We start from the raw sequence: 72,089 nt of genomic DNA, 5'->3' as shown, positions 1-72,089 counted from the left end.
AGACCTACTTGTTTGCTTTAAAATCGTTAATTAATACCGTGAATTAAATTATTCTTTCTAACTACTACTTTTATGCCAAACCAGGGAGCCCTTTTTCAATTTCTATTCATAGGTGCACAGTTCCACACTACTTTATTGAGCAAATAGTAAAGCGATAAATAATCGCCCCCTAGTGGCTGTTAATAACATACTGGTCACAAAAGGTACAGCCTACATATGTGGAATTTAAATATATAAATGTTCCAGTACATATGTGCGATATCTGTTATTTCTAGATGCAGTTTGCAAGCTAGTAAGTTATGGATAAATCCAATCGTCGGCTATCTGATCGGCTGACGTCAGCTAGCTAGAAAACTCATCTAAACAAAATGCTCTAAAACACTTATTGCTCGGTGTAATTCATAAACGTTACTAAAACGCGAGTGACCATGAAGTCAAAATATAAAATACAAAAGTGTTCATACCAAAATATATTACGTTCCCCCACATTTCAATGTTAAACAAAACGTTTAGACTGGGTTGTTTTAACAACATATTTGAAATACATTAAAGTTGTTATACTTCGTTTTCGTTCGTTTTCTACCGCTTATCCGAACTACCTCGGGTCACGGGGAGCCTGTGCCTATCTCAGGCGTCATCGGGCATCAAGGCGGGATACACCCTGGACGGAGTGCCAACCCATCGCAGGGCACACACACACACTCTCATTCACTCACGCAATCACACACTACGGACAATTTTCCAGAGATGCCAATCAACCTACCATGCATGTCTTTAGACCGGGGGAGGAAACCGGAGTACCCGGAGGAAACCCCCTAGACACGGGGAGAACATGCAAACTCCACACACACAAGGCGGAGGCGGGAATCGAACCCCGAGCCTGGAGGTGTGAGGCGAACGTGCTAACCACTAAGGTATCGTGTCGCCCCACACCCCACACCCCCCTTGTTGTTATACTTGTTAATTAAAATAAACCAAATATGACCATAAAGCTATATTAGAGTCGAAATGTTATCATGTTAATGTAATGTTAAGGTTATAATAGACACATAATTAAATATCTATAATGCTGCATCAGGTAAATCTAATCCAAACAGAAGATATGTAGATTAGATTATCTGAATTTGAGCAGAACTACGGTATTGTTGTATCCATAATGTTGACGTTTGGGCATGTGCTGTAATACTGTACTGCAGAACACACAACAAATGGACACTGATTTTATGTCAGCAGCTCTTCCACCTAAAACATTAGGTTATTAATATCAGCTAAAATGATACGGTTTGTGAAGAGACTGATGCATGGTCTGATGTGTGTTACCTGCTACGGAGCTGGACGCGGGTCGGGCGTGCAGGGCCACATCAGGCTGTGTTGGGCTATGAGGAGGAAGGCCGGGCATCTGCTGAAGCTTGGATACGGCCATGCTGTGAGTCCCACCTTCTACAGGCGTCGGAGGAACCAGCAAGGGCTGCTGGGATTGGACTGAAGTAGGGGGCAGGTGTGGAGGTCTGATTTTCTCAGCCATCAGCTGCTCCTTGATCTTGTTAATTAGAACGAGGTTGTCCAGCTGAAAACAGTGAGTGTGGAGGACATATGAAAGTTCAAGTAGCCCTCTAAGGGTTAACGCCAGCTAATCAGATACGCTATGAATGGCTGCTAGCTAAGCTGCTACAACAAGACACCTTAGTATTAAACTAAGTATTAAATGAATATTTACACAATGTTCTACTTAAACAGAATGTACTGGATCAGCAAAGACGTTACTGATGTTCACGCTTTGGTTTTGTACTGAAGCTCTGATGCTAATATAGCTAACAAGTGCTGGAAGTATTGCATTTTATCCAGAATGTTCTATGTAAATGTGTCCTACAGTCGGGTTCCAACGTACACACGGAATTGCTGATCTCAGAATTTACAATAAGAGATGAACATGGACAGAATAGATGGTGAAACCATAAGCAATGGCAGTTACATTAGAAAAGAGAAAGTTCTCCAAGTTATTTATCGTAAGTAATATTAATGATGATAACGATACGATTCTGCTTCTTTATCTCGTCATTTAATACAGACATTATGGACTTTCTGGCAATTACATAGTTATAAAAAAGATTGTGGATGAGATACATTAGACTTGTAAAAATTCATAAATGAAAGATTCTTACCTGGCTAGGCATCGCAGGAGGCGGAGGCCAGAAGTACGGGTTATTAAACCGTGGCTCGGCCATGCTGAGGAAAATAAAGCGACACAGAAACACTCAGTTTCATTCGGTTTAACATAGACAAACTACAGCTCTTCACTGTTACTGAGAAATTAAAGAAATACGACATGCAGAAAGATAAACTTGTTGAAAATTACAGCTGTTCTCAAAATACACAAAGGAAAAGTTGATCTTCAGGATGTTAAATCTGCGTGACGTTCGGATACAAATATAATCGACGGCGAGTGCAAGGAGAGTGACTTCATCACACAAGTTATAGCAGCTATAAACAGTCGTTCTCTTAACAGCCTTACCAGAAAAACACGGCTTGTCATGAACATTAAGCAGGTCCTATTGTACGAATCACACGGTTGTAAAATAAATCGTTTTAACAAGCAGTCGTAGGTTCTGTATGCAGAATTTGCTGATGCATCAAGAAACACAAGTGATACTAAGATGGAAGTGACGTGGAGACCACAAAGAAAAAGGAACCGGTGTAACCAGTGCAGAAGAACCCAAACGCCAGTGATATCCTGATACACTTATGTTTCAGTGGCATTTTAGAGGGAACTTCTTTATCACACACTGCAGCTCAGTGAAGTGAAGCAATACTAAAGCAATACTGGGCAAACAGAGTCCCACATAGTCCTCCACAACCATCCCCCAAATCATGACCCTGCAAACAAGACTGGCAGCACACTTCATCAGTCATGAGCACGAACCTGCTGGTGTAAAAGCTCCTGAAAGAAACATGTATGTGCATTTACACAAAGTCGTTGCATAACGTAGGCTAAAAAGAAAAAAAAAAAACAGAAAAAAAAAAAATCTTCCCTTCGAGTTCCAACAGGAAGTGAAACAGACACCCATAACCACCATTAAGAAAACATTCTGCAAAAGTCTGGAGTTCATACGCCTGGACATATCGTCTTTATTATTTTTGGCTTGTGCAAACCAACTCCTCTGTGCAGACCCCTAGTCAAACAGCCTTCCACCCGGAGCACGCTGCCAAAACATGCACGGCCAAGCAAAAAAAAAAGGAATCCATAATGCATGAAAGCAATATTCCTCAAATAATCCCATCGTGTGGAAAGATTTCTAGAAGGCCAAGATATTTCTTAGAGAAAAGTGAACAGAGGTACGATTGCGGGCGAAGACCACAAAGAGAGCTGAAATGATGTGTTTATGTGCACATTACTACATATTAAACTAATTTTCACACTTGGGCTGCATAATACAGACAAAAATAGCTTAACGAGGAGGCTGCAATTGTGCCACACACTGAAGTTTATTTAAGATCTGAAACTTGGGACGTCACATTTGCTCTTAGGTTCACACTTTGGCGTATGACCGTTCGTTTTTTTCTGTCTGTACTGACATCAAGACATCGTCGTTTTCAGCGACACGGCATGGCGACAATTCCAAAGAATCACTCGCTGTGGTGAACGTTGGCCGACGTTTGGTCAGTTGCCTGACTCCAATTGGTAGGAACTTTAGGTCCTACCTGCAGTTAGGTCTCAGTTACTGTGTTTCAGCTTATCCTGTCATATACGACCCACTGTTAAATGTACACAGAGACATTACGCAGAAAAATCTTGGAAGGAAGCAGCAGACGTCGATGACAGAGTATATAGCTAGTACAGAATATATATATATATATATATATATATATATATATATATATATATATATATATATATATATATATGTAAATTCATCAGAAAAAAATGCTGGACAGGCCACACCCACAAACCACAGACTTATGGCAAAAGTGACAAGTGAATTTTCACATAAATACTTTCATGTCTATTGTTATGTCGGAAAACAATAATTGAATTGACTATTGTAGTGTGATAAGGATTAACAAACAATACTGTATATTGCACAGCCCTACCTGATAAACAATAAATTCTTAAGTGTAAAGAAAAGCAATGTATAAAGTCTTTAAAAACCTTTCAAGGAACAAACATTTGAAATAAAACATTAATCTGCATATAAAGACATTTCTATTGTGAGCTGAATGTATAGGCAGAAATTAAACCGATATAGAGACTGGGTTAAAGATTTTAGGATCATATAAAAATCTATCTATCTATCTATCTATCTATCTATCTATCTATCTATCTATCTATAATACAGCCTGTATAAAAGTGTGTGTGTGTTAGTGAGAGAGAGAGAGAGAGAGAGAGAGGAGGTGCAGGGCTCCAGCATTGCAACACACCACCACTGGAACCAGAAATCCGTGTAAAAAAAAATGTAAAAACGCTCCAAAATGTTTGTATGCTGGAGACAATAAGCAGCGACCTCTCCGACTGTCACCACTGGCTTCTTAAAATCCCTGCTGAAAACCGAGATCACAACTTGAGCTACTTAACTTTTCTCCTTTTAATCTATCGGTATCTTGGAAGTTTTATTGTCATCTTTTTTTTACATACACTATTTATTAAAACGCAAAGTCAAACATTGGGATTAAACCCAAGCCCTGGTTTGGAGACCGGCGGTAAAGCGCGTTGCGCGCCGTGCCTGGGCCTCTCCCACATACTCAGACAGTTTTATTAAAAAATTCAGACAAAAGGAAAACAAAAATGGCAGCCTGTCTTTATTTTTATAAAGGAACCAGACGCCATATTCTGCAGATCCCCCAAATTTGCACGCAGAAATGAATCCTAAGCACTAAAGGCGTCGCGCGGCACCTTAAAGCAGCCCTCCGTTTATTTGCATTAAGAGCTCGAATGATTGTTTACTTAGATCTGCAGGTTTGAATAGCCCGGCTCAAAGAGGGGAAAAAAAGAGAGCAAAAAAAAAAACAAAAAAAAAAAAACAAGAGACTTCCTACAACAATCATGCCGCACAAAATCTCCATGAACAGCACACAAGGTCTGGTCTGGATTTTTATTTCTGTTAAATCAGTCCAATATAATAAAAAGCATCCGGTATTTTTTTTTTTTTACGCAAAACACTATTTTAATGCATCGCAAAAAAAAAATCCACATGTAAGAGGCTTGTCTTCAGCCATTCCGCTGCTTTAGATTTTTTTTTTTTATGTGAACTTTTCCGAGCTCCGCGACAACTCCGGACAAATCACACAACATAATGCGTAAAATGCGCAAAAACAACAAATGCGCCTCTAATCAAAGACGCGCACAAACTCACCCCACTGGCTCGATCCTGCTTCAGTGTAGTTTTATTATATAAAAAAAAAAGGTAAAGATCTTCTTTCAGCTCGCGTTCAGTCGGAGTTCAGACCTTCCGGGTCGCCTACTGTTCACTTCTGGGTGCTGCAGGCAGAGAGCTCAAACACTCATCATCATCATCATCATCATCATCATCATCATTTCTGCACAGTTCCAAAAATATATGCAAAAAATATATATATATATATTCTGCAAATAATAACACGATTACAAAAAAAGGACGTGTGTATTTTATTATGATTATTTATTTCATGAATATTCATTATTTTTGCATTAATAGAGGATTTGCACGGACTTTGTTTATTTTGGATCAGCAGTAATAATAATAATAATAATAATAATAATGATGATGATGATAATGATGATGATAATGATGATAATAATAAAAATAATATGAATAATATTATTGTTATTATTAATAATAATAATAATAATGATGATGATGATGATAATAAGAAAAATAATATTAATAATATTATTATTATTAATAATAATAATAATAATGATGATGATGATGATGATAATAATAAAAATAATATTAATAATATTATTATTATTATTATTAATAATAATAATGATGATGATGATGCTGATAATGATGATAATAATAAAAATAATGTTAATAATAATAATAATAATAATAATAATGATAATGATACTATTAATGATGATGATGATAATAATAATGTTAATAATAATAATAATAATAATAATAATGATAATAATAATAATAATAATAATAATAATATCCCAATAAGTCATTTAACCAAAACAATCCTATTGCGCAGCTTGAACTCTGTTGACAGAAGCTACACTGATCTCTACCATGTTAAAGACAGTTTGCATGCACTTTGTAATTTGTGTGAAGATGCAAATTTAATTCGTAGCAGCAAAACACGTTATTTTTTAGACACAAAACTGTGACTACATTTCTGTATTTTATTATATTTAATTATCTGTCATTTCTGAGTGTGTGTGAGTGATACCTATAAAATTAATAATAATAATAATAATAATAATAATCTGCTCAAATTTAAAAATAAATAAAAAATAAAAAACTATATTTCCTTATTTAATTGACTTCTTATTATTGAGTTAATTTAAGATCCGTCTCCTGTTGCCTGATTTTATTTTTAACATCCTGGAGTTATTTCTATTATATAATAGAAATATATTTCTATTTTATATTTTTGGGGAATGTAAACTTTTCTACTCGATAGTTCTACATGCCCACACAGCGCCCCCTTGTGAACACCCCCTTCAGGTATGGATTATTAGTTTCCTGCTCTGTGTAGTGTTTGATTTAGATGTTCATCCTAAACAAGTTCATGTAGAGAACTGAACTGATCCAATCCTTGTTTTGTGGGTTTGTGCAGTCAAGCGTGTCACGTTTATTCCTGGAGCTAGAAAGCTGTATAGTGTAAAGATCTTCACTCTAAAAGGTAAAATAATGTTATATCCTTTAAACACAGAAGGTAAAGTTTAACACCCACACACACATTTTATATATATATATATATATATATATATATATATATATATATATATATATATATATACATATATATATATATATATACATGTATATATATATATATATATACATGTATATATATATATATATATATATATATATATATATATATATATATATATATATATATATATATACGTATATATATATATATATACGTATATATATATATATATATATATATATATATATATACACATACATATACATATATAAGGGCTACAGACGCATTTGTTTGTCACATCTACATTACATCACAATGAAATCCTTTCTTCACATATCTCAGCTTTGGAGGTTGGGGGTCAGAGCACAGTCGGCTATGATACAGCACCACTGGAACAGAGAGGGTTAAGGGCCTTGCTCGGGGGCCCAACAGTGGTATCTTGAACAGGCTTGAACCCCGAGCAACGATCCAGACCCTTATCCACCTGAGCCACCAGGAGAGTATTTAGGTAAAGATTCCCAACAAAAGATTCCGTTTTCTTAAGCAGTGAACAAATTATTACCAGAATTCACTGACGGTCATTAAAAAACAAGACAAACTACTATCTAACACCAACACCAGGTTCTAGTGTGTACAGTATATGGACTTTGTGTATCATTAGTTGTCTTTAATTGAATTAATGCTAGGGGGGCACGGTGGCCTCACACCTCCAGGGTTGGGGGTTCGATTCCTGCCTCCACCTTGTGTGTGTGGAGTTTGCATGTTCTCCCCGTGCCTCGGGGGTTTCCTCCGGGTACTCCGGTTTCCTCCCCCGGTCCAAAGACATGCATGGTAGGTTGATTGGCATCTCTGGAAAATTGTGCGTAGTGTGTGATTGCGTGAGTGAATGAGAGTGTGTGTGTGTGTGTGCCCTGCAATGGGTTGGCACTCCATCCAGGGTGTATCCTGCCTTGATGCCTGATGACGCCTGAGATAGGCACAGGCTCCCCGTGACCCGAGGTAGTTGAAGATGAATGAATGAATTAATTAATGCGCCATTAATTCAATGGATGTGGTAGCCTAGTGGTTAAGGTGTTGGGCTACCAATCGGAAGGTCGTGAGTTCGATTCCTACATCCACCCAGCTGACACTGCCGGGCCCCCGAGCAAGGCCCGTAACCCTCAATTGCTCAGTTGTATAAAAGTGAGATAAAATGTAAGTCGCTCTGGATAAAGGTGTCTGCTAAATGCTGTAAATGTAAACATTAAAGGCACCACATTGGTATTTAAACTCCATATAACTGAATTAATGTTGGAAAAATTCAGTAACAAGTGAAAAAAAAAGCCCCATGATGCAGTTTTTACTTCTTTACTCTCAGTACAAACACAAACAATAAAAAAAAAACAGATTATGGTCCATTTCATGATTTTTACCATGAAGGTTTAAGGTGAAGTTTTTCTATAGTACATTTCATACATAAAGCCTGTACGGTTTGGGTGGTTTGTGTCCTGAGCGATTTATAGACACTAATAATGCTTTCAAATGAATTCTGTATGAATTTTAAGATGCTCAGGTACAGAACACATCCACACTGGCACCACTCCAGCACTGTTGTGCCTTTACTTCTAGATGTTTCTAACTCTTTAAAATCTCCTATTCTTTCTTTCTTTCTTTCTTTCTTAATCATTTTTCAGCAGAAGGTGGCAGCATTCCCAAATTCTTCTGAACTTCTGCATTCATTTCACATCAGACAACCCCAGTGCTCACTTGGGGTATTTCCTAAGGCCCAAGTCACAGCCCTAATCCAGCACACCTGCCCCATATAATCAGGTCTGATTAACCGGATTAGTGTGTGGTGCAGCTAAAATATGTCTGTGTGTCGACCTCAGCAACGTCCACACAACTAAATCGAGTGACAACTGACCTACAATCCTAAAAAAAAAAAAAAAAAAAATGAAACCTCACAGTCAGAGAAGACAATAAAATTATTTGCACCCCTCACATATTGACTGGGGGAGTTTTTGTGAGATCTACAGATACACTCTTGTTTATACTAATAAAACACACACACACACACACACCACAAACAGGTGAGGCAAAGGGAGGGTTTGCCTGTTTAGACACGTCCCACAGGGGGCGGCTACAACACAACACACACACACACACACTTGGACATAGAAGGATGAGTTGCTGTGTACACACGTTCTCCAAAGGTCACTGTGGATCTCTCAGGTAAAGATGATTTCCTATAAACCTTTAGTACACTAATGGGAGTCACTTCTCTCTGTGTCACTCTGTTTCTCCTTGTCTTTCTCTCGCTACCTGAGCAATGGTCAGAAACTGCAAACAATCTTAACAGCTTCAGCTATGCATTACTGCAGGCAAAGTAACACGGCTGGGATTTCTGAGTGTGAATCAGTCCGAATCAATCATATTATCTACATCAAAACAATCAGGCTTCTGTTGCACATATTGACCTAAATTCAGCTCAGGTGTAAGAGATCCTCTTCATACTTCTTAAAGGTATTTCCCTTGAATACGTCTTGACATATTTGTGCTAAACGTTTGCCTTCAGGACCTTTGCAGTGATCTGTAATACCAGTGTGTTGTCTAAGATATAATGTGAGCGTTAATTTCTTTTGGTTTTCTTCTAAACCTTTTAAAATTAAACTTACGGTCCATATTTAGACCATAATGATGAACCGAAGCTCCACCTGGTGCACTTTCACAGGTCAGATCTACACGTTAAAGGTACAATCACACCACAGCCACGAGGAGGAGTGCCTTTAATTTGTTACCAGTCTTTTCTCACCCTCTTTCGTTGACATTTTAACATTTGTTTTCTGTCACACACCTCTAACAGCTTAAGCTTCAGAATACACAGTGTCTTAATGCCTCAATGCTTTTGTTGTGCTGAGAAGGTGAAGTTAGATTCCAGCTCAGTTCTTGCCTAAGGTGTTCATGTAAGAGAATTCAGTAAAGAATAATGTCTCTTTAAGAAGATTAAAGACTCTGTTTGTAATCAGTATTTTGAAAAAAATTGCTTCTAGCCTTGAAGTTCCTAATCTCTCTCTCTCTCTCTCTCTCTCTCTCTCTCTCTCTCTTTAGTCTTAGTCACTTCAACCAACTAATTAACAATCACTTAGAAAGAATCAGTCTTGGCAGCTGCTCATGTTAACAAAAGCAACAAAATGTTAGAGTTCATGGTTGGGACAATGTGGCTGATATCGTATCGCAGTTCTCAAAGATGTTTCCACAACACAGAGCATGTAGCACTGTGTGTAAGGTTTGCTAACGATTTCCCAGTTTTTCAAGTGTTGCATTAAAATATTAAAAGAAAATACCTCTGTGTTAACAATTACTCTAATTTGACGGCTTCTTTTCAGTTTGTAATTATTTTGATGAATCCGTGACGTCGATGTGCTCCGAGACGAGTTTTATATCTGAACGTCGTCCAGCACTTTTACACTGCGCTGTTTTTATACGATTGGAAACAAATAGAAATAAAACGATGTATTCGTAGCCCTGAGACTCACGATGTCTGGAGTGTATCTTTGGAACTTTAATAAAATGACATTTGAATTTCATTCAAAGGAAAAAAAAAAAATCATGTTCTATTGCACAAGGTGCTTCTCCAAATCAGGGCAGTGCAGTTTGCGCAATAACACACACACACACACAGCATGCTGTAGTAAAGGGAACTGTTATTAAAGCAGGCTCTATAAGATTATGGCTGTGCGTATAATCTGTGTGTTGAGACTTAATGTGAACTTAAAGGCACAATATTCAATTATAACTTAACACTTGGTCTCCAGAGAGTTTCAGTTTACTTTGAGTCTTTGTTTAAACTCTGATTATACGACCAGACCATGTGCGATAAACGTTAAATCGCACACACAAAGCTTTTTATGACTGCGACAATATTCTCAAAATACACATTATATCATAAAAGGGTGTCGTTATGGAAGAGATTTCCGTCCGAGCCGCCTGATCTTTACGAACTAAAGCGTGTTGGGTGAAAGTGGTTTAGAGCACAAGACTGTCGATCGCTTCGAGAAGCTCAAGGCCAAAATTCAGAAAAAGCAAACATGAGAGCAAACAGTGTGTCAATAAACACCACGTGGTGAGATTGGGGCGAATGACCAGAGAGAAATATTGACATGTTTCAGTTTAGGTCTAGAAAACACCAGAAAAAGGATTTTCTTTTTTTTTTTTTTTTTTTTTTAAAAGACGCTTGTTTGCGCCTTTATTCGTCCCACAGTGGGGACATTTCTGTTACAGCAGCAAAGAAAAAGAAATGCAAATATATATATATATAAAAGAATAGACATAATATAGTATACAGTATAAACACAACACAACATATAAATACAAAGAAGAAAAGAGACCACGAGTACGTCGTTAAACTAACACGCATACTGCACACAGGTGATATTGCACGTTTTTAAAATTTCTGTTATTGCACGTGTTGTAATATGTAAATATGTAAAAAAAACATTAGTGTGTATTATGGTGATCATCATGATCTCAGCATCTATACAGAAAAGGAAGTATTTTTTTGCACATGGATGAATCCTGTATTTTTCCCAGAAAGGTGGTGGATGGATGGAGATATATGGAGAGAGAGAGAGAGATGGATATAGAATAAGATAGAAGAACAGATAAATACATGGATGGAGGAAAACGGTGTTTCAATATCATGAAAATATTCAGGATAACTTGATGTGCTATAAAACCCAAATTCGAGCATGTGCAGAAAAAACCTCCCGTGTCCCAGTGCTAATGCAAAACGCACATCATTTGCCTGAAACACGTTTGCGTATTATTATAATATGTAAATCTGAGCATTTTAATTTTACATCACGACGTACTGTTTCACCTCTCTTTATCTTTATCTGTCCTTTGAAGCTGTAAAGTGTTTTCAAATGAAATTCAGAAGCAGAGTCGGGTCTTTTTTTTTCTTTCCTCCTCTCCTCTCTCTCTCACTCAACACCGGCTCCTGTCTCAACACAAGACGTTTATAGCACCGTGTACGTGCTTCATCAAGCTTACACTTACTAACGATCTCATGAAGAACAAATCAAACCATCACTGAAATCATCTTTCAGACTTGTTCTATAACATTAGCAACGTTTATGTTGTGGTAACGGGCTACCAATCGGAAGGTTGTGAGTTCGATTCCTACGTCCACCAAGCTGCCACTGCTGGGCCCCTGGGCAAGGCCCTTAACCCTCAGTTGTATAAAAATGAGATAAAAATGTAAGTCGCTCTGAATAAGGGCGTCTGCTAAATGCTGTAAATGTAAATTCATTCAGGTTCCTTCAATTAATCACTTAATTAACGCATCAGACAGCAATAACAAACCCTAAAACTAAACGTCAGTAAAAATAAATGATCAGTATTATTAAAGCAAATAACGGCAATAAGACACTGACGCGTGTGATTATAGATTGTTCGATAAAGGATTCAGTCCACAGTTAATAATTTGAATAATTCTGACACTGACAATTTGTTGCTAGGCAACATAACGGATAAATATTTCGTATGCTACGGACAGAACAATGACTCGATTATAGTTGTTTGTTAAATAAACAAATCCTGTGGCTCCAGGACTTGTGTTGTTCGTCCCTGAGCTCAGGTTTCGTCCTGTGTGAAGACGGGAAGCTTTTGCATGTCTGTGTAGGTTTCCAATGTTCTCTGGTTTCCTCCCAGAGCAAACTGGTAGGTCGGTGGACCGGTGAGTCTAAAGAGTGTGTGTGTGTGAGATGGATTTCAGTATGTTTCAACAAGACAAATATTTTATTGTTTTAAAACTTAAATTAAAAAAAATTTGTCATAGTTTTAGTTTGAAAGGTGATTCACATTAAAAAAGGATTCGGAACAGAGAGAGTTTTATAAAGGCCAGATCATCACCTGCTTTATCCAGCGTCCACACACCTACACACATTTTTTATTAATGAGCGTGTTTACTGATGTAGCAGGGAATACATCAACATTTAGGAACATAAGGTCATTTAATTTGTGCTAATTTATGTTAATTTACTTTGTCGTACACCGAATAAACAGTCGTGGTTTGTGGTGTTAACGTTCAAACAAACGGCAGTTGTCGGATTTGTTAATGCAGTACATAATGTTAATAAAGGAGAGCCTCGTATTAATAGCAATTAAAATGATTAGATGTAATTAACGGTTAAGGTGTTAGTGTTAAGCTACGTTCACTCGAGTCTCCAGACGCTGTACTGTCGTCAGTTGCCGTTTCTTCTTCTGGTTGCCATGGTAATAATGTTCATGAAGCAAATGAAAGATTTGGTGTTTCTGTGGTCCGTCTCATACGAGATGAAGGAGAAGCGGTGTGTCTTCTACCATCATCGCACCCGATGCACAGACTCGCTCTGTGTTTGCATAAAGTTCAACTTTTCTCTGCTTTGTCACTTCGCTGATGAAGACACACCCACGTCTAAGTCCACAGCACTCGCCGACAACAAACGTCTCCGGTCATTGTGTCTCTGTGAGCATCCCGGTGCTGTCGTTCCCAAGAACCCGTAACGGTTGACATGGTGATGTTACAGAGCGTTTGAGCGCGAATGGGATGTCGGTTGTTTCAGCTCATTAGTGCTCATTAAGCTCATTAGTGCTGCATTAGTATGACGACTTGGCAGGAATGTTCAACGTTATCCCAAAACATCGACTGTGGCTGTGAAGCAGGCTGTGATTCAGCAGCTGGAATGAAAACCTGCAGTCACACTGGAGCTGGTGGTGGATGTGTGTGGACCATAGACTCAGCATGGCATATGTTCATGTGGAAGTTAGAGATTTGGTGCAGTGTAAGATGAGCTAAGGCAAGTGTTAGAGATTAGATGTGGGCGTGTTCACAGCAGGAACACAACAATATTTAGAAAAGTTGAACTTTATGCAAATTCAGAGTGACTCAGAAGACAAGATGTTGTGTGATCCGTGACACAGGGTGCAAACCTCTTCTCCTGCGTCTCGTACGACGATGCAGATAAACGCTGCTGAGTTTTATACACAAAGGCAGAATTGCCCTCCAGAACATTCCAAGATAAACGATTTGTTGTCAAATGTGCAACGTTAGCGGTGACTCCCACGTTACTACGGCAACAGGGGGTAGGAACACAGACTAGCAACTTACAGAGATAAAAATCTTGCATACTTACCTGACCAGAATCTCTGGGGTTTAAAAAACAAACAAACAATCAACCAACCACCACCTCATTTCCAACTATAGTTTAACAATTTATAGTCACAAAAACCTTATTTTACTGAGACGCTAGTGTAATTAATTACACTAATGACACTAGTGTAATTAAAGATTAGTATTTACAACTAGTGGCCAAAAAAAACTAGTGAAGGGAAGTTGTGGCCTAATGGTTAGAGAGTCTGACTTCTAACCCTAAGGTTGTGGGTTCGAGTCTCGGGCCGGCCACGACTGAGGTGCCCTTGAGCAAGGCACCGAACCCCCAACTGCTCCCCGGTCGCCGCAGCATAAATGGCTGCCCACTGCTCCGGGTGTGTGTTCACGGTGTGTGTGTGTGTGTGTGTGCACTTTGGATGGGTTAAACGCAGAGAACGAATTCTGAGTATGGGTCACCGTACTTAGCCGTATGTCACGTCACTTTCAATTCACTACTTCACTTCACTAGTTGCCAAGAAAAACAAGTAATACCAGAAAATCTTCTTCAAAAATGACATTCATTTAACAAAAGCTTTAAAATGAAGGACGGTCTGTTTAAAGAAGGAGGAAAAATAAATTTGCTTCATGTTAAGGAGGATATAAAAGTGGCACATCCAGAAGGAACGATGGCTCGAGTTTAGTCAGAACCTGATAGTCCTGATTTTATCCAGGCGTTTCGTGGAATATTAGCACCAGCAGCACTTTTCTGCACATTCATGGATTCTTTTGTTGGTAAATACTTGCTTAGTAACTCGAGTTAATCTACAGCAAAATTTTGAACTTTCTGAAGCACTCTGACATCCAATCTGACCTGATTCGACAGACCAGGCTCTAACCTGCCTCTGGGGTACGGCTACATTCCTTCGATTGCTGGTTGTGTGGTTACTTCTACTAGGAGCTTTTTTCTGTATTGTAGAAACAAGGAGAATCAGTTAGAGTTTAATGTTCATGATGGACAACAAATTACAATATATGCCTAAAACCCACCCTCATATTCGCCTGTTAAAAATCTCACTCCAGATCCAGTTCATCGAAAGTTTCCCAAACTCTCTGTGCAGGACACTAGAGTTCTTCCACTCCAACCTCATCCTACACACCGTGTCTTCATGGAGCTGCTTTGTGCACAGATTTGTCATGATGGAACAGGATTCGAGCGTCTTGGTTCAAGTGAAGAAACTAAATTACAGAGACATTCTACACAATTGTGTGCTTCAGACTCAGAAATAGTTTGGGGAAGAACCACATGTGGGTGGGGCAATCTTCAGGGGTGCACATACTTTTGATCTTGTTGTGAGATGAATCTCTTTGCCAAGCCCCAACTAAACATTGCTAGGGAGTTTTGTAGTGTTCAATACACCGTCTCTATCTGTAACCTTTTATTCATGAAATACTGATACGTTTTTTTTTTCCTTTTTAAAACCTCAGTGAACTTCTAGCCCATGAAACATACAGTGACTTAACTGTAAAGTGAGTATTGTGTAATAATATTTCTTTCCCTATTAACCAACCTTGGTATATTGTTTAGTTTGAAACAGAAAACCAAAGACGACTCTGGAAGAACGTTTAAATGCAAGGTGACCTGAACGTTTTTTTCCCCTAGTCCATGACGTATCTTTTGTTATGATATCAGCAACAGGTTTTCAGGGCATGGAAACCGGGAAAATCAATCAGACCGCAGCGTTTAAGAGTCTGAAGCTTTTACGAGTGTATAAGTGTACTAAAGGCATTAAGGGGTCAGTGGGCGGAGCCTCTCGTGTTGAAATGACTCTTTGACTCTCACTAGATCATGATTTCATCTGGAATATGTTGTTAACCATTCAAAGACACTTGAGTGAATTTTGTCGTGCCCTGGAATGATGATGCCTTTGATTTTTGTTCTTCAGGTGTAAGAATGGACGGCGTCCTGGAGTCGACGATCGCTCTGTGTGGATGCAAGTTGCTGTGCAGCTTTCTGTGTCTTCCTGCTTTTAAAGACTCCATCTCCTCAGTCAGCCTGTGCTGCGTTAGCCTCTTACTCTTCACCGATCTGTCCATCACCAGTAAGGATACGTTTCTCAAGATCCTCATCGCATTACTCCCGTGTTCCTTCTCCATCTCGCTCACGTTCTTTTCTGTTCTTCCAGTGTTCCTGGTGTACCTCTGGTCCGCCGCACCCAGGCCGATGTCTTTTCACCTGTCTTCCGACGTCATCGCTCTGCGCTTCATGCTGTTCCTTAGCGACACTTACGAGGCTGTGTTGATGCTGACGCCGCTGCTGGTGGCTGTAGAACTGCTGGTGCGTCTCTTATGGGGCGGAGAGACTGCGACGTCGACCGCGGACCAAAAGGAATCTAAAGCGGACATGTTTTTAAAGGATGTTGATGGAGATTCCTGGGAGACCGGACAACAACAGAAAGAAGAGGCTCAGGAGAACAACACGGTGGTGTTAAGAGCTTTAGGTTTCCTTGGTTGCCTCATGCTGTGGTTCATATGTGGGACGTATGCCGGGGTTAGCTGGAGGCAAGAGCAGGTGATGGTGAGATCCTGCCTGGAAGGTGGCAGCTTGCTCTCGACGTGCCTCCCCTGCCTTCTCTCTGCTTCTTCACCAGTTAGCGGGCATTTATTTTGGGCTCTACCTGCCGCTGTTCTCTTGCTAGCATTCACCGCAGTTGTGAGCTTAATCGTAGCAAAGCTGACCCCTAGAATTGTTCCACCAGAGCTGCTCGGATGCGTAGAGAAACGAACGCAAACACATGTGCCCACGCCCAAGTGGACGTCAATTGCTGCTGCGTGCATCTCAAACAATTACAATGTTGACTCAGAAAAGACATGGAACAGCTGCACCATTCACAGCTCGCATAATAAGAGGCAGCAGGCTCGCGGAAAGCCGGAGCCATTATCTTGGAGAATAGAGCTGGCTGACGGCTGTAAATTAAACAGTGAAAGCGTCACACTCGTCTTGCCAGCCCACGGCACGGCCCCACACCCTCACAAGCGCCGGGAAAGTCCTTGCTCGAGGGGAGAGCTGATGAAGGGGCTGCTGTGTGGGCTGCTGGTGTGTGTCTTTCCTACAGTTCTCAGCACCAACATACTGCTCGTCAGCAACCTGGACACACTGGCTGTGTACGTTGTGAAACATCTGCTCACTCCGCTGCGAGCTAAATGACAGGTTAAGACAGATGCGTGTTCCCACAGCTCACCTCATGCCGAACATTCCAAGGTTATAGAATTGCAAAATCTGGATGTTAGGTTTTTTTTTTTTTTAGCACATAATCTTCAGTTTTTGGTTTATCCCGGTTAGGGTCAGTGTGGAAATCCTGCACACACTCACCAGATATACAGATGTGTACATGAAGGAAACCGGAGAATACGGTGGAAACTGACTTGGAGAACTGTTACGTCTTGTGGTGGTCCCATCAGACAGCCTGTCCAACACACACACACACACACTTACAGCTAGAGGAAATTCAGAAGCTTAATTCATTTACCAGCATGTTTTTGGAGGAAAGGAAACCCCAAAACCCTGGAGGAAACCCATAAGGCGAGGGGAAGAACATGCGCAAAACCTCCTCACAGAAAAGGACACTGTGCACACAGGCTTTTGGACATTGTATCTGGTGATGGTTAAGATATTGTCTCATGAATGATGAATAAATGATGTTAGCAATTCTGTTTAGTTCTCTTCATCGTAACGTTCCATAAATAAGTCTTTATTAAATGAATAACTGCACGAGCAATAGAATGTAATAATACTTTGTGGCCGGCTGTTCTGGTGTTTGTCTCCAATGGAGAATGCAGTCATTCCAATGGAGAATGAAATCGAGGATTCAATACGTCGTAGAACCGACACATTTTAGACAGCAGGTTTGATGCGTTTTTGATTTATGAGCGTTGAAAGCAAACCATCAGATAATTAACTGAGATGCAGTTATTGTGCTGATCACAGATGGCTGTTTATACAAGCATGCGCACACACACACACACACACACAAACATTCGCTCACACACACGATGCCTGAACCTTTTAGAGCTCTTACTGGAAAAACAAAATAAGGACGTTCAATTTTTCTTGGAAAGCTGTACTCGCTTTTATCACCTCTCGCTTTATAACCCGAAGACTAATTTAGTGTGCGTGGACATTTTCGAGGAAATTACTGAGAAACAGACTTGTATATAAATTAATAAATAAATGCTCTAAACACTAATAACGTGAATACAAACAGACTTGAAGCAAAACCTGTCAGACTGTGTGCTGTGACTAAAACAATATTTGAACACTTACAGTCTGACAACAGAACTCAAAATAATCAGATTAACAAGGGAAAAAAAAAAACTGTAGATATGGATGTTGTAGCCTAGTGGATAAGGTGTCGGGCTACCAATCGGAAGGGTGTGAGTTCGATTCCTACGTCCACCAAGCTGCCACTGCTGGGCCCCTGAGCGAGGCCCTTAAGCCTCAATTGCTCATTTGTATAAAAATGAGATAAAATGTAAGTCGCTCGGGATAAGGGCGTCTGCTAAATGCTGTGAATGTAAATATGTTCAGATCGTCTCCGAATGCTAATGATGTAATCTCACATTTAACTGGAAATCTATTTAATCCAATGAGAGGAGGGTGCACAGACTTTTGTAATTAATTATCATCAGGCGTCGGTGCTGACGATAACGACTTGTTTCCTTCCTGGAACTCTGGATTCTGATTGGTCAGGAGGGGTTGACGCATTTTCTCTGACAGTATACATGCGCACGGTCTACCGTTGCTATAGAAACGGCTAGTTCATAGAGTGGTTTTCTGTGAAAACGGTCGTTAAATACGTACGGACGGATTCTTCAGCGTCGGAGGTTTTTAAACTTCAGGACAGAAGAGTTTTTATGCTTATTTTGCACGATTCTGGCTTATTAACGTTGAGAGAGAAAAACGTGATGCTGCTGTAAAGTAACAGAACAGGAACTAAACTGTTTCAGGCGACGTTCCGTGATATTAAACAGCATATCGATAGTTCAACATTATTAACAAATTGTAGCTGTTGAAAAATCGTTGTGATGTAAATAGGAATAAACACGTGTGGAAACGATCTATTAAATTCTTTTATTAAGTGCTGGAATAAGTCACTGAACCTTTACTCGATGACGGCACTGACACCAGAGGAAAAAGAAATGGACTGGATTTTGAAAAGGATTTGAAAAGAAAACATTTTTTTAATTGATTTCATTATAATTCAGTTTCATTGCTATGTGAGACGCACATTGTAAATCTCAGTAGTTTGTTTGTCGTCCAATAGCATTTTATTTCGACTATGTATCGCAGGGGCGACCGACCCGCGGCTCCCGAGCCTCGTGCGGCTCTTACGTTCATACCGAAGTTTGTATTTGTGTCTTTTTAATATGCGCGTTCGCTTTGCTTGGGTTCAATACGGTATTTTCGTCAAACGCGCATGTTAGTGGGATGAAAATACCTCAAAGTTTCCCAGTAGGAGTGAGATCACTTAAGTAAACAATTTGTGTCAAGTTCGCTCTCAAAACGGTAGGAAAAAAAAAAGGTGATGTTCATGTGTGCCCGTGTGTATGATGTGGCTCTTTGTGGTAACACAGTAAAAAATGTGGCTCTTGGTCTCTGACTGGTTGACCGCCCCTGATGTATCATCTTCAGCTGATGCTCAAGCTATAGGTATCCAGAAAAATAAAAAAAACAAACAAATACAATGCCGTGAGGTCTCGAACAAGATGCATGATGTCAGGATATATGTCACATTATCAAATCTTTAGATCCTACATTATCACATGTAACACAATTCATTCATTCATTCATTCATTTTCTACCGCTTATCCGACCTACCTCGGGTCACGGGGAGCCTGTGCCTATCTCAGGCGTCATCGGGCATCAAGGCAGGATACACCCTGGACGGAGTGCCAACCCATCACAGGGCACACACACACACACACTCTCATTCACTCACGCAATCACACACTAGGGACAATTTTCCAGAGATGCCAATCAACCTACCATGCATGTCTTTGGACCGGGGGAGGAAACCGGAGTACCCGGAGGAAACCCCCGAGGCACGGGGAGAACATGCAAACTCCACACACACAAGGTGGAGGCGGGAATCGAACCCCCAACCCTGGAGGTGTGAGGCGAACGTGCTAACCACTAAGCCACCGTGCCCCCTTGTAACACAATTAATATTAAAAATTTTTTAAAAATCAGTACATTAATATTAGCTGCAGGTTGTTGTTTTTTTTTCCTTCTCATGTTAATGTGAGTCTTTAAGACTTTTAACTCTGCGAGCGAAAGTGTTTTTATGTTTGTTTGTTTGTTTTGTAAATAAAACAGGTACGGAGCTCTTTTTTTTTTTTTTTTTTTTACACCCGCCCAGAAACAACATGGGGGCACAAACTTTTGCACCGAACAGCATGTGTATAATGTGATATTCCGACACCAAAACCGTACTCGGTTATTTCGTGCTCCTTGTGTCCGTCACGCCTCCGAAACAGAGCTCAGAATCTGGATGAAAGGAAAACCTTTGACTCCTTTCTGGAGTTGGTGGTTCCTGTGTGGTGAAGGTGAGACGCAGGAAAACGCCCGTGTGTGATCGAGAGAAGAGAAAAGACGTGCTGAAGCAGGCACGCCGTGAAAATAATACATCAAACGTTTACCACAGGCTGTTTTCACTCGTTCTCTCGCTGCTCTCAGGAATCCAGCTGTCTGTCTTTCTTTCTTTTCCTCCGTCGTCGTGTTTGTACAGCGAACTGTTCAAACACTGCTGTCTTTCGTCGGAGAAACGAAAGCGTCATCGCACGCGGTGCACAAAAACGCCAGAAAAATATTACAAACAACAACGCAATCAAATCATAGTTAATACACTGCACACAAGTCTTTAGATTCATTTAAACAAATCCATACTGATTTCCGTGAGTGGTGCAAAAAATATTGGCACCCCCTTTACATACGACGACTGAACGTTCAAACTCCTACAAGTCAGCACGTTAATCCTGAAACTCGGACGCAGTCTGATGTTATAAAGCACCTTTTTCTTAATCTTAATTTTAATCTTACTTTCTAGGGCTGAACATCTTCCACGCGAGAGTCCTGACGTTCCACTTTTCGCCACCAGAGGTCTCCAGGCACTGTGGTGTGAAATTTCCTCTTCATTCACACGCTGTAACACAAGCTGTAGAGTAACACAGGTTAAGCAACACTCCAAACTTCTCTCTTTTTTTTTGTCTTCTAAGCCGCACCGGAGGTTCAGCAAACCGATTTCTACGTTCCTTTCTCTAGGAAGCCTGAGGGCGAATGCTAATCTGACAGCATAGGACTTGAACCTGCCAAAGAATTCAGGCCTGTGCAGACAAACACATGCAGGAGCTTCAGAGACACATAGGAATAAAAGTCAGTGCACTAACACACACACACACACACAAAAAGAGAACGCAGGCACACATGCATCACGTTAAAGCGACAACAAATAGGATTCATGCAGCTTAGTGTCTGGGATGAATATTTATAGCGACCGCAGCATTTGCATCGCATTAAGGCGATAACAGAGCCGTGTGGAGGAAGAACGTTCAGTAATGAGCTAATAAAACACTCTGTGTTGAGCTGATACACGATGGTAATTAGCAACCAGGTGGCGTGATGATCCTGAGTCGCTGTTACCACACAAAGAAATCACTTTATCATAACGGCACGTCCTGATGCGTTTTATTCCTCTTTGGCGTTTAATTAATCATACGTAGTACTTTGGATTCAATTTATAGATCCGTTTAACATTGTTTAAGACAAACGGGAACAGGTCTTTCGTCGTTAGCCGGTCTTTAGTCTCACTATGAGAAAGCACAGACTCAGCTTCACCTCTGATGAGTACAAAGCGCTGACACTGGAGACTCCTTCTATAAACGCTACGTAAACACTTTTCTTCTCACCACATCAACAATTACACTCACACACAAACACACACACTGATATGATGACAATAGCTTTTATAATTACAAGGTGTAGATTTCGATCTGGCAAAATGTCAATAACACAAGTGTGTGTGTGTGTGTGTGTGTGAAATGCTGGTGGGATTTCCATTGAAGCCGGATCGTAGAATTTCACACACAATAATAGGATCAAACGCAAATAAATTTGATAAACATCAAGTTGAAATTTAAGACGTTTACAGCTACGAAGTTGAAGTGCAGGTTGTTGTTTTTTTTTCTTCCCCAGAAACTATAAAGAGAGTGTAAACTTTTACACACAGCCGGACATCGTTTAATAACAGAAAGCTGTGATATATATACACGAGGTATGATGTCATCAAAACAGTTGTGTTTTGTAGATTTAAGACAATAACTTGGAAACAACTTAAGAGGTCAATGTGTTTCCATACGATGGTATTAATTATGTGATACTGGAGATCTCCTGATACACGGCATCCTGAGTTTGGCTTGCTGTTTCTCTCCCATGTTAAAATGATTCGATTAAAAATGCAAGACGGATCGATTTGTCTGACGTGGATGACGTTGGCCAGAGAACGAGAAGCCAAAAAAAAAAAAAAAAAAACAACGGTTAGCATCAGAAAAACACACAATGCTGGAGAACCTAATGAGGTGCAGTTAAAAAAACAAACAAACAAAAAACCCACAAACATCTGGACGACGGTAAAGAAAGGACACGACACGTCGCTGGTTTCACCGATCTTTATTCGTAGAGTAAAACATCTTTTCATGAAGGTCCAGCAGCGAGAGCACACCACAGTGCGTTTACACAACGACGGGTGCAAAGCGTCAGTCATCCGGACACACGTTCGTCACATTCATCATCACCATCAGAGTAAACATTGTAAAATGAATGATGTCTCACACGCTTCCCAAAAAAAAACCCACCCGACCTCATGGCCTGAGTAACGAGCACCGACATACGAAGCCCTAATGAACTGTACACACAGCTGTTCCACATGTGCTGAATTATACATCCCATAATGCTCAGTGCTACACCAAACCTTTCAACACAAATAGAGCAAACACACACTCACACACATAAATAACCCAAGTGTTCAGAGATACAAGATACAAAATACATGGAACAAGGAATTAAAATAAAAAGAGCGGTGGCAAAACACTTACATTTGGTCTTCATCAGCACAGAGGGTGCCAATAATTAATGCTCATTAGCGTCAAAGAAACGCATTTAGATCTATTTAATCCTCTAGACTCGTGGTCTTGGTCAGCGGATTAACAATTTGTACAAATCTTTTCCTGGACATGGAACTTTCCACTAACGTGCGGCGACAGATTCTGGAATATTTTTAGTATTTTTAAGTTATGGTAGAACAACCGATAGCTACAGAGGACATCGACATGGTGGGTGTTTGTGTACTCGAGTTATCGCTTGTTCTGTTGAATCTGTCTATAATTTTAGCACAAACAACAGCATTGGCATTTTAATCATGGCTTCATTTTTTTTAACCATGGTGCCAATACTTATGGGGTTGGGTGGATTTCCTGTCATCATCCTCAGTCCTAAAATCGAGTGCATGCTAGTGTGCTTGTTTAGGAAGGGGTACTTTTTACAAGCCAATCAAATCCCGGTAAACAAAAACCGAAGCCCCGTGTGTTCAAACATACAGTATCGCTCGTGGATCCGTGAACGTATCTGTGTTTTATGTTGTCTTTAACACAGGGGAACCTCCGGGATCCTCGAGTCCTCACGTCATAAATATAAATAAAAAAGAAGAAGAAGAAAAAAAAACATGAATTTTATCTGGGGAGTTAGAACTAATAGTTTAGAGTTTAAAGTGAGTTTTGTGCTTTGCTCACCTCACCTCAGAGGTGCAGACTTTACTAACAAGAAATCGTTAAAAAGGGAAAAGTGAAAGGACGGAAAATTACTTGTTTATAAATTGTAGTATTAAGGTGCAGGGCAAAAAAAAAAAAAAAGCAGTACGTGATATTCAGGAGCGTCTCAGTTTCTTTATCAGGTCGGACTTCATGATATTTGGCTTTCTTTTGGTTCACGTGGCATCGTGTGAATTCGCCGGTCAAACGTCTCAGATATAAAGTTAAAGTTTTGCATGAAAGCCTCGTTTTAAACATCACAAGTTCAGATGATCAACTCTTTTTTTTTTTTGGTTTTGGTCCAGGGCACCTTTTTTTTAGTTCCTTTAGTTCCTGTTACGTTGTGATACGTGAAAGTGTTATTATTGCTGTTGTGGGAACAAAGGCACAAATAAAAAAAAAAAAGAAATTGTAAAGTCTCCCTGAAGCGTTAACACAAAAGAAGGCAGGGTTTATAAAACGAAGCCGTGGAGAATTTCTCCGTAGCGAACGTTTACGCTGCAGTGGTGAGGACGACGGTTCGGGACAAAGGAACAAAGTGCGTTCGTAAACGGGGTTCTTTAGGAAAAAAACAATGTGTGTGAGACTCTATGAGCTCTGACTTCACTCAACACACCACAAGAGACAAAAAAAAAACATTAATTATTTACATGAACAATAGAAATTAAAATGTTTGGCCCTTGAATTTTTACCTTTTTTTTTAATATACATGGAATGGATCGAGTTTGAATTTGTGAAAATCAAGCGACTGCCTCGGCACCGTTTCTGCCTCTTAAACGTGCTCGAGGTGACAGATGGCCCGACGCAGTAACAGCCCTCGCTTGTTTCAACACGCTGACCGTCTCAGTCAGACGTCCAGGAAAATAAAAGCATGGCTCGGAATGAAGGAACGTTAGAAATAAACGTTTTAAACGACGTGAACGGGACAAGAAGAGTGCGGAGTCACTCGATCACCGACGGTGCGCTCAGACGTGGCGTGTTTTATACCACAGCCTTTTGAGTGGTTATCATTTCTATAGTAACAGCTCGGTCATAGGGACTTGTATAGAAAACTAAGAAAACTAAGACAAATAAACTGCAATATAGCAAAAATTCATTGGAAAATAAAATCGTTGATATGGTGATTTTTATTTTTTATGTATTTATTTATTTTTTTTAACGCACACCACAGGAAAGTCTGTGGTTCAGAGAACAGAAAATTGTGATTTTTTTTCTGTAACATTAAAAAACTGGGTTGTTATTATTATTATTATTATTATTATTATTATTATTATTATTTTGGTTTCTCATTTTTTCTAAACCTGAAGAAAATGAGATGCTGGTGAAGTGAACTGTTAACAGCTGCTATAACGAATGTTTCCCAACATTAAATTGTTGAATTGTTATCGCAGGCTGTGGTATAAGAGAAATAAAACACTTCAGCGTGGGCAAAATATTTCGCTCTTGTGTTGTAGCACTGACTCTGATGAGTTTGATTCTTTACTTAACGCCCAGGTGACGTGAGTTCGTTCTTCCTGCTGTGTCCTGAATCTCAAACAGGACATAAAATACGAGTGTTAGAGACAGACTCGCCTCAAACTCACACACGCCCCCACCCCCGGACACCGCAATTACCGCTGGCCGACTGCAAAGACCGCAGACGTGGATAAAGGTCACCTGAGCAGCAGAAGACGTGCCATTCTCATTACCTCATCACAGGGGTGAACGGTAGAGAATAAAATCCTTAAACACACACACACACACACAATCTTATCTCATTAATCACAGGGAAATGCAGAAGATAAAATAAAGAAGAGAAAAGAATAAAGAATAGTGGTCTTGAGTACAGGACATTCCACAGAACATGACAGAAATGACTGCACAATGAATAAAAAGCAACACCTTTCACATTTTGAGCTCCGATACAACAGAAGTGCTCTCCCTCGCTCTCTCCATCTCTCGCTCACACTCGCGTGCTTTCTATCCCTCTCTCCAAGCAGAAGAGGGCTGAGAGTGAGCACTTGGCCTCTGGAGGCTGACAGGATATGAGATGGAGTGTGTGTGTGTGTGTGTGTGTGTGTGTGTGTGTGTGTGTGTGTGTGTGTGTGTGCGTGCGTGTGTGCGTGTGTGCGTGTGTGCGTGCGTGTGCGTGCGTGTGTGCGTGCGTGTGTGTGTGCGTGTGTGTGTGTGTGAAGCAGCTGGGAGAGCAAGAGAGCCACGGCACGATTACAAATGACCAGAAATACCGAATGTACAAAAAGCCCACAGAGGAAACGTCGCATCAGAAAGTATACGGATTCCCCGGCCGTTCCCGACGCACCGCACTGCCGAAAACTGGAACTGTAAAATATTTGAGGTCACGGTGCTGTAAAGCGCGTCTGCTGTTCTGAGCCAGAACTTAAAAATAAAGCACCAAAACAACAAAAACCAAACACTACTGGTCTTTTGAAGACTTCAGGTTGAATCAGAAGAGCAGCTTATAGTCGCACGGTGTTGATCCGTAACGGCTGCACGTTCTTTCCGTTAGCGTGACTCTGTCCGGGGCTGAAGTACGGGAACAGCTTTGCTGGGAACTTCTCTCGGTACGTGTAGAGCCAGGACATGTCGTCGGCGTTGTAGAAGACTAGCAGGCCTTTGGGGTAGTCTAGGTACACGCCCACTTTCTCCAGCTTGCTCTTGACATTGAGGCGGGTCCAGGGCTCGGTGCAGGCGCTGTACTGGTTGCCATCATGCATGACGATGCAGTAGAAGCCACGGCTCGGGCTGATCTGGATGCTGCCCTTGCGGCTGACCGTCTCGTTGGCCACGCCGATCATCCACTGGGTCTTCTCCGAGACCATCACCTCCCAGTAGTGCACTCCTGAGCAGAAGCCCTCTGCCCCCAGTACAGACACCTCAACATCAAAGCGGCGTGGTGAGTCCTGCAGAGGCTGTGGGTGCAGGTTACCGTACGCCACTATGGTGCAGTCGTCAGACAGAATCAGCCTCTGGTGCGCTGTCAGCGGGTCCAGGGTCAAAGCGGCAGGCACTGGAACGTAGGGGAAAAAAAACAAAACGAAACGAAAAAAAAAATGATAAATACTTTGCTTTCTGAATTATTTAGAATGATCCGAGGTCCTTAGCTAAATATTCGATTGCATATATTATTATTATTATTATAATCTAGAACTAAAAAAGTTTACATGTATCTAGGCTGCAGGTTTAAAAGATTTAGACTTTTCCCCTTTACCTACGTCCATCATCACTCTGCCGTCAAAACGAACAAAACATTCAGGACGTTCATTAGTTTGAGAAAAAAAAAATTAGCTGCTCTTTCCCTGGCTGCTAGTGAAAGAGAGAGAGAGAGAGAGAGAGAGAGAGAGTGAGAGGGAGAGAGAGAGAGAGAGGGAGAGAGGGAGAGAGATCCCCATCTTCACTCATAAGTGCTGATACAGCTCCTCCACCCAGCTCTAAGCAGAAACATTTTTACTCACAGCGCCCACCTCCACTCCACCAAACTCACGACCGCCACACCGTGACTGCTTTCATCTGACAAACTCTAACTCTCTCTCATTCCATCTTCAAATTCCAAGCGCGCACACACACAGTGACACAGAGAGAGAGAGAGAGAGAGAGAGAGAGAGAGAGAGAGAGAGAGAGAGCGCTGCTCTGTATGCTTGTCTGTTTCTCTGCTACAATGCCCAGAGGTATTGTGGTGGCTGGAGAATGTGGAGGGAATTTATATATATAAAAAACGTTGCCCTTGAGGTAGAGGTGAGTGTTAGAAAGCTTGGTTCCTGCATGTAAATAACCATCACATGAAGGACAGCTGAAATTTACTAACAATCACCCTTTCCTCACGCTTTATATAAATATACAAGTCTAAGTGGGAGTCTACTGGGAGTGCGCTGGGGTGGGTTATGGGAGTGGGCTGGGGCGGGTTATGGGAGTGGGCTGGGGTGGGTTATGGGAGTGCGCTGGGGGGTGTTATGGGAGTGCGCTCGGGTGGGTTATGGGAGAGCGCTGGGGTGGGTTATGGGAGTGCGCTGTGGTGGGTTATGGGAGTGCGCTGGGGTGGGTTATGGGAGAGCGCTGGGGGTGGGTTATGGGAGAGCGCTGGGGTGGGTTATGGGAGAGCGCTGGGGGGTGTTATGGGAGTGCGCTGTGGTGGGTTATGGGAGAGCGCTGGGGTGGGTTATGGGAGTGCGCTGGGGGTGGGTTATGGGAGTGTCCTGGCAGTGTGCTGGAGTGACTAAAAAAAACACTTAAAAAATAATTAAGTTTGATCAAAATTAAAATTTATCAATGAAATCCCATAATGACAGAAATATGAGAAATAAACACTGCTTCAACAAAACTAGTGACGTCTGAGTGCTGAAACATCTGGCTAATTGTGAGGGTAACACTGAGCCCCCAGCTGCACGGTGTTCACTCCTGAAGCACGCTGGGTGGCTTCACCATGGAGGCAACGTGAGGCAACACTTACACAATGCACAGAGACATGTTCACTCACTCACTCGTTCTCTCTCTCTCTCTCATACTCCAATGTTCTTCCCTGCACTCACATGAGGCTGGTGTGGAAATATTCACGTCTAAACAACACTGCGTTGTTTCCCTCCAGCCACACACACACACACACACACACACACACACACCGAGGAGGAGGAAAAATCCCTGAAAGCTTTCCATCCGTCCTATTTATAGCTGAGCTTGGAGCAGGGACAGAGGATGGGATGTTGTTTCCATTCAATGACAGTTTGAGCATCAGGTAGCACATTAATATTTCAGGCTGCCTCTCTCTAAACACACACACAGAGAGACAGAGAGAGAGACAGAGAGAGAGACAGAGAGAGACACAGAGAGAGAGACAGAGAGAGAGAAACACAGAGAGAGAGAGAGAGAGAGAGAGAGAGAGAGAGAGAGAGAGAGAGAGAGAGAGACAGAGAGAGAGAGAGACAGAGAGAGAGAGAGAGAGAGACAGAGAGAGACACAGAGAGAGAGACAGAGAGAGAGAAACACAGAGAGAGAGAGAGACAGAGAGAGAGAGAGAGAGAGAGAGAGAACACCCTGGAGAATAGGCTGAAGAAAAGCTAAAGAATTACCCCCCCAAAAAAAAAGAAAGGAAAGAAAACCGATCAGACGTCTCTCTAATAATCCCAAAAATCCATCTCTGCACTACAGGGTAGGTGCTGCGGTGTCATTACTGAGATCTCTAGACATGGATCTGTGCTGATTGTTTCATTCTCCACTCAGTCTAGGAGGCTCGTTTCAGTCGCCGTCATGATTCACAATTGGAGAACTGATTGAAGAGCGTGAGGTTTTTTTTTTTCTTTCTTTCTCTGCTTTAACTGGAGAAACGGGTGAAGGAGCAGATAGAGTGATAAAGCTCATCAGAAATCACATTTGCTTCCATTCTCTTACTAAACAACTGAACCAAAAGCCAAAATTCTGTGCTGTAGTTTTTTTATCTGCACCACGTCTGTTCTTTCCAGATGCTGCGATAATGTTGTATATCAGCAGCGTAACAGAAGCTAACTTCAAAATAAGAGCGCTTTTTCCACAAAAAATCATGATGTGTCATAAAGCAAAACGGAATGCAGCGTTAAGAGATAAAATCAAGCGCCGGCCGTGTTTAAAGACGTCGATATCGTGTCGTCGACCTCATACCAAACCCTGGCTAAGTTGTCCGGAGCAATATGACAAAACTCACCAGAACACAACTCTTCAAACTCTTTATAAAAGGTTTTTACACAAACAGTAAACAATGCAAAAATAAATAAATAAAAATTAAGTAAAAGATCATTAATAATACATTATTATTATTAAATTAAAAAAAAAACGATCCATGTGTGTATATGTATGTATGCATACGTACATATAAAAGCTGTACCCTTATTGTAATTATATTGTATAATAAATTAATTATATATTATATAAAAGAGCAGGGTGATGTATGTTTCATGATATTTAATAGATCCTATAAATCCCAATATTAAACATACATATCGTCGCTGTCGGGCGGAATCCTCGTATCTCCAAAACCGTTATTTTTCAGGAAATTAAAAAAACGCCGTACCTTATCTGCAGTACACAGGGTTTAGTCCGCGTTGCAGTGGTTTGTCTTGCGCTAAATTCCTGTCCTCAGACGAGCACCAGAACTAGCCGGGGGTCAAGATTTTTTTTTCTTTGAGCCCAGTGTTTTGAAGACATTTACCTCAGAAGACGTGTTGATTCGTTGCGACTCTTCTTGAGGAGAAATATGCCGTGAAGCTCTCCCGCGGAGTGAGGAAGAGGTGGACAGTTGAAGTGTCCAATGGAGTTATGAGATTTGCGCTCAAGCTATTTTCAAGACTTTAGATTGGTTAATAACTTGTAAAAATAACAGACCCACGTGGGGACTGACCAATAGCATCGATATGTGAACAAATATGAAATTGAACAAATTTGGACATACGAGGTTTCCGCCCGACAGCGACGATATAATATATTTAACAGCAGTTACTATATTCATATAAGAATGCCAAAGAAATATTTCAGCCAACAAGGAGAGAGAAAAAGAAAAAACACCTTTTAATCATTAATGAACAGTTTTGTGAGTTGATAAATTGGAAACCATCATAAAACAGAATACAGAAAAAATAAATAAATAAATAAATAAATAACGTCACCTTGCACGAAACACTCGAATCCTGAGTGCTGCTGAGACGCCGGCAATGTCGACGGATCCCTGTTTGAGGAATTTCAGGAAAAGTATATATAGGAAATGGAATGTTACCTGGATTGATATCCTGAAACAGAGACTTCCAGATGGTGTACTGTAACGGACCCATGTATTTAGATGTCGGAAAGTCTTCGTAGGTAAGGTTGGTTTCGTGTATTTTGCCTTTTATTCTGTAGAGAAACAAGAAAATACTTGTTCTGTTAACGTGTAAATTGTCCTTATTGTTTAACAGGACACTCACGAATCCCCAAAACACAGCTATTAGACCTGTGATAAGACCTCACATTTCTAACACCATGCACTCGTCCGTATGGTCACTCGTCTGCTCTACATGTTAAAATACAAAGAAAAAAAAAAGCCAGAAGGACGTTCATACATCAAGCAATGCTGTAAATATTTACAGAAGGAACCTGTTCATCCCCGACTACTGCTGCTCCTATCAGCTCTACACTCTTGTCTACTTGTCTCCGTCAACTTATCACAAAAACACACCGAATTAGAAATTTTAGTTTTAAATATCCTGACTTGCCTTGGTATCTTCCACCAGCAATACCTTCCACGAATCACTTGCTCTCTGACCAGCGTTTATAAGAGAAGGAGACAAGGCGTTATAGACTGAAAAACGAACCACTGTTTAAACCCCTCCCTCCCTTATCACTTTCCCTCTGAAACCCCTCCTCCCAAACCCCTCCCACCTCGTCCACCGTCCTCGCCCCACCTTTCGGCTGTGAGCGCTACTCCTTCCAGAAACTCGTGCCGTCCGGGTTCGCTGAGCTTCTCCTGAAGGATCTGGATGCCCTCCTTGACGTCGCGGAGCTGCTGGCTGTAGCGCTGGATCTTGTGCTCGATGTCGGACAGGGTGCGAGCCGTGTCAGCCTCCAGTTCCTCCAGCATGCTCTTCTGCCTCTCGCGCAGGAAGCGGTGCAGCCGCTCAAACGCCTCGCCGATCGTAGCTCGCAGGCTTTTAGCTGACGACTGCACAGACGGGTGAAGAGGGAAAATATAACATGATTATGAATTCATTTAGAGTAAATATGAACATCGGTAAGCCACGCTATAAGTACATAACCACCGTTTAATTAGTTGTATATTAAAGGCAAGGTGGAGGTTAAAAAAAAAAAAAGAATACATTTAATCAGACTGGTAAAGTAGAAAGAAAAGGCCACTTTTTATAAACATTAACGTCTTTAAAAGGTGGGGTCTCCGTTGTTTGAGAAATGCTTCAGAAAACTGAGTCGGGAAAACAAACAAAATAAAAACAAAACCAACGTGCAGCCAATGAGCAGAAAGGGGCGTGTCTTGTCAATACGGGTGGAGAGAGTGTTCAGTGCGCATGTGTGACATTAGCAGAAAGCGGTTTTAACATTGACATGGAGGATAAAAACAAAGAAAGAAAGAGAAGAAAGACTTACGATAAGGTAAGAAGTAGGACGTGTTAATATAGGATCAGCTTTCCAGCGCTGGAGAGAACTGAAGGAGCAGGAAGTTGGTCACATATTCACAGATTGGAGTTTCCTGAGTCAATAACTCCTGAGCTAAACACTGTTACTACACAAATAACACCTCTTTTCTATCGTAGTAATGTAGAGACGCAGCTACAACCGTGTTTTGTGTAGTAACAGTGTTTAGCTCAGGAGTTATTGACTCAGGAAACTCCAATCTGTGAATATGTGACCAACTTTACTTAAGACGCCGAGGCGCTTTTTTCCTTCTCGATAGGTGAGTAACGTTGGTTTTGCTTTGTTACACAGAACTAATATATGTCTTTGTCCTTTACATGATTATGCTTGTGTGTCATTTTTACTTGTTTGTTTATCTACAATCGTATTGTTCTTCACTTCAGCTATGATAAAGACACATTTCTTTCCATTAGTCGCCTGGGTTACGTATGTATGTGTGGGCGGAGCTATCAATACAGGGGTGGGATCCATTTGGGTTGGGGCGTGTTTGTTTTGGTGATTTTATATGTCAACATTGGCTTTCAAACAACGGAGACCCCACCTTTAAGTAAAGAATAAAACACAAAGTAATGTGTCGTTTCTTCTGTAACCATGCTGAAAAGGATTCGTTTAATTTTACTCTTCTTACAAATCAGCTAGCAAGTGTGTTCCTGTTATCTCTTACATTGCAGTAGCTAGAAACTGCAAAATACAACATCCTGAATACGTCTCAAAATCTACAGCGTAACCTCTGACAAGACTCTTTCTACCGGCTTAAAAAACTGCTCATGTGGATCTTAAATGGGCCGTTACTATGGAAACAACACTGTATTAAGAACAACAGCATCAATACAAACCTTCATTACTGTCCAGTAGATGTTAATTTAAATGAAGCCTTCTGACCAATCAGAGTGGTGAACTGAATACTGCTACGGCATGCGATAACCCGTTGAAGCGCAATCATTTTGTCAGGCTTACGAAACACCGAAAGGCATAGACGTGTCGACGGTGCAGATAAGATCAAGCTGTCTGGAGATCAAACTGCATCTTTGGTGTAAGTCTTGGACAGCGTGTGCTGGCTTGTGAGCAAGCGGTCAGGTAGATGAATGCTGGGTATTAAACCGCTGTGCACTTTTGTTGGGAAGATGAGCGAAGAATTGTGAAGGTCTGAAGTCAAAACTGTAAGGGGGAAGTTGGGTGGTGGGTGGCAACGGGGTGGAAAAACTAAAGAGAATCATGTCCATTAGAGTGCAAAGAAGGAAATCCACCACCGCACAGGGAAAAAAGATCTTTCTCACACAAGACACTGCTGCAACATTCTGCCTCCTTGATATCAGCATGTTGTCTCATCAAGTTAGAGGAAAGAGACAAACAGAGGCACGTAGTTAACTACAAAGCTGCGTTTACCTGCGTGTAATCTTCAAATTAAAAGAAAACAAAAACACTGCTCTGTTCATCGTCATAGCACCTGATCTCGTCATAGCGCCTTTTTACACCTGGTCACTTTGTGTGTTTTCTCTGATCCGATAGCTATCTGATTTGTTAAAACTGTTCCATTTACATTAGGCCACATAAATGTGTCTTGGCGAATCAGATATCAATCCGATCTTTCTGCTCCCTCCCAAAACGCTAATATATTTTACCTCATTTCCGGGGTAATTGAAATGGAACACGCTTTGGTGTGTGCGGTTTTCAGAATGCGATCGAAAAGAAGACAAAAAAAACTCGTTACGACGTTTATGTTACAAAAAACAGCGTTTACTTAACAGCGATACACGACTCGCGACTCACCTGCGAGTGACGTACTTCCGTTTGGGAGGAGTTTAGCGCTGACGTATGTGGCTTGAACAACCACATTCATTTACACCTGTCCAGTTTCATCTGAAATGCGTCCCAGACCACCTCCTGAAGTGGTTTGAACCATCGGATTTATATCCGTCTCTGAAATGTTTCGTAGAGCATTTAGACTTTTGAAAACGTTTCGGGGGGCATTTAGACTTTTGAAAACGTTTCGGAGGGCATTTAGACTTTTGAAAACGTTTCGGAGGGCATTTAGACTTTTGAAAACGTTTCGCAGGGCATTTAGACCTGGTCTTTTTACCATCGGATAGCTATCCGATCACAGATAACGCATGAAGTGACCAGGTGTAAAAAGCCCCATAGAGGCTGAAATCTCATTAAGATCCTTCTAACCCCCAACTGAGTGAGGATCTGCTCTATTCCCATAGGCAGGATTGCACACCTGGTGATGCCTGATGTATGAGCGGTGTTTAGTGACGCTCTAATGATGTCGAGCACTTGATGTTGAGCTCCATGAGAGCTCTACTTCAGGCAGAGACTACGAGAGCTATGAGCTATTTAAAGTCTCCTAGCCTGCAGATGCTAGGTCTTCCTGCAGCTCGCTCCCCTGTGCATCTGCTAATCAAGCCCACCTCCCCGCAGAGCCTCTCGATCAGACGCATCGACGGTGATGAAACCCATAAACAGCCTCGCTCGGTGAGGAGATGAAACCGGTTTGTTCGAGTTTGGTGAAGGTAACCTTCTGAGAAGAAAAGTAATACTGCTGCAAGTAAAGGAGAGATTAACTACCATTCATGTGTACACCATACCAGCCAAAAATGTCTCTCGTTCCAGATTTATTCCCCTTTACTGATCTAATCAGCTCCACTCTTCGTTTCTCTGAAGGCTTTCCACTAGATGTTGGGTTGTGTTTGTGTGGATTAGTGTTCAGAACTACATATGGGTGGGATTGTTTTTGGTGTCTACAAACATTTGGCCATTAAAAGTAGGTGAGATTGTAGGAGTAAGTGTGTCACTACAAGAGCACCCAGAGAACCACCAGTGTCCAGATGTTATTGGGTTGATTGATTCATTTGTCATGGGTGTAATCAGGAGTGTGTATCTTATAAACTGTTGGTCTCCTGTAATCCTCTGCTGCACAACAGCATTTTTTCTCTCCACACCTACTCTGATAAACGGAACACAATCTACCACCGTTATCTCAAAAATGGAAAAATGACCAGCACAGATGCCAAGGACAAAGCGGATTACATGGCGAGGCTGGCTCCAGGTTTATTTTATTTGTAGCTGCCTGAAGACCAGCAGGATCGGTAGGCTGATGATGAGGCGTTCACCGGCGTTTTCCTTTCTTTTTTTCTCGTCTAACGAGGTAAGACAGAATAAGCCACTGCGCTACAGAGGACATCAGACAGATTTATTCAATAAACAGACCGATTAGTCCATTATTTCCATGCAGCCAACCGAATACAAGCACGTTACCGATACAGGCTACAGTAGAATGCATAGCTAAAAGTTCAACCCTTAGAGTCTAACTATGTTCTGACAAATCAACATAAAGAGAGAGCTGAGGAATCATAGTGATGAGAGCTGAGATATTCTCAGACAAACTCAATCAGGTGAAGCTCCAGACCGAGTGCTGTGTTCTACAGCTCATGTGACAGGGGCCGGAAAGAGCACCGTGTAAAGCTCTGTGCGTAAACCTGCCCTCTGAGATGATAAATGAGGTGGACCGCAGACATCTTTACTGTCAGAAAACCAATCACCTTCGGTAGTGTGACAGAGTGAAAGATGGAGGAGAGGGGCGAGAGAGAGAGAGAGCGAGAGAGAGAGAGAGAGAGAGAGAGAGAGAGAGAGAGAGAGAGAGAGAGAGAGAGAGTAGAAAGAGTCGGATGTTGAGCAGAGATGCTATGATTGCAGTGCCTTCTCTCTGCTGATTAGCACGAGGTGCTGTGATAAAAGAGCTGCTCAATAAAGCAAACTGCTTGATGAAATCTCACTGTTGAGTACAGAGAGAAAGACTGGCAGAGAGAGAGAGAGAGAGAGAGAGAGGGAGAAATAGGGAGAGAGAGAGAGAGAAATAGGGGGAGAGAGAGAGAAATAGGGGGAGAGAGAGAGAGCGAGAGAGAAATGGGGGAGAGAGAGAGAGGCAGAGAGAGAGGGAGAGAGTGCGAGCGGCAGAGAGAGAGAGAGAGAAATAGAGAGAGAGAGAGAGAGAGAAGTGGGGGAGAGAGAGAGCGGCAGAGAGAGAGGCAGAGAGAGAGGGAGAGAGTGCGAGCGGCAGAGAGAGAGAGAGAGAGAAATAGAGAGAGAGAGAGAGAGAGAGAGAGAGAGAGAGAGAGAGAGAAGTGGGGGAGAGAGAGAGAGGCAGAGAGAGGGAAAGGGGGGAGAGAGAGAAATAGGGGGAGAGAGAGAGAGAGAGAGAGAGAGAGAGAGACTGCTCATGAATGTGGAATGAGACAGGAAGAAGAGCAGGAAAGACATTTATCAGTTGCTGCTAAAAGGGATTCAGTTTGTTTTCTACACGTCATCAGTTTCGACACAGAATCTTCATTACTGACGTGTCGATATTAACTTTGCTGCTGCTGCTTCAGTACTGACTTTAATACGACCCTCGATACCCACAGGATCTACAATACCCACAGGATCTACAATACCCACAGGATCTACAATACCCACTGGATCTACAATACCCACAGGATCTACAATACCCACTGGATCTACAATACCCACAGGATCTACAATACCCACAGGATCTACAATACGCACTGGATCTACAATACCCACAGGATCTACAATACCCACAGGATCTACAATACCCACAGGATCTACAATACCCACAGGATCTACAATACCCACTGGATCTACAATACCCACAGGATCTACAATACCCACTGGATCTACAATACCCACAGGATCTACAATACCCACAGGATCTACAATACGCACTGGATCTACAATACCCACAGGATCTACAATACCCACAGGATCTACAATACCCACAGGATCTACAATACCCACAGGATCTACAATACCCACAGGATCTACAATACCCACAGGATCTACAATACCCACAGGATCTACAATACCCACTGGATCTACAATACCCACAGGATCTACAATACCCACAGGATCTACAATACCCACAGGATCTACAATACCCACAGGATCTACAATACGCACTGGATCTACAATACCCACAGGATCTACAATACCCACAGGATCTACAATATGCACTGGATCTACAATACCCACAGGATCTACAATACCCACTGGATCTACAATACCCACAGGATCTACAATACCCACTGGATCTACAATACCCACAGGATCTACAATACCCACTGGATCTACAATACGCACTGGATCTACAATACCCACTGGATCTACAATACCCACTGGATCTACAATACCCACTGTATTAACGTCAGTGCGGTCTCTGATACGGACTCCACAATATCCACCTACATCCCTGCTAACTCTACAGTATTAACTATGATAATATTAGCCTTGATACTGACTTTGGTCTTCTCTATTAAGTGCTCAATGAACTGACTGCGATACTAATTCTACTAAGTCTATTTTAACACAATATGGATCGTGTTAAAACTTTAGTTATAACTGTTGAAGTCACGTGACGATCACGTGCATGACGTGTGCTGTAGACGTCGACGGCTGTGAAAAGTAGTAGGTAGTTCAGTTGGATTCTACTGACAGGATCCCCACGAGCGGAGTTCCCTCGGCGTTCTGCTGAAAACTCGGCGATGCACGAGAGGAGGATGACCTCATGCTGGTGTTACCTTGGTCTCAGTGAGCTGTCTCTGCAGCAGATGTAAAGCCTCTGTGTGTCCTCTCTCGCTGTCCTGCAGAGCCGTCAGCTGTTCCTTCATCTCCCTCTGCAAAGGAGAGAGAGAGAAATAATCACAGACCATTAAGTAATCAAATTAAATGGACAACCTCTGTGCGGAGGGCAAATGATAACTCCCTTATTATCTTCAGGCCGTGAGGTTCTTAAAGAGGAAAGATGCAATAGAAATTACGTCCTGTCTGTGATTTACGTGTTGTTGACCCTCGGTTTGATTCGTAGATGTTAAATCGGTTCAAAAAAAACAAATATTATAGAATATAATTTTCTTGTTTTTTTAGTATGTGCAGGAAAACTATCCGAGATGAAAGACGACGCTATCTCCATGGCAACACAACGTTTCCGTCGATCACGACCGTCGACGGTGTGCAGGTTGCGTTATAACCTCTTATAGAGAAACTGTTCGATGTTTAACGCAATTTGCCTACGATAAGACCATGTTTTCTTCGACGAAATCTCAGAACAACACGAGGAACCTTTTAGAGCTGTTCTTTTAACCGCTAGCTCAAATCATCATGGATCGCACGTACGCTAATTCATACACAACGGCACACCTTCGACATTAATGCTCTTGATTCCCTGAGTGCTGAGGTCGTTAAAAAATCCCACCGCGCCGTCATTAAGATCTATATAATGGACAATCTGTGTGCTCGAACGGAGCAGAGAGTTTATCATAAGGAGATCATTCGAGTGCTATTTACCTCCCACATGTCCGACAGATCTTCAGAAAGCACCCTGGGCTAAAAGCCTTGTATGATTTATTGAGGAATATTAGCATAATTTGTTTTCTTTAGGCGTTAGAAGCACCTTGCTTGTCAGGATGGAAACGGCACAGTGATGCTGTTAGTCTGAAAGTGGACCTGAGATGAATAAGAAAATAAAATGAGCCTGCAGAGATTTTCTGGGAAAGTGGGACTTAGCCTTGGCAGATTGAGGACAATCGGCCACCTCTGTGAGCCCTCAGGCGGAATCAGGACGCACAAGGAGGCCCGGTCTGGGTCACAGAACCCCATCTACACGTTCAGCTGTGAAAATCACAGGTCAGAAAATGATGCATGACAAATCGCATCCTATTGCTAAAGATCGGTCATTTGCAAAGAGGCCAAATAGATTAAACAGCAGAACATATCATCATGATTTCATTCACGAGTCAGTAATTTTGCAAGACGTTAGCAGCAGAACCTTCAAGTCCTGTAAGTGGTGAGATGGTGCCTCCATGGATTGGACTCGTTTGTCCAGCACATCCCACTGATAATTAGATTGAGATCTGGGGAATTCAGAGGCCAATTCAACACTTTGAACCTTAAACTTTGTCATGTTCCTCACAATGATTCAGGGAGCATTATTCTGCTGAAGGTGGTACAATAAAGGGGTGTACTTGTTCTGCAGCAGACCACCTTCTTCTGTTTCTCTATGGTCCAGTTCTGATGCTCACATGTTCACTGTAGGCAGATTTTGTTTTGGAGAACTGATGTCATCTGGAAATCACAGGTTAGCAATGGATGTTGCCAAATAAGTTACCACGATCGTGTGAAACATGCGTGTAACATAATCGTCATGTTTATAGGCAGAAACTTAGAAACCCGTCCTTCTGTAGTTACTGACTTAAAGGTGGGGTCTCCGTTGTTTGAAAGCCAATGTTGATGTTTGAAATCACCAAAACAAACACGCCCCTAACCCAAACGGGTCCCACCCCTGTATCGATAGCTCCGCCCACACATACATACGTAACCCAGGCGACTAATGGAAAGAAATGTGTCTTTATCATAGCTGAAGTGAAGAACAATACGATTGTAGATAAACAAACAAGCAAAAATGACACACAAGTATAATCATGTAAAGGACAAAGACATATATTAGTTCTGTGTAACAAAACAAAACCAACGTTACTCACCTATCGAGAAGGAAAAAAGCGCCTCGGCGTCTTAAGTAAAGTTGGTCACATATTCACAGATTGGAGTTTCCCGAGTCAATAACTCCTGAGCTAAACACTGTTACTACACAAAACACGGTTGTAGCTGCGTCTCTACATTACTACGATAGAAAAGAGGTGTTATTTGTGTAGTAACAGTGTTTAGCTCAGGAGTTATTGACTCAGGAAACTCCAATCTGTGAATATGTGACCAACTTCCTGCTCCTTCAGTTCTCTCCAGCGCTGGAAAGCTGATCCTATATTAACACGTCCTACTTCTTACCTTATCGTAAGTCTTTCTTCTCTTTCTTTCTTTGTTTTTATCCTCCATGTCAATGTTAAAACCGCTTTCTGCCCAACGCAGTTTTCTGAAGCGTTTCTCAAACAATGGAGACCCCACCTTTAACTGGACAAACAAGCCGATCCTGACGATACCACACCATCTCTGTCCTGAAGTCAAGATGTGATATTTAAGTGAGAGAAGCATCTCTCTCTCTCCATCTCTCTCTCTCACGTCAATCATATAAACACAAGCCAATCATGTGAGATTGTGAGCTCATGTCTGTAGATGACAAACGGTGCTTTTCTCTGTTACGCTGCATGAGATCAGCATGAGATCAACATTTATTTCATTTGGAAAAAAAAACTATACATAATAAACATCTTTACCGTTTTAATCTAATCCGTCTGAACAAATCTCTTCCTGTGATATCTCATGAAAGCTTAATCAGGACGTATATTGCGGTACGGACACAATCGTCCGTGTGAATAGGAGTCAAACTCGCTCGTCATGCACGTTTCACGTGAATAAAATCATGATTTATTCACTGACGGCGCGCTCGGACTTATTTTACAGTAAAGTGTGCACGGCTGCACCGATCCTCTGTGCCTCGGTCTGAAATGTGGGTTTTGCATTTATATAGCTTTCAAGACTTCAAGGACAAGAGCCACAGAAAAGCAATTTCACATAATTCACATGGCACCTGCTTGTACATTTTAATGCGAGAGGAGTGCAAGACGATCGGTGTCATTAAAACCCAGCACACTCGCTCCATTCAAAAGTGAATGCTTACTGGATAATTATACAACATGATGTTTTTTTTTTCTCTTTTTTTTTTTAAGATTGCTTGTCAAAGAGGTTTTCTTTTTCTTTCTGCACTTGAAGTGAAGCGTATCCACAGGACAAGCCTTAAAAAAAAAGACAGACATCTGCAGTGATGATGCTACGTGACAGGGGCTGTAAACAAGCTGTCCCTGCATCAGCCCTCTGCTAACACACACTTCTGCTGCAGACTGACCTGATGTGTTTCAGAGCTGGGTGTGTCTACAAGCGTGATGGACACTAACACCAGCTTCACAGATTTTACTTCTATAGTCATGATCTATAGTTAAGATATTCAGATGACTCATTCATAGCTAGTCCTAGTCCTATCGTGTCCACCTGTCAGAGACGTCGGACGTACGCGCTAAGACCTACGCCTCTGACGCCGACATCCTAAAGGGCATGACTATTAAAAACAAACACATTCTGTCATCTAGGATATCGTTCTGGTTAAAGCTGTGGGTGAAGGAGACACTGAGAAATCATTCACAGCTTTAAAAAAAAAAAAGAGAGAGAGAGCTCCATGCTCTTCTCCATGGTATCTTAAACATTACTGGATGTTGTGTAAATCGTTCAAATGCTTCTTCATGTTCTCACGCTGACTTCCTGTTTCAAAAAGGAAACGTGTCGAATCACGGCTCTCGTGATGTTTCACGTGGGCTACGGGAGAACGGCTGCGCTAATTAACCTGAGCTTGACGTGACATTTCGCCAGGACGGCACACGTCAGAGAAGGTTACTGGGGAATGACTACACGTCGAAAATAAATAAATAAATGAATTAATTAATAAATAAACATCTTGCCTCCCTTCTCTCATGCTTGTCTGGATAACGACTTGCATTAAAAATACAGTTCAGAGGCATTTATAAGCAATTCAGATTTCTCTGCTTACGCCAAGTTTGGGTTCTCTTTATTAAACACAACAGCTTGCCGAAGAGAAGGTAATGAAGGTAGAACAAATAATGCTAGTGCGTTAGTGTGCGCACACACACACACAATGTGAAAGTGCACAAACACAACCCCTTTGATGTCAGTGTAGCAAAATTGCTGAGGCGGTAACAAACGCGGACGCTATTCTCACAATCGCGCGGCCTTCGTTAACAACACACCCGGAACGTGAACACCTGCAAGGACACTTCAGTGTAACCTCATCAGGGCTGGAGGCATAATTCTGTCAGCCAGCATAAAACCCACGTGCACATGCAACCTCTCTGCCCTACGTCCATTTGAGTGCTGTAAATCAGGCCAGAAAGCAATCATCTGCGCTGCATCCTCTCCAAAGGCGCCGTAAGTCACACTCCAGCACGGACAGGAGGTGAGACACGGAGGTCGCATGATTCATCTCGCCATCAGCCTGCGTTCTCCTCCGAGATGACGCGTGAGAAATCTCTGCAGGACATTATAAGGCCTCTGAGTTGACACAACTGAAAGAACTCAGGAATGAACAAAGAAGTTAAAGGTGGGGTCTCCGTTGTTTGAGAAATGCTTCAGAAAACTGAGTCGGGCCAGATACTAAACAAAAAAACAAAACAAATGTGTAGCCAATGAGTAGAAAGGGGCGTGTCTTGTCAATATGGGCGGAGAGAGTGTTCAGTGCGCATGTGTGACATTAGCAGAAAGCGGTTTTAACATTGACATGGAGGATAAAAACAAAGAAAGAAAGTGAAGAAAGACTTACGATAAGGTAAGAAGTAGGACGTGTTAATATAGGATCAGCTTTCCAGCGCTGGAGAGAACTGAAGGAGCAGGAAGTTGGTCACATATTCACAGATTGGAGTTTCCTGAGTCAATAACTCCTGAGCTAAACACTGTTACTACACAAATAACACCTCTTTTCTATCGTAGTAATGTAGAGACGCAGCTACAACCGTGTTTTGTGTAGTAACAGTGTTTAGCTCAGGAGTTATTGACTCGGGAAACTCCAATCTGTGAATATGTGACCAACTTTACTTAAGACGCCGAGGCGCTTTTTTCCTTCTCGATAGGTGAGTAACGTTGGTTTTGTTTTGTTACACAGAACTAATATATGTCTTTGTCCTTTACATGATTATGTTTGTGTGTCATTTTTGCTTGTTTGTTTATCTGCAATCGTATTGTTCTTCCCTTCAGCTATGAAAAAGACACGCTTCTTTCCATTAGTTACCTGGGTTACGTATGTATGTGTGGGCGGAGCTATCAATACAGGGGTGGGACCCATTTGGGTTTAGGGGCGTGTTTGTTTTGGTGATTTCAACTGTCAACATTGGCTTTCAAACAACGGAGACCCCACCTTTAAGCACAGCTGAAAAGCTGAAAAGTTCTGTTCACAAAAAAAAGAAGTAAGTATTTTAAGCACTTCTTATTAAGCACTAAAGTGATCTCATTGTTAATATTTAAATCAATGGTCTCATGTTATTATGTACAGTATATTGTCTTGAATAAAAAGAGAAAACCAAACCAGTGTGAAGTTTTGAAGGCTCCAGTAATCTGTCCCTCTAAACGTTAGAGCCATGAAGTAGGTTAAAATAACCGTTGTGATACAAAGCTATGGGAAAATCAGTCACTTTACAAGAGCAGAAGATTCCCATTATGGTAATGTTACAAACGCTCCATGAAAGAACAGTATCACGTGACCAGCGTGCTCTCGGTCTTCTAACTCCTTCCTACTTACTTTGCTTGAAGTAAAATATATTTCAGTTTTAGAAGATATTATTTATCTAAATAAAACATAACACTCGTCCCGCAACCTTTCAAAACAGAAGAAAAAAGAAAAGAGAATTAAAACAAACAAAAAAAAAAGAATTTCTGTAACAAAGATTTGAAGCACAATGTCCAGGAGTGCTGAACACTAACCTCTAAACTCTCATTTTTTTGTTTAAAACACTTAACACACCAGGAACGCAGTGTTTCTGGCAGCGATTAACAGTCTAACAGTTTGAGTCTCACCTCCCTAATGTCAGCAGATGATAACACATGGCTCAGTGAGACAAAGGTACAAGGTACAGAATATTAAATGCTTACTGAGAGCGAGCGGCCAATGAGGCGTCACAAAGCACTGAGCCGTGTGACCCTGCTAGGGCACGGCGTACACCGCTGTCTCACACGTTACACGCAACATAACAGCTTGCTGATTTAAAACTGTGCACTTACACCACCACTACGTGTCGGGTTCTTGCTTTGGTACCGGCTCGATTATTTCATGCTTCAAACGAAGAGAACGAAACATGATGCTGCATGAAAGAGCCACGAGTGGAAGAACTGGAACACTTTGATACGTGGTCCAAGTGTTGGCTTTAAAAAAAAAAAAAAAAAGATTCATGACCTTTACTTAGAGGTTACAGCAGCTTAATAATTCATTCAGATCTTTGTTGTGCTTCTGGAGCATTCTGGTACCCTATGGGTGTGAAGGGGAACTAAATCAGCACGGGTACTTAAGTGCAGCACGACGCTGGAAATTTGGCATCGGGAAGAGACGAGGAGATTTTTTATTTATTTATTATTTTTTCTCAACGTGAGAAATGAAAAATGACAAACGTGCACTCGAAACGGAGTGCCGTGTCAGTCTGGGAAATCTCTCCGCTATTTCTTTGCCTTTCAGCAGAATAAATTGCTTTCAGAACCGGCGACTGCTTTTCCTCCATCGTGCAGGCGAAGCACGTCCTCGGCCTGCTGGTACAGCGTGGTGTGGTGAGCCTGTGGCAGTTTATAACGGCCGTATGTTTGTGAGGTTTTAGGCGTGTAAGGTAAACTGTTTAAACTGCGCTGGCGTGCCTAAGGAAAGAAGGATTCATCTACAGGACAGAGAACAGTGGGAGACATGACAACGATGATGATGATGATGATGATGATGATGATGATGGGGGTGGTTGTGCTGTAGTACAGTGATTCAGAGAGCTGTAATGAAAAGGCTTTAGCCTCCACGCTGACACAGCCTGTCCATCTTCCTGTCAGCTCTGACCTCCCTCTGACTGCTGCTGCAGCTGCACTCGGTGAGTGAAAGACAACATTAGCAGCTCACCACCTTCCTAATTGATAGATGTCAGCCAGGAGATTAGAGGAGAGGCCACACGAATGGCAGGTGGCAGGAGCAAACTGGTCACGATTGCCAGATCCGCAGCACATCTCCGAACAGGACGTGTGTAGAACCTGGACATTTACTGGAGAGAATCATTAAGCTTAAACTCAACACGCTGTCTCTTGCTCTATCTCTCCTCTCTCCTCTCTTCCCTACACCTACAACTCACCTTTACAAAGAGAATTAATTATTAATCTGTGTCACATGATGTTTAATATTTCATACTTTAAACAAACAATAATCTCTCGCTGAAGGTCCGGCGTCTAAACGTGGTGGAAAAAAAAGACGGCATCCGGTCAAAAGTCCATCCGTTTTCACCTTGTACTTTATTTATAGAAAAAAGTGCCATACTGGAACAAAGTGCCCCTGTTTTTTATGACTGTACTTCATTACTGTCTCATGTGCCGGTAGTTACAGGTGAGTTTTTTGCTCTGTGATGTGAAAAGACGTGTGAGAAGATCATCTCCATAAAGTTACACATTTAATCGAAGCCCTTTTGTACGTCACCGTAAAAAACCGTAAGACAAAACTGCCTTGTGAGGCGGACGGTTATCTGCTGATCCCGAAGAGCTTGGTGCGAGGCGAGGCAATGCTGCTCCTGCATGATGCCACTAGTCAGGATTTTGGGCATCGCATCACATCATGCAGACTTCCATAAGATGGAGGCAAAGCTCTTTTCCCTCCTCTGACTCGTGGTGCAATTTGTCTCGTGCCAAATGAAGAGGGAGAGCGTGTAGAACCGGCCGAGGCCGTGCCACGGAGCGGAGCGCGTGTCTGCACACGTACCGAGCGTCCGTACTCATCCCACGCACGTGCGCACTGACACGCCAATCTGAAGCACATTTCCAGGTTGGATGGAAAACTGAAGCAATGATTCACTGGCAGTGACGCAGAGGAAGGACAGCGTTCATGGTTCGCTAGTTTCCTAACTGATGATGGGCCGGAGATTCGAGGAGAAGCCATGGGAAAAGCAGAGAGCAGGAGAAAATTGATCCTGAACATCATTTTTTTTTTTTTTATAGCAAGAGTACATTCAGACTGTGTGAAATGGCATCGAGTCAAAAAGTGTCCGATCTCATTCCAGAGTGTGTGAAGAGCTACAGATGTTTACTGATACGGCCAAATTTCTGTGACTGAAAATATGCAGTGAGGATAAAAAGAGAAAGAGGAAATAAAAGAGAAAAATCAAGGCATAAATGAGCGTGCACACACACACTTACTCACACACACACACTTACTCACACACACACTTACTCACACACACACACACTTACTCACACACACACACACACACAACCTCTCACACACACACACACACAACCTCTCACACACACACACACACAACCTCTCACACACACACACACACAACCTCTCACACACACACACACACACACACACACACAACCTCTCACACACACACACACAACCTCTCACACACACACACACACACACAACCTCTCACACACACACACAACCTCTCACACACACACACACACACAACCTCTCACACACACACACAACCTCTCACACACACACACAACCTCTCACACACACACACAACCTCTCACACACACACACAACCTCTCACACACACACACAACCTCTCACACACACACACACACACACAACCTCTCACACACACACACACACACACACAACCTCTCACACACACACACACACAACCTCTCACACACACACACAACCTCTCACACACACACACACACAACCTCTCACACACACACACACACACAACCTCTCACACACACACACAACCTCTCACACACACACACAACCTCTCACACACACACACACAACCTCTCACACACACACACACACAACCTCTCACACACACACACACACACAACCTCTCACACACACACACACACAACCTCTCACACACACACACACAACCTCTCACACACACACACACACAACCTCTCACACACACACACACACAACCTCTCACACACACACACACACAACCTCTCACACACACACACACACAACCTCTCACACACACACACACAACCTCTCACACACACACACACAACCTCTCACACACACACACACACACAACCTCTCACACACACACACACACACAACCTCTCACACACACACACACACACAACCTCTCACACACACACACACACAACCTCTCACACACACACACACACACAACCTCTCACACACACACACAACCTCTCACACACACACACACAACCTCTCACACACACACACACACAACCTCTCACACACACACACACAACCTCTCACACACACACACACAACCTCTCACACACACACACACAACCTCTCACACACACACACACACAACCTCTCACACACACACACACAACCTCTCACACACACACACACAACCTCTCACACACACACACACACAACCTCTCACACACACACACACAACCTCTCACACACACACACAACCTCTCACACACACACACACACACAACCTCTCACACACACACACACACACAACCTCTCACACACACACACACACACAACCTCTCACACACACACACACACACAACCTCTCACACACACACACACAACCTCTCACACACACACACACACACAACCTCTCACACACACACACACACAACCTCTCACACACACACAACCTCTCACACACACACAACCTCTCACACACACACAACCTCTCACACACACACAACCTCTCACACACACACAACCTCTCACACACACACAACCTCTCACACACACACACAACCTCTCACACACACACAACCTCTCACACACACACAACCTCTCACACACACACAACCTCTCACACACACACAACCTCTCACACACACACAACCTCTCACACACACACAACCTCTCACACACACACAACCTCTCACACACACACAACCTCTCACACACACACAACCTCTCACACACACACAACCTCTCACACACACACAACCTCTCACACACACACACACCCAACCTCACACACACACACCCAACCTCACACACACCCAACCTCACACACACACACCCAACCTCACACACACACCCAACCTCTCACACACACACACACAACCTCTCACACACACACACACACACAACCTCTCACACACACACACAACCTCTCACACACACACACACACACCCTCTCACACACCCAACCTCACACACACACCCAACCTCACACACACACACACCCAACCTCTCACACACCCCCAACCTCACACACACCCCCAACCTCACACACACACACACCCAACCTCACACACACACACACACACCCAACCTCACACACACACACACCCCCAACCTCACACACACACACACACCCCCAACCTCACACACACACACCCCCAACCTCACACACACACACCCCCAACCTCACACACACACACCCCCAACCTCACACACACACCCCCAACCTCACACACACACACCCCCAACCTCACACACACACACACAACCTCACACACACACACACAACCTCACACACACACACACAACCTCACACACACACACACAACCTCACACACACACACACACAACCTCACACACACACACACACAACCTCACACACACACACACACAACCTCACACACACACACAACCTCACACACACAACCTCACACACACACACACCCCCTCAACCTCACACACACCCCCTCACACACACACATACCCTCACACACACCCTCACACACCCACACACACCCTCACACCCTCACACACACACACCCTCACACACACACACACACACACCCTCACACACACACACACACACACCCTCACACACACACACACCCTCACACACACACACCCCCTCACACACCCCCTCACACACACACACCCTCACACACAAACCTTATTTGAAATCAAAACGCAGTTAAAAAATAAAATAGCAGTCCTAGCTATGCATAGTGTTGTGGTTGCTATAGTAAAGGTAACCACATACTTATTACACGGTCACCGTAATAAGAGAGGGAGAGAGAGAGCGAGAGCTCTGCTGCATTCTAATGGTGGATGTAGCAAGAGGGGTAAGATCACCTCCGAGCAAGAAGGAGAGAGCCACTGAGATGGAAAATGCTCAGTGACACACAGACAGAGAGAGAGAGAGAGAGAGAGAGAGAGAGAGAGAGAGAGAGAGAGAGAGGAGAGGAGTAAGGCACATAACCCCAAATCCCAGCAGACAGATTTGCACCTCTGCTCCTGAGCCGTACGTTATCTCGCCTGCAGCGTATTCAGCGAGAGCATTTGGCGTGACTGCAGACACACTCGCCCATAACGGAGAATTACATTAGAAAACGAAAGCAAACGAGTGAGTGACAGCTGCATGTCCACTGTGAGCAGCATGAAACAAAACTAAAATATCTTGTGTTTGGGGATTATGTTTAAATCTAATCTAAAAATCTGAATGCACACAGTATGTTTATTCAGCGACACAGAAATGTGAACTACTGAACAGGCATGAAGTGTAATTACATGGCTTATACATCGCTTATGTCACACTTACGCAGCTACTCACTGGTCAATTCGATCCACAATGCGAGTTATTATTAGACACGTGATTTTAAGCAGCAATACATTTATATCAATGTGTAAGATTTATAAGAGAAAATAACGGCTCTGATCGCTCATTATTAACTAATCATCATCACATTATTTAATTATTATTCACTAATTATAACCTTCACTAAATCGTATTTGTTGCGGCTCGACAGATTCTCTGATGAGATGACGAGGCTCGACCAGAGGCGTTAACTTCCTCTCCAACTCTTAAGGTCATGTTTATGGAGGTAAACAAAGCATTTTTCTGGAGTGTTCCACACCACGGCATCAGCTCGATAATTTATCCTGGACAAATAGCTGTGAACTGAAAGTGCAAACAAGCCTTCAGCTCACTCCAGGAAGCTGAAAGTTCATTTCCCTTCTGGGGGAAAAAGGCGTGAAGAAAGAAAGCGTGCTGCGATAGTGGCGTTCTGGAGCGGCGTGATTCACGGTCTGGTCCTGACGCTGTGCTGATTTACTAAATCTTACAGAAACCCCCGCATCTGCGTAATTAAAACTCATCTGGAGCAAACTATAAAAAGCCTGTGTTCTTGTGTGCTGAGGAATTACACAAGATTACAGAGACATGGTGACTGATCTATGCTAATTCTCCTGTGAATCATGGCTCAGGGTCAGGCTTACGCACCTCTTCAGCTCGATCACTGTATGGGGTGTGATTAGCAGAGACGTTGATTAGCAGCGACGTTAGCGTTCAGACTCGACGTAGCAGTGACCTGAGGCTCGATCTTTTTATGCATTGGGCCTTAAAGCACCACAAGGTGCCTTTAAAAGGTATAAACTAAAACCTGGGGACATTTTCATTGGTTTGATGAACTTAAAACAAAAATCATCCATCCTTTAGATTCTAGCTGATCTGTATTAGCAGGCTAGCTAGGACGGTTTAGAGAATTGCCACAGTTTGTTAAAAATGGTACCAAAAAGGAACAAATACACACATGACCTCTTCATTAGTCACAAACCAATTAGCAAAAACAAAGTTTAATAAGTGGCTAAGGATGTAAATGCCCCAACTGTGCAGGGTTTCACCAAAGGTTTCATTCCAGACAAGCAGAAGCCACACTAAACAATAGCACACTAAAAGCCAAGGTCACCTGATTAAACAGGTGGAATCAGGTGTGGCTCCTGCTAGATTGGAACCAAAACCTGCACCGTCTCTGGAGAAGATTGGACATTACTGACACATTCACACTCCAGCTATGTGAAGCTATTGTCTATTCTACGTTTCATCAGAAAGCTGTTTAAACTCACTGGTTTGGAATCTACTGCACTGTGGGGGAAGTTTGATAGAAAGTCCCATTAAAACTATGAAGAGATATTTTTAAGTCCCTCCAGTGATTTTTGTAGTCAAACAGTTCAAAGTGACTTTTTTCCAAAATGTGCAGTTTTTTATTTTCAAGAAACTTCGCAAGAAGCACATGATCCTTAGTTGAAACCTTTTACGAGAGGCGTACGCGTTTCACACGTGAACGGAAGAACGCTTTGGACGGACGCGTGTTGTGATGTCGCACGTGTCCGATCCCTTACTTGACCTGTATTCGTCTGAATATCGCAGTTTGCTTCTGATTTTGTGTATGTAAAAACATCCAGTTTTCGGATGCGTTTCGTGTCGAATTCCGAGTCGAAGATGAACAGTAAATATTTCTGCTTGTAAGGAGGAGTAAAAAAAAAAAATCTTAAATGTTAAACATTCATACCTGATCTGGACACAAGGAAAACTACAGCAGGCTGTGTATAAAATGTAAAAACAGAAAATGGTCCTAGGTCTCGATGTAAATTTAATCGAATCAGGTTTTAGAAGAACTGCAAACGTAATTTTAAAAATCAAATAAAAAAAAACAAAAAAAAAAACCCGAACGTTTTCCCCAACAGCTGCTCGTATCATTGAAACCCAGACTGGAAAGCTCTCATGTTTTTACACACCGAGACGCAGGGACATCTGCTGAAAGCTGAAATAATCATCGCTGCAGAAACGGCTGTTTCCGTCGTCCTGTGTGGACGAACATTGTGACTACGTAAAGCTGCAGTCTGACTCGCGCCTCATTAAACAGCAGGTCGCGTGCGGATACGTCCTCGCTTCACTCCGTCACCTTATATTAGCGGTTTGGCCGAGCACGTGAAGCCTGCAGCGTGTGTAACAGTACACGACGCTCTGCCTTTCCCTGCGGCTCGATTCCCTCCTTAACGTCTGCAGCACGCGCAGGTCACAGAGACAGCAACGCCTCTGTTAGCTGCTTCATTTTACACAGGAAAAGACAAAGGACACCAAAGCAGGAGGAAGGATAAGGAAGGTCAGATCAGGTGCTTTTACACTCCATGGTACGACAAACAGCGGCGAAGGCACAGAAAAATGTGTTATTTTTATCGCTCGGATTGTTTGTCTGTTTATGGACTTCCGAAGCAGGCCACTGAGAACAGGAAGTGACATCATCAGTGGTTTAACACTAATAACGAATAATTCCCGATATCAGATTTCAAGGGTATGATATTGCTCACATGATCTAAAGACAGTGAAGCGGCGGTGCTTTAATCTTTCACCTCGTCTGTACACCACGCTCAAACAGATCAACTTCTAAAGCTTCGATTTTCAAACAAACACCTCGGTCGATTCAGTCACGCTGGTCACGATTATACGTCGCTTACGTGCCGACGGTGTCTTCTCTAAAGTTATCAGTAATTTTGTGCTGGATTTCTTATGATGTGCCATGACTAGAAAATGGTGAAAGGTGAGAATATAATGCTGATTAATCTCCAGAGTCGTACACTTGAGTCAGCTGTAACCTTACGGACTGACATCGACGCTTCAGTATCTAAAAATCGATTTCTTTTTTTTTTACGATAAAAATCTCTTCTTGCGAAATGAACATTTCGTAGCAGCAGGAAACACCCAAAGGCGACACAGATCCTGGATTATTCATCCATCAAATAGAAAAATAAAACTGCATCGTTATTCTTCCTACAATTCAAATCGAATCTCGGATCTCGTTTTAGACTTCGCGCTCACAACATTTCTAAATATTTTTATGAAGTTGTGTTTCGTCCTTCTTACGCCAGCCAATAGATTATATAATGTTAATTAAAGAAACCTAATAAAAACACACAGCTATGAGTCTCTAAACTGACGCAACCTCCCTGAAGACATTTCAGAGTGTATTAGAGTCCAGCTAGAAAGAGAGAGAGTGAGAGAGAGAGAGAGCAAGAGAGCGATCGCGCGTGCGCGAGAGAGTGAGCACAAGAGAGAGAGGGAGAGAGAGAGCATGAGCGAGAGAGAGAGAGAGAGAGAGCACGAGAGAGAGCGCACGAGAGAGAGAGAGAGAGAGAGAGAGAAAGAGAGAGAGAGAGAGAGTGAGAGAACATGAGAGAGAGAGCAAGAGAGAGAGCACGAGAGAGAGAGAGAGAGTGAGAGAGAGAGAGCACATGATAGATAGAGAGAGAGAGAGAGAGAGAGAGAGAGAGAGAGAGTGCAAGAGAGAGCGCGAGAGAGAGAGAGTGTGAGAGAGAGAGTGAGAGAGAGCGCAAGAGAGAGCGCGAGAGAGAGAGAAAGCGAGCGAGAGAGAGCGTGAGAGCAGGGGAGGGGGTTTAAAGTAAAAGTCGATGGAATTAAAGATGTTTAAGTGCATTAGAGAAGCACCCAGGATACCTGAGGGAAAGAAAAGATGAGAGGATGGAGAGGACGAGCGGCAGCAGGAAGCCGTCTACGGGAAAAAGGAATGAAATTCAAATAAGATTGTGTGTGAGTTCAGACAACTGAGAATCGCTGACTACTTCACACCCCATGACTCATACGCTTGTGGTCAGGTGTTTGGTGCTGTGTTTGGGGAGCAAATATTACGCAACCCCCCACAGGGGAGGTGTTCACACTACGCAACCCCCCACAGGGGAGGTGTTCACACTACGCAACCCCCACAGGGAAAGTGTTCACACTACGCAACCCCCCACAGGGGAGGTGTTCACACTACGCAACCGCCCACAGGGAAAGTGTTCACACTACGCAACCCCCCACAGGGGAGGTGTTCACACTACGCAACCGCCCACAGGGAAAGTGTTCACACTACGCAACCCCCCACAGGGGAGGTGTTCACACTACACAACCCCCCACAGGGGAGGTGTTCACACTACGCAACCGCCCACAGGGAAAGTGTTCACACTACGCAACCCCCCACAGGGGAGGTGTTCACACTACGCAACCGCCCACAGGGAAAGTGTTCACACTACGCAACCCCCCACAGGGGAGGTGTTCACACTACGCAACCGCCCACAGGGAAAGTGTTCACACTACGCAACCCCCCACAGGGGAAGTGTTCACACTACGCAACCCCCCACAGGGGAGGTGTTCACACTACGCAACCCCCCACAGGGGAGGTGTTCACACTACGCAACCCCCCACAGGGAAAGTGTTCACACTACGCAACCCCCCACAGGGGAGGTGTTCACACTACGCAACCGCCCACAGGGAAAGTGTTCACACTACGCAACCGCCCACAGGGAAAGTGTTCACACTACGCAACCGCCCACAGGGAAAGTGTTCACACTACGCAACCGCCCACAGGGAAAGTGTTCACACTACGCAACCCCCCACAGGGGAGGTGTTCACACTACGCAACCCCCCACAGGGGAGGTGTTCACACTACGCAACCCCCCACAGGGGAGGTGTTCACACTACGCAACCCCCCACAGGGGAGGTGTTCACACTACGCAACCCCCCACAGGGGAGGTGTTCACACTACACAACCGCCCACAGGGAAAGTGTTCACACTACGCAACCCCCCACAGGGGAGGTGTTCACACTACGCAACCGCCCACAGGGAAAGTGTTCACACTACGCAACCCCCCACAGGGGAGGTGTTCACACTACGCAACCCCCCACAGGGGAGGTGTTCACACTACGCAACCCCCCACAGGGGAGGTGTTCACACTACGCAACCCCCCACAGGGGAGGTGTTCACACTACACAACCGCCCACAGGGAAAGTGTTCACACTACGCAACCCCCCACAGGGGAGGTGTTCACACTACGCAACCGCCCACAGGGAAAGTGTTCACACTACGCAACCCCCCACAGGGGAGGTGTTCACACTACGCAACCCCCCACAGGGGAGGTGTTCACACTACGCAACCCCCCACAGGGGAGGTGTTCACACTACGCAACCCCCCACAGGGGAGGTGTTCACACTACGCAACCCCCCACAGGGAAAGTGCTCACACTATGCAACCCCCCACAGCGAAAATGCTCACACTACACAACCCCCCACAGGGGAGGTGTTCACACTATAGGAACGAATTTATTCATAAATTGTACGCAGACTCGCCCAACTGATCGCCTTTGAATCAAATAATGAGTTATTACAATTTCATACAGTTTAAATCATTTATATATTTTAGATAAATTATGGCACTTGATCAAAACAAAAGTAATATCACCCTATAAAAGGAGGAAGATTTAGTGTCCTCGTTGATCTTTGCTTTTTATGGAGTTTTGGCATGGCAGCGGTGATGATTTACGGATGATCATTTAACACACACACACACACACACACTTTTCTGTTACAATTTACCACTTTCTTTTCTGCTGAAATAGACTATGAGCCTCAATCAAGCTAAAATAATCAGTAACATTCAGAAACTGGATGATTAATTATTTACGTGGATGTATTTAATAGCATGAAGCGAGATGCAAAATTTGGCAACTGGAAAATCCTGAAAAAAAGGCAAACTCTTACAACACACACATCACTGATCAGCATAGGAAAGAGAACTACAACAGGAAGTGACCTCACTGCGGTTAAGTGGTGTATAACCCACCTGCCATGACCCCTGTTGCCTCTCTTGTCTGATGAAGCCAGGCTCAGAAATGAACACATCTCGATGGGCAGAAACGGCTTTAGTGAGGATAAATTATTAGGAGCCAATTATATCTCATTAGGAGCCAAGAGCAGCTGCTCAGGAATTTGCTGCCAATTTGCTCTTTGTGGTTTGAAGTATGTGCTTGGCCAGACAGAGCGCTCGCTTCCTCACGGGGATCGTTTCGATGCCGATGAAGGGCCTCTGTGCCTACATCAGAGCCTCCTGAAGTGCCGGGAAGGAGTCACAAAACCAAGTAAAGGAAACATAAGGTCTGGAACGCTCCCTGTGGACGGCGTCTCTAAAGAGACCAACGCATTGTCTGACAACTGAGGCATACTGCACCAATTAGGCCATCCTTAAAAATATTCTTGTTGAGGGGCGTCACATGACCCAGAGTGAGATGCCTGCCTGAGTTCTTAGCTCTGCTATAATTTACAAATAACTTACATCTTTCTCCTCTGATTTCTTATTTTATTTCGTTGATCGGGTTTACAACGATGTCAGACACACCTTCTGATAAAGATTTTCCCATTTTTGGCTCGACGCGTTCACAAAAAGCTAAAGAAAAAGACAAGAAGAGGCCTACTCACCAAGCGCCTTTGGCTGAAGCGTACGTTACCGCGGCCGAATCTCCTCTAGATATGTCGCTAATTTTGTCAGAAATAAAGGCCAATGGATCATGCCTCGATGGAATTAATAGCCGTCTGGAGGGGATAGCCAACTCTGTGTCTTGTCTCCAGAATTCATTTGCTGCCCTCACCGAGAGAGTTACGGGCGCTGAAACTCGCTTAGATGAGGCCAAACGGAGGATTTCATCCGCCGAAGATTCGGCAGCATCTACTGAAGGGCAACTGACCAGACTGAAGGAGACGGTGTTTCAGCTACAGGCAAAGGTAGATGATCTTGAAAACAGAGGCCGTCGCAAGAATCTGAAAATAGTGGGTCTGCCTGAGAGGTCGGAAGGCTCCGGCTCATTCTCAGCGTTTCTGCGAGACATGATCCCTAAATGGCTAGATCTGCCTGTTGACTTTCCTGCATTGGACATCGAGAGGGCTCACCGATCTTACCTTCACATCTAACAATCCGAACTCAGCTCCGATAAGTATTTTAGTTCGGTTCCTACGGTTTACTGATAAAGAAGAAATTCTGAAAGTAGCCATGAAGAAGACTGTTACTAACAATGGCTCGGAGCTTCGGTTCTACTCAGATTTATCAGCTGGCTTGCTGCGGAAGTGCCACGAGTTCGCGACCGTGGGTCTATCGTGTATATCGGGCATTCGCCTATCTAGCCAGACTCAGGTGTCTGCACAGCGGAAAGATTACACTGTTCAACGATCCGAAGTCAGTGAAGGCTTTCCTTGATTCTCTGGACGATTAATTTTGATTTCTGTTTGAGGTCTGCACTTGATTCTCGGAGGAAAAAAAAACTGATGATTGCATTGGACATATACAAAATATCTCTTTAAGGTAACCCAAAATGTTATTGCCCCCACGTAGGTTTGTAAGGTTTCGAATATTATCTATACGTGGCGGTTATGAAAGGGTAGTTTTCTATTTTTTTAATTCAAATTTAAAAATTTGTTTATTTTAATAATTATTATTCCAATGGTTTCATATATCACTATTTTATGTTTGGTATATTACTCGTTAGTGGAGCGGGTCGTGACGCGGCCGTTTAACTTGGTGGTATGTTATTGGCTGTTTCAAGGCACCTTGTGTTATTTTGTGAGTTCTTGATATCATCTGTGCCTCATCGTTTGGGGATGGGGTCTTGGGGGGATGGGCTTTTCGGGTTTGATTTGTGTTCTCTTTGTGGTACTCTTCAGTTTGCATTTGGTATCTCATACTGGCATCTCATACTGGCATAATCTGTTGTATAACTCTGCACGTTACTCTTATGACTCTACACTTTCTGTATGCTGAACACACTTAAATTAGTAACTTGGAACGTAAAGGGCATGGGCCATGTAATTAAAAGGAAGAAAAATTTAACATTCCTTAAAAAAGAACATATATCTATCACGCTGCTACAGGAAACTCATTTATCTGATAAAGAACATACAGTATGAAGTTAAAGAGAGATTGGGTTGGTCAGATTTATTTTTCCTCATACATGTCAAACAGTAGGGGAACTGCAATCCTTATTCATAAAAACATCCCATTCATTCTCAAGCATGTAGAATATGATTCCGAAGGACGATTTGTGTTGATTTCAGGTTTAATTCTTGGAAGACACATTACTGTAGGAAATGTATACACCTCAAATACAGATTGCCCTAATTTTATTTCATATGCGGTCTTACAATTTAACCAGTATTGCAAAAACATTGTTTTTTTGGGAGGTGATTTCAATTGCGTACTTGATGGAAATTTGGAAAATCAGCACCCCAGACCTCAATTAGCTGTAAATCCTCACATATTTTGCGCAACACTTAAAAATCTGCATCCTAAAGACAGAGATTATACTTTTTATTCTCACTCTCATAATTTCTATTCAAGACTGGATTATTTTTTCATAAATTATGAATGTATACATCGTGTGAGTTCTTGTTATGTTGGCCCTATTGTGTTATCTGACCATGGTCCTGTTTATTTAGAGATAGATATTAGTATATCAATTCAGAATTCATCCTACTGGAAATGTAACACTTCTTTCTTAAGCAGTACTAACTTTCACTCTTTAAACTCTAACTTTAAACAGAAAATAATTCAATATTGGCAGGACAATCAAAATTCACCAGTTTCCCCTGCGGTAAAATGGGATGCTGCCAAAGCCACGCTGCGAGGCCACCTTATTGCTTATGCTTCTTTGATGAAGAAACTTAGAACCCAAAGAAGGAAAGAATTAGAAGCTGAAGTATACTTTTTGGAAAAACAACATAAAAAGACTCCCAAATCAAGATAATTGGATTTTGTTAAATAAATCCAGAGCCAAACTTAATCTAGATCATACAGAACATGTTAAAAAACTATTATTTTTCAGTAAACAGCGTTATTACGAATTTGGAAACACGCCTTTTGGCGTATCATCTAAAAAAAAAAGAGCAGAATGAAAGAACCATAAAAGCAGTTAAAACATTTGAAGGCAGAGGGACCTTTGACCCCTTGGACAAAACTCTTTATACAGCTGGGTCCAGCGGCTCCAGTGAAGATTTGCAGAATTTTCTAAGTGAGGTCCTAGCATTTCGGAAGATACTAGAGCTTTTTTTAAATGCCCCTTTTACTAAGGAAGAAATTTGGCAATCTATACAATCTATGCCAACTGGTAAAGCTCCCGGCCCAGACGGGTTTCCGTTAGAGTTCTATAAGCAATTCTGGCCCGAGCTTTGTCCAATTTTAATGCAAGCAATAAATAGTACTCTAGATTCAAATTCTATGCCTGAATCCTGGTCATTGGCGGTGATCAGCTTGCTTCTGAAAAAAGACAAAGACCCAGTGAATTGTTCTTCTTATCACCCAATTAGTTTACTCAATGTGGATTATAAAATTATAGCCAAATCTTTAGCTCGCCGGCTCGAAACTGTCTTGCCTTACATTGTCAACCCAGATCAGACAGGTTTTGTGAAGTCCAGATATGGCACTGATAATATTCGTAGAGTGTTGAATATTATTGATCATGTGAACACTACCAAGGAACCTGCCTTCATTGTATCTCTTGACGCTGAAAAGGCGTTTGTTAGGGTGGAATGGCCTTTGCTTTTTGCAGTGTTAGAAAAAATAGAACTAGGATCTAATTTCATCGGCTTGGTTAAACTTTTATATTCCAACCCTATGGCTCAAGTTAACACTAACAGAATGTTGTCTGACAGATTTGCAATAAGCAGAGGATGTCGTCAGGGCTGCCCACTCTCGCCATTGTTATTCTCTTTGGTTATCGAACCATTGGCTGTTGCTGTGAGGACTAATATTAATATACATGGAATTAAAATAGGTCTAGAGGAACATCGTATATCCCTTTATGCAGATGATGTTCTGCTCTCTCTCAAATATCCCGAGACCTCTACTGACACAATTCTTGCCGTAATTGAAAAATATAGTAACTTCTCAGGATATAAGATTAATTTAGACAAGTCTCAGGCACTGTATTTGCGCACACTCCCCCCGAAGCCATTACAAAAACCCCTTTTAATTTAGCACCTTCTGGATTTCGATACTTGGGAATCAATGTCACGCCTAATTTGGCCGATTTGTATAAAGCCAACTATCCCGAGTTAATTATGAAAATTAATCAGAACCTATCAGATTGGTCAATTCTTCCAAATTCTTTTTTTGGTAGGACTAATGTTATAAGAATGAATATTCTTCCAAGACTAAATTTTTTGTTTCAAAATTTGCCATGTTATTTAAGTGCAGATTTTTTTAAAAGGATTAACTCCTCAATTTCAAAGTACATTTGGAATCATAAGAAACCTAGACTCAAACTTTCTGTTTTGATGAAACCAAGGGAATTGGGTGGGGTTTCGCTCCCTAATTTTCAGTTATATTTTTGGTCTGCACAAATCAAACACATGTTAAACTGGTTTCTTAACAGATCTGATTCTCACTGGACTGGGATTGATACGCTCACTGCCATTTATCCATAATATACAAAAAATGGAATCTCTGAATAATATTTTCACAGTATCAAATACTCTTTTGTTGTGGAAGGATATTAAGGATATTCAACCCTGACCTCCCCCCAAGCGTACAAAATATTGGTCTTCTGTCCTAGAGGTTATGAGGAGTGTCTGAGTTTGGCCATCTATTTGATAATGGTCAATTGAGGTCATTTCAGTCATTAAAGCAGGAATTTCACCTGCCCAGTAATGATTTTTATAAATTTCTACAATTACGGCACTTTTTAGAGTCATACTCTAAAGAAGGAAATATACGATTTGATCTCACAGAAGTGGAAAAGCAGCTCCTCTCTTCATTCACACTTAAGAAAAAGATCTCTGAGTTATATGTTTTGCTGTCTCATGTTGGTCCTTCAACTTTTGATTCTCTGAGGGCAATATGGGAAAAGGACTTAGGATCAAATTTTAGTAATGAGGAGTGGTTATCTGTTTGTACATGTGTTTTCCCCAAAGTGTCTCAATATCGGCCCACGGACAGAATTATAAATTTATCCACAGGACTTACCTAACTCCAGTTCGACTTCATAAAATGTTCCCCAATTCTTCTCAATTATGTTTCAAATGTAGGACGGACATTGGCACAGTGATGCATGTGTTTTGGGATTGTGATAAAATCAAAAGTTACTGGAAAGAGATCCATAAGATTATTCAGAAGATTATTGGAAAGTCTTTTGTATTATCTCCAAACGTTTACCTTCTGAACTGTAAAACTGCTCTGTGCCTTGACTGTGACAAAGAAAGTGTACTGAACTTTTGTATATACTTAGCGAAAAAATGTATATTATTACTGCGGTCAACTCCTCAGATACCCTCAGTCAATATGTGGATAAGTCAAGTCGCCACACTTGTACCTCTGGAAAAACTAACTTGTGATCTGCATCAAAGATCAGATGCTTTTTGGTGAACTTGGTCTTCTTTGTGGAGATTTCTGGAAGATGTTCAGTAGCTGATACATCCTTTTAATTTTTGGTCTATAAAATGACCCTGTTACTTACTTTGACATGCCCTGCTGTATTTCTGTTATTATTATTATTGTTATTATTATTATTATTATTATTATTATTATTATTATTATATTTATTTATTATTATTTCCTATTATTATACTGTTTTGGCACTTTGTCTGTCTTTGTACAGTATGAACGTGTATATCCAAAGATTATAAGGTACGGTGGCCCGAGAAGTGCAAAACACATTATCCGAAACAAAATTATTTTTGTATAACACAAATCCCAAAACAAATTAACAAATCCCAAAACACATTAACAAATCCCAAAACAAATTAACAAATCCCAAAACACAACGACAAGTCAGACAACCCAGAAACGGTAGTGTATCGTTTTTGAATGGAAATTTACCGATCGTTGGACAAGTAATGTGTTTTCAAAATTGTACTTTTTTTTTTTTTTTTTTAACATTGAATCTTGAAAAAAATATATAGACCTAACTACCAACCCTTTTTTTTTTTTTTTTTTTTTTTTTAACTGTTACTTCAAACCAAAATATTTTTAAGGATGGCCTTACCTCTATACTGAGGTTTACACTGAGGCATTCAGACATCAACTGACCTCGCATGGTGTCAAACGTGCTCCTGAAAATAAGACGCTCAAAACAAAAACGTCTGTATTCCTATAGACAGCAGATCAAAAACAAATTTTTTTATAAAAGTAATGGCTCACGGTGTAGCATTTGCTACTTGTTCAAAGCAAGACAACTTTAAACAATAGAGAGTTATGACTTGAATCTAAGGTGTGTTCACTCTTTAACTTCACTTCAACTCCACCTCAGCTCTGAGTGAATGTTCATGCTACTGTTTTGCTGGAGGTGTTTTTGTCATCTCGCCCAACCCTAACAAACACCTGCTGACTTATATCAACTTTCATGCCGTTTAATTAGAGGTACTTCATCCATTTGTGTCATTTTAATAATATATTAAGTCAAACACGAATACGTTTTCTGTGCAGAATAACAGCGGCTCTTATTTTGACCGTTTGGTGTGGTTTTGAGAATCTGAGAAGGCTGGAAATGCCGTCTGAGCTTTTTCCAGCATTGTAACCTCATGACAATGACATCAGCACACCACCATCATAATCGACATATTAAATATATCAGAATCAGTATCAGGTTTATTGGCCAAATGTGTTCCTGTTTCTGGCAGTTTTAGTAAGCAAAGTTCTGTAGCACCTGCCAGAAGGGAGGAGCTGAAAGAGGTGGTGTCCAGGGTATGAAGGGTCGGTGGTGATGTTTACTGCCCGGTTTCTGATTCTTGTATTGTACAAGTCTTGGGGAGTGGGCAGGGAGGCACCAGTTATTTTTTCTGTGCGTTGCAGTCTGTTCCTGTCCTGTTTTGTTGCTGCTCCAAACCAGATGGTGATGAATGTGCACAGGACGGATTCGATGACTGCAGTGTAGAACAGCATCAACAGCTCCTGTGTCAGACCAAACTGTTGGATATTGTGAGGGGGAGTAGTGTTGAGGGGTTTTTCTTAAAGTCCACTATGATCTGCACAGTTTTGAGGGTGTTTAGCTCTAGGCTGTTCTGACTGCACCGTAGCACCAGCCGCTTCACCTACTGATGGCATCTCGGATGAGACAGATGAGCGTAGTATCATCTGCAAATTTCAGGAGTTTAACAGTTTGGTCACTTGAAGTGCAGTCATTGGTATAGAGGGAGAACAGCAGTGGGGAGAGGACACATCCCTGAGGAACGCCAGTGCGGATTGTCCGAATACTGGAGGCAACACCTCCCAGGCTCACCTGTTGTTTCCTGCCTGGTGATCCACTGACAGATGGCAGAGGGTATAGTGAGCTTTAGGAGATTGGAGTGGAAAATTTGCGGAATTATCGTATTAAAAGCCGAACTGAAGTCGACAAACAGAATCCGGGCAGATATAGATATATAGGTAGAAACTGAATAATTACATGTGATCGGAAGTTTTCCCACGACAACTACGTTCACATTATGAAAGTGAGCGTTAAATTTCCAAATAATAGAACAGTCTTAAAGAAACATTAAGAGTCTGAGATAAATGTGCTTTCAAGACGAAGTGCCAGAACAGCAGGTTTTGTTTTAGACGCGATCCTACACCCAGGTTTGCACTTTTATTAAATGAGTCGATGCGCCTGAGGCTCGATGAAACGTCTCGGATTTCTCTTTGAGAACTTTTTATAAGATTTAAAAGAAGAAAAAGAAGAGTGTCAAATACAACATGAAACGTTTCTCATCAAGTGTTACTTCTGTGGCACAAACATGTCGAGTGAGAGACTTTCAAAACAACAAGGACTGGAGATCAATTCTTTATACCTTGCTTAAGAAATCTAAACTGAAGGACATGAACACTGACAGAAACGAGCTGTAATAATTATAATGGTTCATATTGAGTTAATCCCAAGAACAGCACTGATTCTGACAAAGCTTCATTGTTCCTCACTTTTTATTTAATTTTTTTATGTCTGCACTGTCTTTTGTCCTGCACTGTCTTGTCCTGCACTGTTTGCACCAGGTTGCACAGTTGCACTTTATGTGACTAGGACACTTACTAAGTCCTTATAGCTCTGTCTGTGTTTTATGTAGCACCACAATCCTGGAGAAACGTTGTCTTACTTCACTGTGTACTGCAACAGCTATATATATATATATGGTTGTAATGACAATAAAAGCTTCTTGACTCTAAACCACTGTGACCTATCAGCATACTGCATGGAGTCTCACACACACCCACACACACCCACACACACCCCCACACACCCCCACACACACTCACCCACACACACTCACCCACACACACTCACCCACACACACTCACCCACACACACTCACCCACACACACTCACCCACACACACTCACCCACACACACTCACCCACACACACTCACCCACACTCACACACACACACACACACACACTCACACACTCACACACTCACACACTCACACACACACTCACACACTCACACACAGGGTGTAAACTTCAGCACTATCATACAACATAAGTTTCTGATTCTTAAAGCAGCAATGAGATATTTATGGATGTCACTGAACCTACAGTGCTACAGTGACAGATCACATCCTCATGTTCAAAAGCTAAACAGGGCTCCGCCCACCTCGTTTAGCTTATTCTTTAGTTCATCACGGACAGGTTTCAAATTTAAGGATGTAAAATAATAATGATTTCTGCATCAAAAACAGTCAAATCCACTGAGAAATCATCAACACTTCCTCTAACTCAGTAATCCACGTGTGGAAAAGTTTGTTTCCACCCAGGTGATAAACATAAATGAAAACCGTGAGAAAAGTGGGATCGGTGTGAGCTTTCGTGTTGTGTGTGTGGTCTGGATTAGCGTTAGATCACAGAGATTTATGAGAAAACAAACCATAATTGTGCAGTTCTTTAAACACAAAGCTTCATTCTCACAGACGAAAGAACATTCAGTGTGTGATGTGTTCTATATATCTGTTGTTTTAGTGGAATATATGCACACAATAAATGTGTATTTATTATACGTATAATTTATATCATCAAACCCATCATTATTACTGTTTAAACACTACACCAAAAATACCTTAAATATTTGGACATATTTGTTAAAATACATTTTTCATGAGCTCTATGAATTATGCTAAAAACATCTTATATTTAAAAAAAATATATATTACTAAATATAATCAATTATACATTTTATAATTTAAACAGAATGTATATTTTTAAACGTATGTAAATATGTTCATTATTTTCTATTTATTACTTTATTTATTTTAAATTACAATCTAAAATAATATTAAATAATATTTAAATATTATTAAATATTAAATAAAATAAAAATATTTTGATCATTTAATTATAATATACTACGCTTTAAAAACTATTTTTAAGACATTTTCTTTACAAACACTTTTTTTTATCATTGTTTAAGTTTTAATGAATACTGAATAATAATAAATATATGTTTAGTATTTTTTAAACTGTTATTTTAACAAAGATTACAAAGGTATTTTTCCTTCTGTATTTTAGCTGTTGTGTGCTAATCGTTTATACACAGAAGTTTGTAATAATTCATATTAAAGTGTAACTCGATGCATCGTGAACATCAACACATCATGAAGAATAAATAAATCCTGAGCGAGTGTCTGAATATCCATGTGTGGTGTTAAAACCTCCAGCAGTCTAAAGAAAGAAGAGAAAAAAAAAACAGCCCTGACCTGTATTTCCTCATAAGCCTCGTCAATGGTGGTGACCTGGTGCTGCTCGTGTAAAGCAGGCTCATCGCAGAAAAAGCACACCAGGCTCTTGTCGTTGAGGCAGAACAGCTTGACCTTCTCGTGGTCCTTGCAGGGGTACGTGTTCCTCTGGGCGTTGAGGATGGCGTCGAGCGGGAAGGCCGAATACCTCTCCACGATGTTGGACAGCTTGAGGCTGGGCGAGAGCAGCGGGTCGGTGAAGGTCCTCCTGCACTCAGGGCAGTCGCGTGTGCCGTGGTGCTCCTGCCTGCTCCAGTGCTCCGTGATGCACTTACGGCAGAAATAGTGCTCGCAGCCAAAACTCACCGGGTCTTGATAAATGCTCAGGCAGATGGAACACAGCAGCTCGTCCTTCAGACAACACGCCATTTGCATGTGCGGGGAGACGTCAGAAAACGTGACACTCGCAGAGAGATCCAAGAGTCTGGCGAATCAGAGATTTCTGGATTTGAAGTTTTACCAAATTTGTGTTTTTTGTTTTAATGGAACTTCTCAGTGTTCTTTAGGATTGATCCTTTAGTCGTTTTGAATTTTATATTAGAAAAAAGAAAAAAAAAAGGGAGGAAGGAAAGAAAAATGAGAAGACATTAAAGTCGGATGCATCACGCAAAACATATCACGTCAATAAATCATAATCAAAGACGTACATGAAGAGAAAACATTGTACTGATACATAAGATTGTGTCTCCTCTTCGGGATGCAGTGAGGGTTCAGTAACAGAATATTTTTAAGCTTTTAACTTTCTTTAATCTCTGTTTCATATCATCAGCACCACTGGGATAAATTCTGCTAGAAGTCCTATTTCCCCCCCCAAATATTTTACCAGACTCACCTTCTTACACTATTCAGTAAAATCTGTGCATTTTTTTAAACCCTAAACCAAGCCGGAGGGCCGTAAAATCTATCATCTCTAACCAGATCTGAAATCCCACATGACTCATTCGTCCCTGTAGAAGTAGAGCATGCAGGATAAAATACAGCTTTTATTGTACAGCGCACTAAACAGCCATGGGATGACGGGGAGTTTGGGTTTGAGACAGGTTTCACTTTTAATTCTGCTGCAAGACAAGTATTTAGTGATGACAATCAGAACAGAGGACATGTGTGTTTATGTGGAAGTAATCCAGTGGGGTTCAGGGACAAGAGGAAGAGCTTTTACAAATATTAATAATAAAATTCATAATAAAAACCAGAGAGTAAATTTACATAAACAACCGTTCTCTCACTCTCATATATGCATTCATATATATATATATATATATATATATATATATATATATATATATATATATATATATATACACATACATATACACACACACTATATACACACACAATATAAATATATGTATATACACACACACACACATATACACTATGTACACACACAGTATACACACACAAAATATATATATATATATATAATATACAGTGTGTGTGTGTGTGTGTGTGTGTGTATATATATATATATATATATATATATATATATATATATATATATATATATATATACACATATACACACACACACACACATACATATACACACACACACACATATACACTATGTACACACACACATATACACTATGTACACACACACAAAATATATATATATATATATATATATATATATAATATACAGTGTGTGTGTGTGTGTGTGTGTGTGTGTGTGTGTGTGTGTGTATATATATATAATATATATATATATATATATATATACACGCACACAAACATTTTTATTACTGATAGCTAATACTAGCGCCCTTTAGAAGTTTAACCATAATCCTACATGTGATATAAACCGACTGTCACGTCGTGTTTTGTTGTTTTTATTCCACATGTACAAAGCGCTAACTCAATAGAGTAGTTAGCACAGATGCTAATATGTAAACAGTGCTAGCTAACACAAGCGCTTCATAATTAACAACCGGTCAACAGCTGTTTATCTTACTCTGAGTCGTCCTGCTTCGTCTCAGCCTCGAACACGCTCCTTTCCCGGTGTCCACACAAAAATGTCCTTCTCTTATTTTATTAATTTCGTCCAACTTTATTTTCTCTCAGTTAAAAGACGCCGCTCGCGCGTCCCACAGCTCAGCTGAGCCTCAGTGCGCGAGGACGCCTGTGAACCAGCGGAACACAGCAACGGACCGATCCACTTGGAGCACATTTAGAGGGGGAGCTAGAAGTGTAAAGAGATTTTATACATGTACATCTATTATTTTTATAAGTATATATTCAATTCGTTCGTGAGCATTTTATTTTTATTTTGAACTCTTTGTCACAAATGAACGTTTTGTTCTGAAATGATGTAAACGTGAACGAGTAGAGAAACGGACCACCCTGTGATTCACCCTGTGGTATGGCTCATGCTGCTTCTTTATATTTTGCCATAAATTAAATTCTATTCACATCATAATCAAAATATACATTTTTTGCAAATTTTAATTTCATACTAACAATAAGTTTAATAATGTAATTTTTTTCATTTCACTTCTGTTCCTCACACTTTTTAATTTCTTACATACAATTAAGAAAATATAATCATAGAAAATATTTGAAATATATTGAAATTTTACATTTGAAATATATTTCTGTTTTCACAGTCCATGACATCCAAGACAAGAAAATACATTTACATTACATTTTTATTATAAAATGACCATATCAGGAAATGATAGGCTCTTACATTTCCAGTATTTAGCAGACACCCTTATCAGAATATAATCAGCATATAATCAGAACCAGGTTTATTGGCCAAATGTATTCACACACAAGTAATTTGGTTCCAGCTGTTTGTGACTCTCAAAAGTGCAGACATAAATAACACTATACTATACAATACAGACATAAATAACACTATACTATACAATACAGACATAAATAACACTATACTATACAATACAGACATAAATAACACTATACTATACAATACAGACATAAATAACACTATACTATACTATACAGACATAAATAACACTATACAATACAATACAGACATAAATAACACTATACTATACAATACAGACATAAATAACACTATACTATACAATACAGACATAAATAACACTATACTATACAATACAGACATAAATAACACTATACTATACAATACAGACATAAATAACACTATACTATACTATACAGACATAAATAACACTATACAATACAATACAGACATAAATAACACTATACTATACAATACAGACATAAATAACACTATACTATACAATACAGACATAAATAACACTATACTATACAATACAGACATAAATAACACTATACTATACTATACAGACATAAATAACACTATACTATACAATACAGACATAAATAACACTATACTATACAATACAGACATAAATAACACTATACTATACAATACAGACATAAATAACACTATACTATACAATACAGACATAAATAACACTATACTATACAGACATAAATAACACTATACTATACTATACAGACATAAATAACACTATACTATACAACACACCCATAAATAACACTATACTATACAATACAGACATAAATAACACTATACTATACAATACAGACATAAATAACACTATACTATACAATACACACATAAATAACACTATACTATACAATACACACATAAATAACACTATACTATACTATACAGACATAAATAACACTATACTATACAGACATAAATAACACTATACTATACAATACAGACATAAATAACACTATACTATACTATACTATACAGACATAAATAACACTATACTATACAATACAGACATAAATAACACTATACTATACAATACAGACATAAATACCACTATACTATACAATACACACATAAATAACACTATACTATACTATACAGACATAAATAACACTATACTATACAATACAGACATAAATAACACTATACTATACAATACAGACATAAATAACACTATACTATATAATACAGACATAAATAACACTATACTATACTATACAGACATAAATAACACTATACTATACAATACACACATAAATAACAATATACTATACAATACACACATAAATAACACTATACTATACAATACACACATAAATAACACTATACTATACAATACACACATAAATAACAATATACTATACAATACACACATAAATAACACTATACTATACTATACAGACATAAATAACACTATACTATACTATACAGACATAAATAACACTATACTATACAATACAGACATAAATAACACTATACTATACTATACACACATAAATAACACTATACTATACAATACAGACATAAATAACACTATACTATACAATACACACATAAATAACACTATACTATACAATACACACATAAATAACACTATACTATACAATACAGACATAAATAACACTATACTATACTATACAATACACACATAAATAACACTATACTATACAATACACACATAAATAACACTATACTATACAATACACACATAAATAACACTATACTATACAATACAGACATAAATAACACTATACTATACTATACAATACACACATAAATAACACTATACTATACAATACAGACATAAATAACACTATACTATACTATACAATACACACATAAATAACACTATACTATACAATACACACATAAATAACACTATACTATACAATACACACATAAGTAACACCATACTATACAATACACACATAAATAACACTATACTATACAATACACACATAAATAACACTATACTATACAATACAGACATAAATAACACTATACTATACAATACACACATAAATAACACTATACTATACTATACAATACACACATAAATAACACTATACTATACAATACACACATAAATAACACTATACTATACAATACACACATAAATAACACTATACTATACAAGACGACAATACAGATGATGTGAGACAATATAGACAGTATGAGTATTAAATAAGAATACAGAATATATGACAGATCAGTTATGTACGTGTGAGAGGTGCACGGTAGTGCAAATAACAGTATTGTGCACTATGGTGAGTTGTTAATCAGGGTTATCCAGAGCAACTTACAATTTATCTCATTTCATGCATTTGAGAGTTAAGGGCCTTGTTCGGGGGGCCGGGCAGTGGCAGCCAAGTGGGCCTGAGAATCGAACTCACAACCTACTGACTGGTAGGCTTTAGGCCAACGCTTTAACCACTAGACTACCACATCCCTTACATGTGTACATTGTGGTACTTGCCAGTCAGTGCGCTGCATTCAACTGACGAATCCATAATTTGTTCACTTCCATATAACTGAAAAAAAAGAGCAAGGATGTCTCCTTCCTTCAACGTTCAACACTCGTTTACTCTGTATAAAGTGACCAGTGATGTTTTGAGTGAGTCGTAAATCGCATATGTTTTATTATGTGCTATTCTACTCCATTGTGTAGTATAAATAGTGTGAGTGTTGTGTAGTATAAATAGTGTGAGTGTTGTGTAGTATAAATAGTGTGAGTGTTGTGTAGTATAGTGTGAGTCTTGCATTCACACTTAATATTCCAATAACATTCAGACGTGCACTTCAGGTACCTGGATGATTCACTTCTTTAAAATAAAGCATGGAATACGCATGGAATGTTGGTCACTCAACACTCACTGTTTTGCATACATAGTGGAAGATGGACGGGGCTAACAGGCACTAACACCTGATGAGAGATACTTTACAAGATGGCCGACGACACTCCTCGGTCATTGGGACACAGATTTAGTTTACTCTCTGTGCTGTGAGCAGCCATGTTGAGTTGATGTCACTTGCCGAACTCGGAGTTGAACGCAGCATTAATTTCTGTAACATTTATAACAATTTTAACAAATCTAACAAGTCTAACACATCACAGGCATCTAGAATTCATCACCAAGCCATTTTGCAGAGGCGGGAGTAAGTCACGTGTGTCCAAGTCACAAGTAAGTCTCAAGTCATGAATGTCAAGTCAAAGTCAAGTCGAGTCTTTTTTTAATATTTGTCAAGCAAGTCTCAAGTCTCAAATTTTGCGACTTAAGTCTGACTCGAGTCAAGTCGAGTCCCCCATCTTTGAATCATTTAACTCAAGTCCGAGTCACGTGCCAAGTCATGAACGTCAAGTCAAAGTCAAGTCGAGTCTTTTTTAATATTCGTCAAGCAAGTCTCAAGTCTCAAATTTGCAACTTAAGTCTGACTCGAGTCAAGTCACATGACTCGAGTCCCCCATCTCAGCCATTTTGTTCTTTTCAAATTCTTTTTATGTGGAAGACGAATCACAAAAACGAATCGCAGCAATATATCTGGAAAGAAATTATTTCGAATATTTCAGATCGAAATGTTATTTTTCATATTTGCACATTTTAGTGTATTTTATTAATAAATTCTGATTAGAGGAAGGACTCGGCTTGTACGTTTAATTTTAATTTTTAAGATCATGGATTTGTTCAAACAGGTTTTTTTCATTATGGGATACAAATCTAACGGAGACCTTACACAGACGTCGCGTTATAAAGCGTTATTAAAAGCAGAACATCTGAACGTACAGCACTTGATAGAGAAGGCTTTGGAGTCGTGCAGTTGTGTAAGAGAAGGACAAAAGAAAAAATGGCTAATGTTCAGGCTATAAACTGGAGCAGTACTATTGTGATGCCTCGCGAGTGGCTTTGCTCCATTTTCACACCGAGATTTATTTTAACCGGCGCTGACAAGACTGCTTACAGGATACTGTAGGTCAGAGAAGCTGCTGATGCACCGTATTTTCTCTCAAAGATGGACTTGAATAACATCCGGCAGATTTTTATTTAGGTGTGAAAGAAATTGAAATGAAATGAAAAATTCACGGGGGCACGGTGGCTTAGTGGTTAGCACGTTCGCCTCACACCTAAAGGGTTGGGGTTCAATTCCCGCCTCCACCTTGTGTGTGTGGAGTTTGCATGTTCTCCCCGTGCCTCGGGGGTTTCCTCCATTGGCATCTCTGGAAAATTGTCCGTAGTGCGTGAGTGAATGAGAGTGTGTGTGTGCCCTGCGATGGGTTGGCACTCCGTCCAGGGTGTATCCTGCCTTGATGCCCGATGACGCCTGAGATAGGCACAGGCTCCCCGTGACCCGAGGTAGTTCGGATAAGCGGTAGAAAATGAATAAATGAATGAAAACTT

The 72,089-nt window shown here is 41.2% G+C and overlaps 3 protein-coding genes across 4 annotated transcripts in view; 1 reads left to right on the top strand and 2 right to left on the bottom strand.

Moving 5' to 3' along the window:
- The window catches only part of znf362a (zinc finger protein 362a), an 11,404-nt gene extending 5,926 nt beyond the window's left edge, over positions 1-5,478 (bottom strand). Inside the window, exons 1-3 of the mRNA XM_060858513.1 lie at positions 5,349-5,478; positions 2,163-2,226; positions 1,321-1,567 (exon numbers count right to left, since the gene is read on the bottom strand). Of these exons, the coding sequence (XP_060714496.1) occupies positions 1,321-1,567; positions 2,163-2,225 (310 nt within the window). The 5' untranslated portion in view covers position 2,226; positions 5,349-5,478. The remainder of the gene's footprint in view (positions 1-1,320; positions 1,568-2,162; positions 2,227-5,348) is intronic.
- A 3,444-nt stretch (positions 5,479-8,922) lies between these two features.
- si:ch211-193i15.1 (uncharacterized) lies at positions 8,923-17,684 on the top strand. Its single transcript, XM_060858628.1, has 3 exons — positions 8,923-9,078; positions 15,922-16,077; positions 16,162-17,684. Exons 2-3 carry the CDS (start codon positions 15,930-15,932, stop codon positions 17,181-17,183), a joined length of 1,170 nt encoding a protein of 389 aa, XP_060714611.1. The 5' UTR covers positions 8,923-9,078; positions 15,922-15,929; the 3' UTR covers positions 17,184-17,684.
- Positions 17,685-22,684: 5,000 nt separating this feature from the next.
- Positions 22,685-67,046, bottom strand: LOC132838006 (E3 ubiquitin-protein ligase TRIM62-like). 2 transcript variants are annotated; one of them, XM_060858082.1, is made up of 7 exons: positions 66,889-67,046; positions 64,896-65,448; positions 37,552-37,647; positions 31,234-31,490; positions 31,045-31,089; positions 30,570-30,685; positions 22,685-26,843 (listed from the first exon to the last, which is right to left on the bottom strand). In XM_060858082.1, the coding sequence occupies exons 2-7, from the start codon at positions 65,307-65,309 to the stop codon at positions 26,293-26,295; spliced, it is 1,479 nt and encodes a 492-aa protein (XP_060714065.1). In that variant the 5' UTR covers positions 65,310-65,448; positions 66,889-67,046; the 3' UTR covers positions 22,685-26,292. The 2 variants fall into 2 exon arrangements, with proteins under 2 accessions (XP_060714065.1, XP_060714066.1); XM_060858083.1 differs by lacking the exon at positions 31,045-31,089 and having other exon boundaries at positions 66,889-67,045.
- Positions 67,047-72,089: the final 5,043 nt, after the last annotated feature.

The sequence above is a fragment of the Tachysurus vachellii genome, chromosome 22 (genome assembly GCF_030014155.1).
Source record: "Tachysurus vachellii isolate PV-2020 chromosome 22, HZAU_Pvac_v1, whole genome shotgun sequence".
NCBI lineage: Eukaryota > Metazoa > Chordata > Actinopteri > Siluriformes > Bagridae > Tachysurus > Tachysurus vachellii.
This window is presented reverse-complemented; position numbering and strand designations above follow the sequence as displayed.

What these genes read in the sequence shown, in the direction of transcription:
- si:ch211-193i15.1 (XM_060858628.1), top strand. Translation starts at nt 15,930, where the DNA reads ATGGACGGCGTCCTGGAGTCGACGATCGCTCTGTGTGGATGCAAGTTG. An exon ending in CACCGATCTGTCCATCACCA is followed by an intron (nt 16,078 to 16,161) that starts GTAAGGATACGT and finishes CTGTTCTTCCAG; the next exon opens with TGTTCCTGGTGTACCTCTGG.
- LOC132838006 (XM_060858082.1), bottom strand. Translation starts at nt 65,309, where the DNA reads ATGCAAATGGCGTGTTGTCTGAAGGACGAGCTGCTGTGTTCCATCTGC. An exon ending in AGGCTTATGAGGAAATACAG is followed by an intron (nt 37,648 to 64,895) that starts GTCAGGGCTGTT and finishes TCTCCTTTGCAG; the next exon opens with AGGGAGATGAAGGAACAGCT. An exon ending in TGCTGGTGGAAGATACCAAG is followed by an intron (nt 30,686 to 31,044) that starts GCAAGTCAGGAT and finishes GTTTCTCTACAG; the next exon opens with AATAAAAGGCAAAATACACG.